The sequence below is a fragment of the Loxodonta africana genome, chromosome 18, assembly GCF_030014295.1.
Source record: "Loxodonta africana isolate mLoxAfr1 chromosome 18, mLoxAfr1.hap2, whole genome shotgun sequence".
Classification (NCBI taxonomy): domain Eukaryota; kingdom Metazoa; phylum Chordata; class Mammalia; order Proboscidea; family Elephantidae; genus Loxodonta; species Loxodonta africana.
The window spans coordinates 69,669,234-69,720,025 of NC_087359.1; the positions used below are offsets into that span (position 1 = coordinate 69,669,234).

Below are 50,792 nucleotides of genomic sequence, written 5' to 3' on the forward strand. Positions count from 1 at the left end.
TCCATGTATTTGATTTTTTTTTTCCTTGCTATTCCTGTTGTTAATTTGATGGCATCATGATCAGAAAGATACTTTATATTACCTCAATGTTTTGGATTTTGTTGAGGGTTGCTTTGTGGCCTAAAATGTGGCCTACTCTTGAAAAAGTTCCATGTGTATTGGAAAAGAATGTGTACTTTGCAGCTGTTGGGTGGAGTGTTCTGTATACGTCTATGAGGTCAAGTTGTTTGATTATGGCCTTTAGATCTTACGCATCTTTGTTGAGTTTCTTTCTAGATGTTCTGTCCTTTACCAAGAGTGGTGTGTTGAAGTCTCCTACTGTTATTGTGAAACTGTCAATTTCTCTTTTCCGTGCTGTTAGAGTTTGTTTTATATATTTTGGAGTCCTGTCATTGGGTGCGTACATATTTATTATGGTTATGTCTTCATGATGGATTGTCCCTTTAATCATTATTCCTTTGCCCATTTTTTAATTGGATTATTTGCCTTTTTGTTGTAGAGGTTTTGGATTTTTCTATAGATTTTAGAGATTAGAACTTTGCCAGGTTTGTCATAGGCAAATTTTTTTTCACTGTCTATAGGCTCTCTTCTTGCTCTTTTAGTGAAGTCTTTTGATGAGCATTAAGTGTTTAATTTTTAGAAGATCCCAGTTATCTAGCTTATCTTCTGGTGTTTGTATATTGTTGGTTATAGTTCATATCCTATTTACTCTGTGCGTTGGGGCCTCTAGCGTTGATCCTATTTTTTCTTCCATGATCTTTATCGTTTTTGGTTTTCTGTTTCGGTCTTTGATCCATTTTAAATTAGCTTTTGTGTATGGTGTGAGGTATGGGTCCTGTTTCTTTTTGTCACAGATGGGCATCCAGTTTGAAAGCAGAAGTTATTTTAGCCACAATCAGTTAAGACCATTACTGCCTCTTTCTATCCCAATTTCCCCTCGTTCATATTTCCTTTTGCATGGGGGCTTTTTAAAATATGACTAAAAAATAAGAAGTTAGGTTGGAAACATATTTGTTTTGAGTTGAGAGGAATATCAATATGTGATTCATAGTCACACCCGTGTATCCTTATTGCTCACCAGCCCAGTACGGGAATGGCTTCCAGGGGTACTCCTGCCACCCACTGTCCAGGCTCACTGGGGTTGACACCAAGGTGGGACACGAGCATGTCTTGAAGCACCAAAAAAAAAAAAAAAAACCCAAGCCCATGCTGTAAATGCGGACTCATGTGTTACACAGTAGAAGTGTTCTCCATAGGGTTTTCTTGGCTGTAATCTTTACAGAAGCAGAATGCCAGGACTTTCTTCCATGGTACTGCTGGGTGAGTTGGAACCACCAACTTTTAGGTTACTAGTCTAGCCATCCAAGGGCCAGTAATAAAGACGAAAAATACTAGAGGCAAAATGGAATTAACCTTCTCTTCTCTCTTTAGAGCCCTTTGGAGCAGCTCTTCTCCTCCTATAGGGTCTTTATGAGTCAGAATCCACGCGACGGCAACAAGTTTTCTCTCTATAGGAAGTGACTTTATAAAATCTTTGTCATGAAGAAGCAAACAAAGAATATGCAGTCAGAAAAAATGAGGGGAAAATGTATTTTAGAATATGTTAAACCAAAAAAAAAAAACAAAAAAACACGCATTGCCATCGAGTTGATTCAACTCAGAGTGACCATATAGGACAGAGTGGAACTGCCCCATAGAGTTTCCAAGGAGTGCTGATGGATTTGAACTGCTGACCTTTTGATTAGCAGCTGTAGCACTTAACCACTATGCCACCAGGGTTTCCAGAATATGTTAGAAAATTAATTAAAATGTATCATTTCCCTGGATTTTATGATGTTCATGGTAGCTTTCAGCTTTTTAAATTTGTGGCTTTTTCTAATTTAAAATTGTATTTATATAAATTATAATATTTTAATTATTTTATTACAATTTAAATTATATATAGAATTTAAAATTACACCTAATTGTATATTCATAATTTTGCATTTTTTCCCAAGGAGGCCTCCCTAAAATTGTGCATATTTTCAGCCCCATATAACTTGGATTCACCCCTTTGGCTCTAGGAAAAAAGTACAACTAAAAGACTGATGATATGACCAGTATGTATGTGTGGAAAATTATATTGTCAGATGTTTTACAGTTAAAGAAGACTTAGCGTAACATCAAAGAATATGAAGAAACTTTTTAAATGAAGCAATTATTAACTTCAGAAGAAGCAAAAGTTGTGCAAGAAAGGAAATGTAATCAGATTGCACTACCTGGCTCAGCAGTAACAATACATACACAGCTATGAGGAACAAAAATTATGAATTAGGATTTAAATAAAAATCGGTGTGGACTAAATTGGAAGATTTTACCTAATGTACATAAGAGGAAGTGAGTAAATAACGTCTACAATTAATAAGTAGATACCAGCCTGTGTGTATTATTTAGAAATATGGATGCCAATACTGGAATAAACAGCTGAAACACCGGTTAGTTATAAACCAGCTGTTGATGGGAGCCAGCCAGGTGATAGCTTCTTGCCCTATAAAACTTTAAATTCCATGTATTATTATTACTCTCATAACAGTTTTTTTTATTTAATGCCAGTAATGTACTTTTTTGTTGTTGTTGTTAATTTTTCTTTTAATTGTCCTTTAGGCGAAGGTTTGTTTACAGAGCAAACTAGTTTCTCATTAAACAATTAATATACGTTGTTTTGTGACATTGGTTGCCAATCCTGTGATGTGTCAACGCTCTCCCCTTCTTGACCTTGGGCTCCCCGTTTTCATTCTTCCAGCTTTCCTGTTCCCTCCTGCCTTCTCATTCTTGCCCCTGGGCTGGTGTGTCCATTTAGTCTCATATACATGGTTGAGTTACATGTACTATTATCTCTTTTAGGGCTTGTCTAATCTTTGGCTGAAGGGAGTCATACACATTTTGAAGGAGTAGTTCTAGAAAATTTTGCAGCTGAAAATCAGGAAGTCTTGACCTAGCGCAAGCTTACAAGCAAAAATTGCTTGAAACATTATACACCCACTCCTCTTGATGTGGTTAGGTCCCAAAGACCAGGTCATTCTGTGAAAAATGGTGTTACACAAAAGTGGAGGATGACCACGTCAGATTACAAAATGGAGGATAATTACATCATTACATAGCCATCAAATTCGATCATTATGTAACTGCCGAACCACTGAGAATCATGGCCCAGCCAAGGTGACAGATAACCTTAACCATCACAGCCAGTGTTATTCTCGCCTCACACCTTGGCATTGGTTACTGGCAGACATACATCATTAATTCTCAAAATAGTTGGATAGTAGATTTTTTACTACTGTCATAAATGGGAAATGTTGGATAACGAAATAATCAATAATATATGTAAAAACAAACTAAAATGGCAACTACTTGTCCACTATAGAGAATGGTTAAGTAATGTACGGTACATCCACAGTGTGGAATTCCCTACAGCTGCTAAATTCAATGTCAAGTAATGACATTGATTAGAACGATGTCCACATGACCTTGTAAAGTGAAAAAAGCAAGTACTATAATGATGCACATATAGCACTGCAGAAACTCATGTGCACAAGAATGGTTCTGACAGGGTAACCGTGAAATGGTGAACTCCGGGGAGAAGTGGGAGTGGTGAAGCCGGGACCCTCATGTGTGTGTACGCATGTGTGTGAGATTTGAAATTTCTTTTACTAATGAAGATGGCACAGGACTGGGCATCAGTTCATTCTGTTATACGTAAGGTCACTGTAGTGGGGGGCAATTCAACAGCAAGTAACAACAACAAACGTATTACTTTTGTAATAAAAAAATAAAAATTCTAATTCCTTAAAGATCTTTTTCTAAGGTCGGTTTCAGAACAATTTGGGAATCTGGAGTTTACCCGATGCAGAAATTGTTGGAGACATTCTATGTTGAAGATAACCATTTTGGGTCAAAAGGAGGCTGAAAATGGGGGAAAGCGGCTGTCTTACCAATCCTCCTCTTAGCAAACATTTCCCACTGGCCTTGCCAAGGGGAACTTTGTCAACCCTGCCTGTAGTTCCCAGGCTGGGAGTGAAGGACTGGAGCCAGGGTGCTTCTTGCCACCTCTTCTGGAGGTAACCCCACTACAGGGACAGCTGCTTCTCTCAAGAATCCTCGGGTCTGGACCATCCTCTAGCCCCACCCAGCAGGCTCCTTCCCAGCACGCTGTGTCAAGGGCATTCAATGTCTGGACGCAAACCTTGTCTCTCCTGACCCTCTCCTCCCCAGTTTTCTGCAGCTACATCTCCCAGTTCCAAATAACCAGGCCATATAATGTTTCAAGATTTGGTTTTCTTTTTCTATTCCATTGCAGGGGCTGAAAATTTTCATAATTACAACAAACTGTGGAAGGACATGGGTCACAGTCTCCCCAGGGTCTGAGGTCTTAACCACCACCTCCCATCTTCCCCCAGACCCTCCCCATTCCCCTGAATCTATTCTTCTTCCTTCCAAACTCTCAGTAGAGAAGTGGGCAGGGGTTATAGGGTAAAGTGGGCGGTACAGGTTCCAGACTTGTGGTCAGAGGCTCCCAGTGGTGTGGTTCTTCCTGGTCTCACACACCCAGCGGTGCATCTGCAGGCACAAATCGTCGTTCCATTGGCCATTTGACTGGATTTCGACACAGTCTTCACTTCCTCCCACCTCACGCCCCTGCCAGTTGTCCGGCTGAGTGTAAGCCCAGTTCCTAAGAAGACAGGATGGAGCTCCAGTTCTGATCCCCCACCCATCCCTGACTGACCGCCAGCCCCCACCCTCACCCCCACCCCAGAAAAGCACAGCTTGGGAGGGGCCCAGGGAGCAGCAGCTGCAGCCTTAAAGTTTGGGGGTCTCTGGAGAAGAGGGTTGGGCATTTTGGTCCCTGAGGGACAGGGTGGGAGTCAGGTGGGGCAAAAGTCCAGGTGGCTGTCCTTGTCCCCAGGTCTGACTAACAGCAGATACAGGGGGAGGAGCACTTACTTGTAGCCATTCTCATAGTCGGTGCCATCTACCCACTTCCAGGAGCCCCCGGTGCTGGTGAGTCCTAACCACGTATGAAAGGGGCTTGCGTGTTGTAGAATGAATTGCTGGGAAAACAGACAGGAGGGAAGTTTCTAGTGCTTTCCACCCTTATCCTTCAGCTGTGGCCGCCTCAGCTTTCACCAGCCTGATCTGCCCCTAAGCTGAAGCAGCAACTCCCAACACAACTAGTTTTCCCTGTGTAATGTAACTATTGTTTAGTGAACCTTTACTTGGACTAGGAGTCTCTGGCTGGCACAAACTGATAACCATTTGACTGCTAGCAGAAAGGTTGGCAGCTTGAACGCAGCCAGAGGTGCCTTTAAAACCCTATGCAACACAGTTCTACTCGACGCATGGAGTCACGGTGAGTCAGAATCAACTTGGTGGCAACTAACAACAATGACTCCTGGGTGGTGTAAACAGTTATCACAACCAAATGAAAGTCTGGAAGTACAAACACACTCACAGGCACCTCAGAAGAAAAGCCTGGTGATTTACTTCCAAAAGATCCGCCATTCAAGGCCCCATGGCTCACCGTTCTACTCTGACACACTGGTTTTTGTTTTGTTTTTAGGCCTTGTGCTTGACAAGGATTGTCTCATTTAATCCACATCATGCCCTTTAAATTGGATGCTGTAATGAGTTACACTTTACAAGAGAGGTTAAGACATTAACTCACGACGCTGGCAGAGCAACAGAGCCAAGCCCAGTTCCTGAGCTCCTGAACGCACTCTGTTCACAGCCCTAACCCCACTCCCTGCTTCATTCCCAACTCACAGCAGCCACCCCAACTCTGGTCTTCTGCCCACAAATTCAAATTCTTGGAATCCTGGCCCCGGTTCCTGCCTTTGCTGCCACCACAGACTCACACCCCTCTAAAGGATCTCAATTTCAGTTGTCTCTCAGGGACATCTGCCCCAGTTGCTTCTGTTTCTATGTGTAGCTATCATTTCCTGAGGTTTGCCCCGCCCTGGAGCTTCCAGGCTTGGACCCACTGCCCAGGCCCCAATTTGATGACAAGGGGTCTGGCAATCTGTGCTGAAAGTAGGAGGATGCCCTGGTTCTCAGGGGGCAGGGGCTGGGGTCAAAGTGGTCTCTGAGCGTACAGACAGCTCCCAGGACTTATGCACACCCCCTAGTACAAGAGCCCCTCAAAGTGGCTTTCTCTACAGATGTGGCTATTTCTAGGGACTTAAGCCCCATGGTTTGGGAAGGTAGTGAGAAGGTGAGTCACCTAGTTTTGTAGAGGAAGCAGAGGGATGGGTTACCCAATGTGTACACTTAGCAATTCCCTTTGACAGCATGTTAAGGGTTTCCAATTGCATTTGGAGAGAAATTGCCTAATTCTACTTTCAACCCCTAGAGACACAACTAAGATTACAGTTCGCAACTTCATCAGTTACCCGATGCTGTCGAGTCAATTCCGACTCATAGCGACCCTATAGGACAGAGTAGAATTGCCCCATAGGGTTTCCAAGGAGTAGCTGGTAGATTCAAAATTCGACCTTTGGTTAGCAGCCAAATACTTAACTGCTTTGCCACTTTTTTAAATCTACAATAAAGGGACTCAAAAAGGTTGGAAATCAAAGGATGGACAGAGATAGATCAAGCAAACGCAACTGCAGAGAACACAAGAACCATGCTATTTATATCAGATAAGGATATAGAATATTGGCAATTTCAACCTTATGGTGTTGTTGTTAGGTGCTGTTAGGTGTGTGTCAACTTGGCTGGGCCATGATTCTCAGTGGTTTGGCAATTTTGATGTTGTTGGCAGTTGTATGATGATGTAATCATGTCCATGATGAGATTTGATATAATGCGATCACCTCCATGATGGAATCTACTGTGAGTAGCCAGTCATTTGAAAGGGAGTTTCCTTGGGGGTGTAGCCCACATCAAATATAAGTGGACTTTCTGGCAAGGTTCAGGCAATTTTCTCCCTCTGGATCCTGCATCTGACTCCTGTTTATCTGGCTTCCGGCTCTTAGGACTTGAGCTAACAGCTTACCTGCCATCTTGGTTGCCGATCTGGGGATTCATCAGTCTTCACAGCCTGTGAGCAAGAGCCCTGCTCTCTGACCTAATGATCTTGGGTTGGCCAGCCCATGCAGCTACATGAATCAGGAGAAGCCTCCAGCCTGACCTATGGACTTGGGACATTCCAGCCTCTACAATCACATGAGCCATTTCCTTTACATAAATCTCTGTATATATTTATACACTTTATTTAAACATAAATATATATTTATATTTATACACTTTACTGGTTGTCATGGATTGAATTGTGTCCCCCCCCCCAAAAATGTGTGTATCAACTTGGTTAGGCCATGATTCCCAGTGTTCTATGGTTGTCCTCCATTTTGTGATTGTAATTTTATGTTAAGAGGATTAGGGTGGGACTGTAACACCACCCTTACTCAGATCACCTCCCTGATCCAATGTAAACGGAGTTTCCCTGGGGTGTGGTCTGCACCTCTCTCTTAAGAGATAAAAGGAAAGAGAAGCAAGCAGAGTATTGGTGACCATATTCCACCAAGAAAGCAGCACCAGGAGCAGAATGCATCCTTTGGACGCAGGGTCCTTGCATTTGAGAAGCTCCTCGACCAGGGGAAGATTGAGGACAAAGATCTCCCTCCAAAGCTGACAAAGAGAAAGCCTTCCCCTGGAGCTGACACCCTGAATTTGGACTTGTAACCTACTAGACTTAGAGAATAAGTTTCTCCTCGTTAAAGCCATCCACTTGTGGTACCTCTGTTACAGCGGCATTAGATGACTAAGACACTGGTTTTGTTTCTCTAGAGAACCCAGGCTAAGGCAGGTGCCGTCCAGCCAGTTCCAACTCATAGCAACCCCGTGTACAACAGAACAAACATTGCCCCATCCTGCACCATTCTCACAATTGTTATGTTTGAGCCCGTTGTTGCAGCCACTGTGTCAATCCATCTCGTTGAGGGTCTTCCTCTTTTTTGCTGACCTTCTACTTTACCAAACATGATATCCTTCTCCGGAGACTGTTCCCTCCCTGTCCAAAGTATGTGAGATGAAATCTCACCATCCTTGCTTCTAAGGAGCACTCTGGCTGTACTTCTTCCAAGACAGATTTGTTCCTTCTTCTAGCAGTCAATGGTATTTTCAATATTCTTTGCCAACACCATAATTCAAAGGTGTTAGTTCTTCTTCCGTCTTCTGTATTCATTGTCCAGCTTTTGCATGCATATGAGGCAATTGAAAACACCATGGCTTGGGTCAGGTATGCCTTAGTCCTTAAAAGGTCATCTTTATCTTATAAAAAAAAATTTTTTTTATAGGTAAAGCAAAATATGTTTGTAATCACTCTATCCCACTACTCCTCTGTGAGTTTGTCATGCTGTGGTGGCTTGAGTGTTGCTATGATGCTAGAACCTATGCCACTGGTATTTCAAATACCAGCAGGGTCACTCGTGGTGGACAGGTTTCAGCATAGGTTCCAGACTAAGACAGACTGGGAAGAAAGGCTTGGGGATCTACTTCTGAAATCAGCCAATGAAAACCTTATGGATCACAACAGACCATTGGCCAATATAGTGCTGGAAGATGAACCCCTGCATTGGAAGACATTAAACAATAGCCACAACAATGGACTCAAACACACCAGTGATCTGAAGATGGCAAAGGACCAGGCAATGTTTTGTTCTGTTGTATAAAGGTCACCATGAGTAGGCGCTGACTTGACAACAACAAATCCCCCTACCAGGACTGATGCATAGTAAACAGTTGATAAATAGATTCTGGCCTCTGATGACATGGTTTATTTACTGTGACATTATAATACTTTTAAGTTCATGTATAACAACGGTCTCATAGCCCCCACAGTTCCGAGGCGGCGTGTAGCAGTTAAAAGCACCAGCTAAAGTGGCAGAGTGGATCTGAAGTCTAGCTCCACCATGACTTACTAGCTGCATGGCCCTTTAATTTCCTCATCTCTAAAGTAGGGATAGAAGCCCTGGTGGTGCAGTGGCTAAGATCTCAGGCTGCTTAAAGGTCAGTAGTTCAAATCCACCAGCCGCTCCTTAGAAACCCTATGAGGCAGTTCTACTCTGTCTTGTAGAGTCACTATGGGTCGGAATCAATTCGATGGCAATGGGTTTGGTTTTCAGTTTTGTCTAAAGTAGGGATAAGGTCACTGGGTGGTGCAAATGGTTTGTACTCAACTGCTAACCTAAAGGTTGGCGGTTCAAACCCACCTAGCAGCTCCAAGGGAGAAAAGACCTGGCCATCCGTTTCTGTTAAGGTTCTAGCCAAGAAAACCCTATGGAGCAGTTCTACTCTGTACCACATAGAGTCGTCATGAGTTGGAGTCAACCAACAACTCCACGGCAACTAACAACAACAAGGTAAGGATAATAAGAATGCCAACCACCTAGAACTGTTGTGAGGACTAAATAAGTGAATATATGGAAGTGTCTGGTACACGGTAAGTACTCGGTAGATGTTACCATTATTACCTTCTTTCATCATAAATGTCTTACCTATTCTGGACCCCTGGTGGTACAGTGATTAAGAGCTCGGCTACTAACCAAAAGGTTGGCAATTTGAATCCACCAGCCGCTCCTTGGAAACCGTATGGGATAGTTCAACGGGTTTGGAAGGACCCAAGAGCTTGATGTGGGCATGTCACTGGTAATCCTCACCAGGGATGGATTAACTAGTAAGCAAGGTGCGCATGGGCTTACCTTTCTTTATCACTGATGTGGCGATAAACAGGTGAAATTGTGCACTACAGATTAGTAAGCCAAGTAAGCCCGTGCATAGCTTGCTTATTGGGTAATCTGTCCCCGATTCCTGGCCCACCCTGTTCCTTTCACCCAACTGATGACCACATTATAAGGCAAGCACACACCAACAAGGAACTCTCTGTGCCTCAACTTCGCTCTCTACCTAAGTCCTTTCCATTCATCCTGTCTCACGTTCGGCCTCCTGGCCTACTTCTCATTACCAGGTCACCGGGCCTGTCCTTTGTAAAAGCTCCTGGCTGCAATCTCCCACCTTTTAGAATCAATGGCTGCTCCACGATGAACCTCCTAGAGCTTCACTAGACTTCTACTCTGGACTCTTCCTTAGGTGAAATTTAAAGCAAGCCTGGTCCAGCCCCATAGAGCCTGCTTGCCCAAGGGTTTCTTCCTGCCTTTGTGCAAGCGGTTTGTAATTGGCTATTAACCTAGAGGTTGGCAGTTTGAGCCCACACAGGCACATGGAAGAAAGGCCTGCTGATGCTTCTGAAATGATTACAGCCAAGAAAACTCTATGGAGCAGTTCTACTCTGTAACACATGGGGTCGCCCTGAGTCAGAACTGACTCACTGGCAACGGGTTTGGTTTTCGGTTTTGGCTGGGAAGGCTATGGGCTCACCTGTTCCTCCTTGGAGTTGATGACGACCAAGTGGGCATCCTCCAGCTGGCAGTACTTGTCAGCCTCAGACCAGGTTTTTCCAGAGCGAGAGAACCAGTAGCAGCTGCCGTCATGCTCCATCCAGTTAACGGGGCAGCATTTTGTGCCTGAGGGTGAGGGGGCAGGGGGCCATGAGATCCCTCAGAGGCGGCATGCGCAACAGTGCTGGAGACCCACATCCCCCACCCCTACCATTGCTCTGGAAGAATGTTATATGACACTCCAGGATGCGCAGATCAACCGGGAACTGCTTCAGGTGAAGGAGCAAGTTGGCATGATCTAGGAGGACAGATGGACAGACGGTGAAGTGGACAGACAGCGTGGGTTCCCACCCACCAAGACCGTGCATAGGAGCCCAGCCTTTGGCTGAGGACACGCATACACTATCTAGGGAGGGGTCTCTGACCTGATTTCAGGTCCTCGTTCTGTTTCTCCAGGTTGGCTTCCAGAAATGTCACCCTGTCACTTACGTTGACTCCTGAAAGAGAAAAAAGCTAAATCATTTTCCCTAGATTCTGCTTCCTTAACATCCCTCACCATCACCTTCTCCTGGGACGTTTGGAGGGTCTACCCCCCTGGCCTCCCTGACTCCATCCATTCTCTCTACGTCTCCAAAGTGGTTTTTCTGAAGCACAGACCGGATCAGCTCACTCCCCTGATTAAGTCCCTCCAGTGGATCCCCATTTTCTCAAAACAAAACAAAAAAAAAGCCTTACTTAAATAGCATGGCTTTCTCGCATGGCCTGGCCCCTACACACCTCTCTGGCCCACCCCTTACCACCCTCCCCACCAATTACCAGCTCCGGCCACACCAGAATTGACAGCTCACAATATGGGCAGGGGTTTTTCAAACCTCCTGGCCAGTGAGATGGTGTTCTGTCCAACCTGGCACTTAAGCCCCATCTTCTTCACTTGCCCAACTCCTATTCATCCTCCAAGACCCCTCAACTCAGGAATCTGTATCCCTGGAAGACTTGCTCAGTTTCTCGGGCTGGGTTCTCTGCCCCAGTCTGCACCCCCGTTCCCTGAACATGCCTCTATTGCAGACCCCATATCAGGCACCCACACTGTGCCGAGTAGATCTGTGTGGATAAACAAATGCCTGAACCATCTAACCACCCCTGCCCACTGCTCTTGAGACAGCACCCACTCACCATGGAAATTGAGAGCCCGGACCTCTGTCAGGGTGGTCACTGAGAAGTTGTTGAAAGTTTCTTTGAGGGCCCGCAACTCCATCTGCAGCTGTGTGCCTTGTCGGGAGACAATGGGGACCAGGACAAGGTGGAGGGGGCTGTGTCCCTAAGACAACCCCACCACTGTCAATGCAACTGTCCCCCTCCCCATCCCATCACTGTCTTTATCACTGTTGCTGTTAGCTGCACTGAGTCAACCCCTGGCTCACGGTGACCCCATACACTACGGGATGGGGCTATCGTGCTCCACAGGGTTTTCACTGGGTAGTTTTTGAAAGTAGATCACCAGGCCTTTCTTCCTAGTCAATCTCAGTCTGGAAGCTCCACTGAAACCAGTTTAGCATCATGGCAGGACGCAAGCCTCCACAGACAGGTGGTGGCTTCACATGAGATACATTGTCCAGGAGTTAAACCCAGCACTCCCGCATGGAAGGTGAGAATTCTACCACTGAACCATCAATGTCCCCTCCTCCATCACTGACACCTCCACCGCTGCCCTATAACCACCCTCATCACCACCCCCACTGCTTCCCCTGGCATTGCCCTCCACCCCTGCTCAGTCACTTCCCTCAGTTATTTCTGCCAATATCACTGCCCCATCGCACCCCATCACGTTGCCCCCATCTCTTCCCCTGCCATCATTCCCACTGCTCTCACCACTACCCCACCGCTGCCCCCACTGTCATACTCACTTTGGGACCCAATCATACAGATGACCACCAGCAGCAGGACATTGAAGCCCAGGGCGAGCAGACTGAGGCGGGGTCGGGAGCAGAAACGCTGCAGGAAGGGCTGGGGGGGAGGTGTCCCTGCAGGAGAAGGGGTGTCAGGAGAAGGAAGGGGTGTCCAAAGGACAAGGGAGTTGGAGAGTGAAGCACAGCAGAAGCAGAGAGGGAACAGAAGTCTGAGGAAGCATGACCCGTGGCAGGGGAAGGACTCTCACTGGGGGGAGGGTTGTTGGAAGATTCAGTGGGCTTTGACCCCCAGCATCCGGGCTTTGTACACACATACATGCCTAGACACCCTTGCACACACACACACATTTACACACTTGCACCCACATGAACATGTACAAGCATGCACAGGTACCTACACAGGTGCACACAACACACATGCACGTGGACACACGATATCCACATCCCTTACGTGCAAAGCCCTGCTTCTAGAGCTGGGGGACAGGGACACACAGACGTGGCCAGGGGGCAAGTCTGGCCCTTATGGACATATGTCCTGAGAAAGGAGGTCTATGAGTGAGTGGGTGTCCCCTCCTGCCCAGCCAGCAGGAGGGGCTCCAGATCACCTCAGGGCTTCTTGGCCTCTGCTCTTCTGAGCCCTTGACTGGGGTCCCTAGAGGCTGGCCCCTGGATTCCTCTTGGGCTCCACGCCTGGGCTCCTCAAACAAGGCCAGGACTGGAACAGCCCCTCCGCCTCAAAGCCCACCGGGATCCTCAAGTCCAGGTCATTTCACCTTAGACCACTCCTCAAGGGCCACCCCCCAGACTCCATCCTCCATATCTCTCACCACTCAGGGCCTCCTCTCCCCAACTCCCTCTGCCCTTGCTCCCCGGGCAACCCTAATTCCACTGTAAACTCTCCCTTTCCCTTTAACCTTCAGCCATGACACAGAAATCTCCTCTTCCCCTTGATCAGCTTGAACCCTGGCCACACACACACACACACACACACACACACACACATATTCATACACAATCTTACACACATTTTTCATACTATCTCACAAAAACACATACACATTCTCATGTTCTCAACACATCAACACACCCTCCTCACACTCACACCTGCGTTAACACATACATTCTCTTGTGTGCACTCACACACATACAATTGCACACATTCATATATTCTCCCACACACACACATACACACCCTAACACACACATTCCCCCACACACCTACACACACTTACACCCACGTCATCACAACAGACCTGCCTCATCCCTCCTGCCTTCCCCTCAGGCCCAGAGGAAGGACCATGCTCCCAGCCCTGAGCTCCTGCATTTGCACTATCCACCTACAGATGGAACGCTTCCTCTGATTCCACGGACTTCTCTTCCTCCTCATCGCTGTCACACTCAGACACCCCCACAGGTGAGGCAGGGGCCCAGAATCCTCCTCAGTTCATCTCCTGTCACATCCTGGGTTGGACACCATCACTGAAAGTGGCCACCCATAACCCTGACTTCCTCACTCCAATGACTGTCAACTGCCCCCACTTGAGCCTCACTCAGGCCCCCACCTTGGCCCCAGAAGCCCCGCCTCTGATGCCCTGACTGCCCACTCTGAGCACAGCCCCACCACCACCACCGCACCACTTGCAAACAACCCCCCACCCCTGGCAGCTCCCCAACCACAGTCTTCCTCACCCAGGCAGGACTCCATGGCTGAGGCCCTGACTGCTCTTTCTAGTCCTGTCGGCTCAGCAGGCCCTTGTCCTGCTGCCCAGTCTGACCTATAACCCCCCAGCTCTAGATCAGCCCAGCAACAGGCCTCTGTGTTTCTACCCTGAAACCAGACAGCCCACAGGTGTATTCCAGCTTGCCACCAGCTAGCTCTGAGACAATGCAGGAGTCATTCAACTTCTTAGTGCCTCAATTTTCTCATGTGAGAATGGGGACAACAAGAGTTCTTACCTCATTTGTTGTTCTGAGAACTAAATGAGTTAAAACATGTGAAGTGCTGCTTAAGTTTGAAAGTAAAAGAATCTGTCCCAGATAGAGAAACAGGGACCAGACTTTCCTTCCCACCCAAAACAACCAAAACATAAGAAACAACAGTTGTCAAGATATTGGACATCAGTCAACAAAGGACAATGATTTCTGAGAGCTGGGGAACAAACAAGGTGAGCCCTATGATTGTCCCAGCTTACTGCTTTGAGAAAATTTTCAGGGAGGGGGGATCCAGGCAGAGCCCAGCAGACTCCCCGGGTTGAGGAGACAGAGCTGAGAGTCTGGGGAGATGAACATGGCTAGAGTTCACAGGACAGAGCACAAAAGAGGAAAAAGCTGCACAGAGAGAGAACCTTGGAGATCTGTAGAGAGTTCCACTCTCACAATCAGCTGAGTACTGAGTACTACACATAAGGAAATTACCAAAGGCCAAGAAAAAAACAATCTGAAAAGATGAGGAAACAGTGGCTGGCAATCATACAGAGCTAGGAATAGTGCCTATTCCCACCAGCCAGACTGGAAAAACTCATAATCCTGAGAAAAAAAAAATTTGGGTAAAGTATCCCAAGAAGGTCTTGCCTCAGTAGTGGAGTAAAAGTAGCCATAGACTGAGCACTGCTCTAGAGACCCAAAAGGATTCATCTGATTCCAAGTAAGTTAACTCATCCCAGAACAAAGCTCAAGAATACCTGGAGGAAAAAAAAAAAAAAAAATGCGCAGCAGCCAACAGGATAAAATATACAATGTCTGGCATCCAATCAAAGATTACCAGGCACACAAAGAAACAGGAAAATGTAACTCACATGGGGAGATTAATAAATCAATCAAACCTGGTGCAGAACTGACACAAGTGTTAGAATTAGCAGACAAGGACATCAAAACAGATATTATACCTGTATTCAATAAGTTCAAAAAGTTAAGTAGAGACATGGAAGATATTAAAAGGTACCAAATCAAATGTCTAGAGATAAAAACTACAATGTCTGCAATGAAAATACACTGAGTAGGAATAATAGCAAAGTAGACGTGTGTAAGAGAAGATTAGTGAACTTAAAGACATAGCAATAATAACTACAAAATGAAGCACTGAGTGAAAAAAGAATCCAAAAATGGAGAGAGCATCGGTGAGCTGTGAGCCACTTGAAGTAACTGGAGTCTCCAAAGGAAAGAGGTCAAGAGAAAAATATTTGAAGAACAATGGCCAAAACATTTCCAAATTTGATGGAAACTATAAATATGTAAAGTGCTAGGAAGATTAGAGTATGATACTGGTAAGCAGTTGATAAATGGGTGGTACAAACAGTTAAGGACTCAGCTGCTAACTTGAAGGTTGGAGGTTCGAGTCCACTCAGAAGAAAGGGTCGATGGTCTACTTCTGAAAAGTCAGCCATTGAAAACCCTATGGAGCACAGTTCTGTTCTGACACACACAGGGTCACCATGAGTCAGAATGAACTCAACAGCAACTGGTTTACTAGTTGGTTACTAGTCCACAGAGGCTGCTGGAGAGAAATGCACTGATGGGTTGCACCACCTTGGACTTGCCCCTCAATGTTGTCCATCAGTCCTTTTAGGTAAGCTCCGTCTCCCATTAAAGCCAAAGCTTCTGGACTCTCACTAAGCTTCCAGCTCAAACTCTGAATCTCTCATCTTCAGAAGAGCCAGCAATATCCGAAATTATTTTTGAGTGTTCACTAGGTACCAGGCATCATGTGGGCACTGGGGACACAGAGCAGAGCAAGATAAGTGTGGCCTCTGTCCTGTGGAGGCTAGTGCCTGGTGGAAGGCCTGACAGCCCACTACACAGGGAGAGGAGATGCCTGACCCTCCTGCCTTCCCCAGCTCCCACCCTCACCTGCAGCAGCACCAGCCCTCCCTTGGAGTGCCAGCCTCTTCTGGCCCTGGGCTAACCAATCCCCCTCCCTGAGCTCCGAGCCCCAACCCCTCCTGTCTCCACAGAACCTTGATCCCTTACCAGCACTCACAAGCCCTGACACCCTACTGGCTCCTGCCCTTCCTTCTAGAACCACTCAGGCCTCTCTCACCCTGAAAAACTTTTGCCCAGACACTTGGGCCTTCAAACAAGATTTGTTAGAGAAAGGAGGGGGGAGGGACCAGGAATCTTTCTGGATCTCTCTGTGCCCATTCACCCTTACATGCACACTTCTTGTTTAATCTGCATTCCTTACACACACAGACACACACATATATATATATATACACAGCATACACGGAAGCAAGAGGGGAGAAAACCATCCTCAGTTTCCTATTATTCCAACACCCCTGAGTACATTCCCTTTCCTGGGGTCCTGGGGTGGAGAAGAAAGTAGGGTTGGGGCAAGCAGAGGCCTCAGGCACCTCACACCTGGAGAGAGTTGGTCTGTGTTCACAGAGTGACTGACAAAGACCTCGAGAGAGCAGAGCACCAGCAGGAGCTAAGGCAGAGGTGGTGCAAAGCCCCAGACACTGGACACTTGCCTTCCCAAAATGGATTTTCTCTTCTGAGATTGTGTCTGCGAGGGCGTGGCCCCTCACTTCTATCCAGCTGGTGATCATTTTCCTCAGAGTCCAGCTGCTGGATGTCTTGAAAGTCCTTCACCATGATGGGCCCAGGACTGGAGCCGGACCTGCACTGTGTTGAGATTGCTTTTAGGGGTGAACTGGGGCTGAGATTGAGGCTGGCACTTGTGGTGCTTGTGGAGGCTGGCGATAAGGTCAAATCTAGGTTGAGATGATGGTTTGGTTTGGATCTGACTTTGGAGGTGACTTCATTTGTGGCTGAGGCTTGAAATACAGCTGGGGCCTATTCCCCTCTCAGGGTATTGGGGCTTTGACTGGAGCCTTGGGCCTTTCCCCGTTATTCTCATGAGCCAAACCACCCATATCTTCCTGTTCAGCCCCCACTGTCCCTGAACCAGCTTATTAATCACAAGTATCTCCAGCCCGACCTGCCTCCCCACACTTGATTACCTGCTAAAGGTGTGGAAGTCTGACTCCTTGATCCCTCAGGCAGCCCAGGCTCCAGGATGAAGGGGGTTAAAGCCTGGAGGACTGGAATAGGTGGTGCTAGACAGGAGAGGAGGGGGCTGGCCCATGCAGGGCCTTGAGCCCAGTGTGTCTGAGTGTTCAGGCGTTTTCTCACCTGGCATCTCCTGCCCCTAGGACTTTGGACAGTAAACAGAAAAGGAAATGGAGTTGGAACTCAGGCAAAGGGCCATGGGGGTGGGGAATAGGGACTTCTCTGTCCTCATCCACAGAGAAGGGGGTCTCCTAGACCGTCTTGCCACCCCCCCCATGCCAGTTGATATGCTCTCATTATGTGATTTGGGGCGGGGGGCCAGGCCAGGAGACTGCGGTATGGTTTTGCTTTTTCACCTCTGCCCCCTCCCTCCCCTCCCTCACTTCCTGCCTCCAAATTTCCCAGAATTGCCTAGTGTCTCCAAACACCCCTACCAGGATCAAAGGACCATTAATGTAAACTCACATGTCCCCCCTAAGCAAAAAAAGCCCACTTTCCCCCTCCCTAGCACCCTGGCAAACACTAATAATCTTTGAGTTCTGTATCTTTGCTTATTTCATGTAAGTGAGATCATGCAATATTTGTCCTTTTGTCACTGACTTATTTCGCTCCGCATGAATGATGTTTTCAAGGTTCATCCATGTTGTGAAATGCATCAAGATTTCATTCACTTTATGGCTAAGCAATAGTCATACATATATATATATAAAACACATATATATATACATACATATAAACCCACTGCTGTCAAGTCGATTCCGACTCATAGTGACCCTATAGAACAGAGTAGAACAGCCCCATAGAACTTCCAAGGAGTGCCTGGTGGATTCAAACTGCTGACCTCTTGGTTAGCAGCCATAGCACTTAACCACTATGCCACTAGGGTTTCCATATACACACACGTACATACGTAATTTGCGAGACCAACAACTTTTTCACTGTAAATACCTTTTTCAACAACATAAGTGGTGACTATACACATGGACCTTGCCAGATGGAATACACAGGAATCGAATTAAACACATTTGTGGAAAGAGACGATCATTGTTGTTAAGTGCAGTCAAGTCGGTTCCAACTCATAGCGACCCTATGCACAACAGAACAAAACACTGCCCAGTCCTGCGCCATCCTTACAATCTTGTTTTGCTTAAGCCCGTTGTTGCAGCCGCTGTGTCAATCCATCTCGTTGAGGGTCTTCCTCTTTTCCACTGACCCTGTACTTTACCAAGCGTGATGTCCTTCTCCAGGGACTGATCCCTCCTGACAACACGTCCAAAGTGTATAAGACTCAGTCTCGCCATCCTTGCTTCTAAGGAGCATTCTGGTTGTATTTCCAAGACAGATTTGTTCGTTCTTTTGGCAGTCCATGATATGTTCAATATTCTTCTTCAACAACACCACAATTCAAAGGTGTCAATTCTTCTTCAGTCTTCCTTATTCATTGTCCGGCTTTCACATGCAAATGATGCCATTGAAAATACCATGGCTTGGATCAGGCACACCTTAGTCTTCAAGGTGACATCTTTGTTTTTCAACACTTTAAAGAGGTCTTTTGCAGCAGCTTTACCCAATGCAATGTGTTTTTTGATTTCTTGACTGCTGCTTCCGTGGGTGTTGATTGTGGATCCGAGGAAAATGAAATCCTTGAAAACTTCAATCTTTTCTCCATTTATCATGATGTTGCTTATTGGTCCAGTTGTGAGGGTTTTTGTTTTCTTTATGTTGAGGTATAATCCATACTGAAGGCTGTGTTACAATAGAACTAGGTAACTAAGACATCTCTTAAGGTCTGGGGTGCTTTGTTTTCCATCAATAAGTAAGTGAAACAATATCTGCCCATAAATATGTATCCTTATAAAATATGGGGTGCAAGAGGACTTGAAAGCAGTGACACGAACAGACTTGTACACCAACGTTCATTGCAGCACTATTCTCAATAGCCAAAAGGTGAAACAACCTAAATGCCCATCAACAAATGAATGGATAAACAAAACGTGGTACATACACACAATGGAACACTACTCCGTTGCAAAGAGAAATGAAGTGCTGATATATGCTACAACATGAATGGAGCTTGAAGATATTATGCTGAGTTAAATCAGTCAATCACAAAGGGACAAATATTGTATGATCCTATGTCATGGATTGAATTGTGCCCTCCAAAAATATGTGTCAACTTGGCTAGGCCATGATTCCTAGTACTGTGCAGTTGTCCACCATTTTGTGATCTGACATGATTATCCTATGTGTTATAAACCTAACCTCTATGATGTTAATGGGCATGATTAGAGGCAGTTATGTTAATGAGGCTTGACTCAATCTACAGGATTAGGTTGTATCTTGAGTCAATCTCTTTTGAGATATAAAAGAGAGAATTGAGCAGAGAGGAAAGAGACCTCATAACACCAAGCAAAAAGAGCCAGAAGCAGAGGGTGTCCTTTGGACTTGCTGTCCCTGCACTGAGAAGCTTCTAGACCAGGGGAAGATTGATTTCAAGGACCTTTCCCCAGAGCCAACAGAGAAAGGCTTCCCCTGGAGCTGGCACCCTGAATTCAGACTTCTAGCCTCCTAAACTATGAAAGAACGAATTTCTGTTTGTTAAAGCCACCCACTTGTGGTATTTCTGTTATAGCAGCACTAGACAACTAAGACACCTCACTTATATAAAAAGACAAGAACAGGCAAATGTATAGAGACCAAAGTTTATTAGTGGTTCCCAGGGACAGGAGGGAGAGGGAAAGGGGAAGTCATTGCTTATGGAGCACTGAGTTTTGGTTTACAGTGGTGGAAAACTCACGTTGATTAAGGATAATAGTTGTACAGCCAATTGGTGTAATTGATGTCACTAAGTTGTATACCTGTAAAAAGTTGATTGGCAAATGTTGTGTGATACATATTTTAAAAAAAGAGAGAGAGAGTGAGAGAAGAATAGTTGCTAAGGCTACTTATGTATAACCAAACACCTCATGGAATTTAGTTTCTTGGTTTGGAGGTTTAGGGCCATGGTTCCATGGGACATCCCAGTTAGTTGGCCTAATATCATGTTTAATGCTTTGTTCTACCTCCTAGTTTGTTGCCTGGAGTCTTAAAAGCTTGCGGGTGGCCATCCAAGTTACAACAATTGGTCTCTATTTACCTGGAGCAACAGAGGAAGAAGGAGAGTCAGGAACAGGAGGAGGAAATAGAATGTGTAGCTTATTGCCTCCATGAACAACTGCCTCCTTTGCCATGAGACCAGAAGAAATGGATGGTGCCCAGGTACCATTACTGAACATTTTGATTAAAGTTTCAATAGAAAAATCCTGATCAAAACAGGGAAATTTCAGAGCAGAATTTCAAATTCTCATGGAATTCAGACTTTCTGAAGCCATTGAGGCTGGATGAACCCCTTTAAGTATTGCTCTGAGATAATCTTTAAATCTTATACCTTAAACCAAAAATATCCCTGAAGTTTTCTTTAAACCAAATGAGACTCTAACTTAGTTAGTAAAGAACGTCTGCCTTGAGCATTGTGCTCTTCTAAAGAACTATCTGTATGGGATCAAATTGACAACAGAAATTTGAATGTTAGATAGAAAGCTTAGTGGACAGTGAGTTAATGTCATTGGGGGAGGAACAATTCAGAAAAGGAAGGTAAGAATGGTCGCACAACTTGAAGAATGTAATCAATGTCACTGAATTGTACGTGTAGAAACTGTTTAATTGGTGTATGTTTTGCTGTGTATATATTCAACAACAATATATTTTTTTTAGGAGCTGCTGTTTTGGATTGAATTGTGTCCCCCCAAAATATGTGCTGTAAATCCTAACCTCTACTCCTGTGGTTATAATCCCATTTGGGAATGGATCGTCTTTGTTATGTTAATGAGACAAGATGAGTGTAAGGTGTGTTTTGAGTCAATCTTTTGCAAGATATAAAAGGAGTAGATTACGTAAGCAGAGATAGGGGAAGATAGATGCCAAGCCACATGGAGATCTCCAAGGAACTAGGAAGCAGAAGCTGAAGAGACAAGAACCTTCTGTTATAACAGTACAAGATAACTAAGACAGCTACCAAAAATAAATAAAATAAGTAGTGTGGTTTGTGTACATATATGTTCTTTACATATAGCTGTATAAATGGAAGTCTTATTAATCCCATTTGTTTCTGACTTTTTCTGCCTAATAATAATTCTTTAAGAGTGATCCATGTTGCAATATGTATATCTGGTTTGTTTCTATAAACTGCTGCTATAGAATTCAGTGGTGTGTGGATTCCATTTCCCTAATAATGAACCCTGGGTTGTTGCCAACACCCAACTACCACAATTAACACTGTGATTAGTGTTCTCATATGGACCCAGATGAGAATGTCTCTTGGAAATACCATATTTTCACGCACGCCTTCTACATTTGTCTGCCAACTATGCCCTCTCCCCATGAGGTATTTTCATAGACGCTGCTATGCCAATTTTTTTTTTACAAGTTGCTGTAAAAAAAATTAGCAGACGTGCTTACAAAAATATCTCACAGGGGGAGGGGAGGTCGTGTCTGGCAAACAAATGTAGAAGGTGCACGTTATTTGTGTAAAAATAGGGTATATGCAAGAATGAAATTGCTGGGTCACAGAATATTCTCACACTGAGTTTTGCACATACACAGTTTTACACTGAAGAGATCACATCTACAGTATTCCTTTTTAGTACAGCCTTTGTTCATTTTGTTTTTGTTTGCACAATGCAATTCCGACTGTAACTATCCAGAGTTAGGGCAAACTTCACAGGTTAAAGGCATAGTCCTCCACAAGGCTGACCTCACTTCACATACCAGCTGTGTTTTCAGGTATTCCCAGGCCACTCACACTTCTGACCAACTGGATACAAATTTGGGAGTTCCCATTACCCTCTAAGGCTCAATAATTCACTAGGACAACCCACAGAATCCTGGAAGCACTGTGCTATGATTACCATTGTTAAAACAAAAATCATATTAATCCAATAATAGAAATTGATTGAAATCTATCGCATATATAAATGAATAAGGTCTTTCATAAGAATTAGCACAAAGCTGGTTCCTATGAGGAGGAGATTAAAGATATCCCAAATGTCCAACTTGACCAAACTGCTGTCCCACTCCACCATCTCTAACACCAGCTACTCCCCCTTCCCTCAGCACTCTTCCTCCCATCTTTGGGTTTGATAATTCACTGCAGCTTCTCATGGAACTCAAGAGCTGTGCTTACGATTTTGAGGCTTTTTAGGGAAGTAATAGGTTACAACTCGGGATAAGGATCAACTGGTAAGTAACAGGAACAACTCAGGATACAGTTCTATCAGGACAGCTTCTTGGCTGCTACGCTGAGCCCTGCTCAGGACCTTCTCAAGCAAGTGTTACAGCTCCATGAGTCACCAAGCGTCACCACAGCTGTCTGGCGCCCATATCACTCTTGCTTCTGCGCTGTCTCTCCCTGTCTTCAACGTTACATATCCTTCTCTCCCTCCCCGTCTCTTTCTAACAGCTCTGTCAGGGATGTTGGTTTTATAGCAAGCTCCTTTCCAATTTCAAGGCGTGTACACACCAGCACCCCCCCGCCCCAGCAAGACCACGAACTAACCAATTCCGTATAAGGGTTCGACGTACCTTATTTGCATAGTCCCAGCCAATCATTTAATGGGAGACCTCAGCTAGAAAGGCCATATAAAAGCGATTCATTGCACCGCAACATACAATTTGCAAACCAAGGTAACATTTCAACTAGGGAGTCAAAAATGTTGCAAAGATGAGAACCTCCAATGCTTCTTATACACCGTCTTATAGACATTGCCATTGAAAAAGGCCGGAACAAAACTGATAAAACAATTTCCGTTCAGAAAGAATTTCGAACAGCATTGTCTTGAAGAGCAATTAAAATAATTACTGATTTACCCTAAAACGTAACTCTAGTCTGAGCTTTGAAGTCTGTTTCTCAGAACTGACTGCGCACAGACAATTCTTCGAAAGAGCCTAATGCCGAAGGCAACACGGTCTTCCCTAAGATGCTTACTAGACTATTGTCTGACTAAGGTGACCTTAGGAAACCAGTTTTCTCAAGACTCAAGGCCCCAAAAAAGTCAAAAGCAGTGGCCTAGGTGGGTTACCCTAACCTCCACGGACCCCAGAGATCTGGATTCCAGGAAAATTAAAACTGTTTCTCACCGTTTTGTTCTATCAAAAAAAGGACACAAATTAGAATTGGCCAGAAGAGACACATAAGCTGATGTCTTCAGAGCCCCAAACGGGAAACTTCCATGTCTTCTCCCCATGGAGTCAGGAAGTGTCACCCTCCAGGCACATCAATATATTGCCGGTCAGGGAAACTCACTGGAGCTTCAGTGTCCAGAGTTTTTATTGGGGTTTCTCTAGGTAGCCATGACTGATTGAATCATTGGCCGCATGATTGAATTTGATCTCCAGCACCCATCTTGAGTCACCTCATTAGCCTAAACTATCAGCTGTGACCTGAGGCTGGCCATGAATAACAAAGCCACTCCAATCACTGGGGAAATTCTATGGATTTAGAGGTTATCTTCCAGGAACTGGGGACAAAAGCCAAATTATTCGGGTAAAGTTAATTCTTCACCCCACAACTTTCTTCACCCTCCCTCCTCCAACTCCACCCTTCCATCCCTGTCTCATCTGTTAAGGGTAATAACCTAGGAATTACCTTACTGTTTTATCTCTGCTATTAATGCTTCGTCATGTTCCTGCATGTACCTAGGCAAGAATTTCTCTGGAAAGTATATCCAGGAGTGAAATTTCTAGGTCACAGGGTACTCTCATACTTAATTTCATTAAGTACTGCCAGACTGTTTTCCAGAATGGCTGTGACAGTTGACCCTCCCACCAGCAGTATAGGAAGGCTTTTCACTGTATCCTTACTGGTACGTGGCATTATTTAACTTCTCAATCTGATGGCATCTCATTGTTCTTTTATTTTGCATTTTTGGTGTGAAAGAAAGAAAATAATGACAGACATCTTTACTTTGATTTTAGGGTTTTTTTTTCTCACCCACGAAACCAAAAATTATCCACAGAAAAGCCTGACTCAAACTGCAAGAGCATTGACTTGTTTTCCACCAGAAACTGTTCTGCAGCACTGAAAATTGATCTTTTCCAGCTAGGAAAAAAAAAAAAAAATTACATCGTGATTTAATGAAAAAGATGGTGGGGGTCTCATGGCTGCAGGTAGGTGGAGGACCAAATCTTCAGGAGATACATTTTCAATGCTAACTCAGTAACCACTAAGTATGTGGTCACCATGGAAACTTGTATTGAATAAGAAAAAAATTAATTTTTTTAAGTTTCTGGGAATTCTCCAGTCTTAGGGAATGTTTCTTTTTCATTTTTTTCCTTCACGTAGGGAGTTGTGCTCCTCCAATTAGTAGATTGCTTACTAATTTACAAAACAATCGTGTATTATTGCTTTGAGCTGATGCAAAGATTTATTTTTAACAGCCGTAAGTGGCCTATTTTAAGCCACTTGTTAGAAGCAAAATGATCTCCCAGCATGAATATAGAACGACTGCTAGGATAAACTTTATGTTTCAATTTCTTTGAGTTTTGATTATTTTTTAACACTGGTCAATGTTGAATTTGACTATATCTATTTGTTAGCCATTCAGATTTCCCCTTGTATGAATTGCTTTTTCATATCCTTTACCCACTTGTTTACTGGGTTTTCTGAATGTACCTTGCTCATTACCTAGACCCAGACCAGTTTTCATGGAGTTGACAAGGACTCATGACGACCCCATGTGTGTCAGAGTAAAACTGTGCTCCGCAGGGTTTTCAATGGTTGGTTTTTCAGAAATAGATCACCAGGACTTCCTACCGAGGTTCTTCTGGGTGTACTTGAACCTCCAGCCTTTCAGTTAGCAGCAAAGCACATTAACTGTTTGCACTATTCTAGTTGTCCTGGCCTGGTATGTAAAATCCATGTAACCCAGGAATTTCTGTGGTATGGATACTCTAAACTGAGGGGACAAATGCTTCTAAAATGTCACAAGTGTTTTAGGGCAGTGAAACTATTTTGTAGTTGGTGGACACATGGCGGTAAGCATTTGTCAAAACCCATGGGACAGTACAACACAAAGAGTGAACCCTAATGTGGAATATGGACTTTGGTTAATAATAACTAGGGTATCAATGTTGGTTCCTCAATTGTATTTAATGTACCACAGGAATGCAAGATGTTAATAGGAGAAACAATGTGTAGGGGAGAGGGGATAAATGGGAACCCTGTATTTTCTGCACAATTTTTCTGTAAATCTAAAACTGCTCTAAAAAATAAAGTCTACTATGGTACCCAGCTACCACTACCTTCCATTCTGATCAGAGCCACAACAGACAAATCCTGATAGAATGGAAGAAAAACGTGGAACAGAACTCAAATTCTTAAAAAAAAAAAAAGTCCAGACTTATTAGACCCATTAAGGCTAGAGGGCTCCCTGAGACTATCACCTTGAGATAGTTTTTAAGCCTTAAACCAAAGTCATCCCTTGACATCATCTTTTAGCTAAATAACAGATTGGCTGATAAAATAAAGAATGTAATCTGTTGGTAATGAGCTCCTTTAAAAAATTCATCCATAGGAGACCAAATGGTCAAAAATTACTCTAAAGCAAAGATGAGAAGGTAAAGGGACAGAGAAACGGTAGAGTACTGGAAATGGTACAACCAGAACAGAATGAATGAGATTGATGACACATTGTGAAAAATGTAATCAGTTTCACTGAATAAATTGTTTAGAAATTATTAAATGGGGACCAAATTTGCTGTGTAAACTTTCACCTTAAACGCAATAAAATATTTTTTTTTTTAAAGAAAAGAAACATAAAAAATTAAAAACAAAAGTCTTTAAGGAAAGAAATGTCACAAGACAACTGAAAGGCCTGGAATGGTTGGACTTGCCAGCCACACTGAGGGTATTAAACTAAACCAAACCCACTGCAAATTGAGTTGATTCCAACTCATGGCAACACCAAGTGTTACATAGTAGAATTGCTCCATAGAGTTTTCTTGGCTGTAACCTTTACAGAAGCAGATCACCAGGCCTTTCTTCCACCGTGCCGTTGGGTGGGTTCAAACAGCAAACCTTCATGATAGTTGTTGAATGCAAACCATTTGTGCCACCCAGACTCTCCTTACAGACCATGAAATATCAGAGGATGTGAGAAAGACAAACATGGGGAACCTTCCTCAGATTTTTTGAGCCAAATTTTTTTCTGTCTTCTCGACATTATCAAAAGACTCAATGAGGTCAATACAAGGAAAGGATCCTGGTGGTGGTGTCAGATGCCCACTCCATGAAAGCTCTGGGCTAGAAGCAGGGTTACAGACATGAACAAAGGTCTGTGCTCAAGAAGACCACGATCGAGAGGGAGACATAGATTCACAAATGGTACCTGTTAGGATGGGGCAAGTTCAAAGTGAGGGGGAGCCCAGAAGTAGGGTGTTATGGGCTGAATTGTGTTCCCCAAAAAGATATGCCTAAGTCCTAAACCCCAGTATCCATGAATGTGACCTTGTGTGGAAATAAAATCTTTGAAAATATTCTCAGTTAACACAAGGTCATACCGGAGTAGGTATCCCATCTGAGTGGTGTCCTATAAAAGAGAAGAGACACAGAGAGACAGACAGAGGGAAACAGCCATGCGATGACAGAGTTATGCTGCAACTGCAACCCAAGGAACACCTGAGGCTACCAGAAGCTGGAAGAGGCAAGGAAGGATCTTCCCCTAGAGCTATCAGAGAGAACACGACTCTGCTGACACCCTGAGTTTAGACTCCCAGCCTCCAGAACTGTGAGACAATAAATTTTTGTTCTTATAACACACCCAATTTGTAGTATTTTGTTACTGCATCCTTAGGAAGCTAGCCAGAGGGGGTTGAGGAAGGGCTTTCTGGAGAAGACAGTGCCTCACTTACCCTCAAGAGAACATCAGTCTAGAGTATCACTCTTCGAATTTTTCTACCTAAGCAACCCTAATGTCAGAGAGGAGCAAACTCTGGGAGGTCCACCTGTTACAATCATATAGGGTTTAATATATTCATGTTTGTTTTGATATGAAAATAATTTTTAAATTAAATATTACTGATTCAAAATGGCTTTCAAGAAAAAATGCATGTGATACATTACCAAATAATAATATAATAATACTACTTTAGCATTTGTTGAAAGAGTCCCTGGGTGGAAAAATCAGTTAAGCAGTCAGCTAACAGCTGAAAGGTTGGTGGTTTGGATTCACCCTGAAGTGCCTCAGAAGACAGGCCTGTTGATCTGCTTCCAAAAGGTGATAGCCTTGAAATCCCTATGGAGCAGTTCTACTGTCCCAGCATGGACTGGTACCATGAAATTTGCCTCAAAAAATGAAGGGGTCCAAGAGACTGAAGAAAGAGGCAGGCAACTCCAGGGTAGCAGCAAAGGGGTTTATTCAAGAGGAGACTTACATACTAGACGGGCCTTGGGTGGCAGCAGGACAAAGCAGATCTCTGCATCCCACAGCGGGAAGGCAGAGATTTTATAGTGGTGGTGAACACTAGTGGCTACATGCCAGGGATGCCTCTAGACTTAAATAAGGCCACCTCAGCAAGTATTACATAAGAATGACTTAGCAAACGGCAGTGAACTAGCAGAATGCATGAGGACCATCATGTTTGGCCTCGCAAAACCTGCTTCCCTTCAGTGCACCCCTCGAGGGCAGCTCTTACAATCTGGCATGCCCCCCCCACCCCACAAAATCCCTGAGGGCTCCAAGAGGAGGTGTTACATCTTTGCAGATAGGGACAGACAGCACTGCTGTAATCAGCGGCACAGACCACACCAGTAATACAGATAAACACATCAGAAAATACCTACACCCAGAAAAGACCAAGACCTAACAAAACACCTCGCCAGCCAGAAGGGAAAAGAAAACCAGGTGACCACAGTAGACCGGCCGTCAGGTCTACTACTTACCAAGCCTTCTATCTGTTTCTTCATATGGCCTAACAAATCAGTTATGTTCCAGTGGTAGTCTGGTATAGGTACGGTATTCAGTTTTTACTATGGCATGTGTCCCACCTTGAGTGGCTGTTAGAATGTCTAGAACCATTCAGTTCTTAAGGACTACCTTCCTCATTTGGGTGTTTTTGGCGGTTAATAGATGCAAGCATCCCCTGCTATCGTTCAGGGCCTGTTTAGCAAAACTAGTTAGAGTTTCAGTTTGTCACATTACTTTTAAAGAGCCAACAGGGGGTACCAAAAGAGTTAAAAGAAAATCATACCAGTGGAAAAGACTAAGCTTGGTCTACTTGGCTTTTACTATGAGGTAATTCAGAGGTTTGGGTATAGTTTTTCTAACGGTTCTTGCAGCATAGGGGAACCCAAAAGTGCTGTACCCTATCCAGTCATACAGTAACCAGGGCCACAAGTGGTGGCCACACGGCTACTGATTGCTGTTAGAAGTGAGGCACACTTCTTGGCTTAGGCATCTAGTGCTGCTATAACAGAAATACCACTAGTGGATGGCTTTAACAAAGCTAAGTTTATTTTCTCACAGTAAAGTAGGCTAAAAGTCTAAATTCAGGATGTCAGCTCCAGGGGAAGCCTTTCTCTCTCTGTCCACCTTCTCATCAGTCTTCTCCAGGACTAGGAGCTTCTTTGCACAGGAACCCCATGTCCAAAGGACACGCTCTGTTCCTAGCACTGCTTTCTTGGTGGTATAAGGTCCCCCATCTCTCTGCTTGCTTCTATCTTTCATATCTCAAGAGATCGCCTCAAGACACAATCTAATCCTGTAGGTTGAGTCCTGCCTCACTAATACTACTGCCACCCAACCTCCCTCATTGACATCACAGAGGCAGGATTTACAACATACAGGAAAATCACTCAATACCGGGAATCATGGCCCAGCCTGATTGGTACACACATTTTTGGGGGACATAATTCAATCTATGAGACTCCTGCAGTCTTTTGGGGTTTTTATACTGCAGCCATTCAGTGGTATTAGGTATTATCACCCATTAGAAGTGGAATGCAGGAGTCCAGACCATTATGTGGGGGGAGAAATTGGAGGGAGAAAGGGAAACTCATGGGGATTTACTTGGTTCAAAACAGACAAAAGCAGGTTTCCTTAACACACCTGTACACATACCCACCAACTTAAACCACCCCAGAGATGGTCAACACCTTCTCATGGTCACAACTGAAAGACATTGTGGTCTCTTACAAAGATGTGGGTGTCCACAACAGCCTGAGTCCAGGAAAAGGTGATGCTGTGCCGCCCCCCTCGCATGTTATTTCTGATATACCCAAATTAGTTAAAAAGGCTTTAATACACACACCCCCCATGTCTCTCACATCTGCCCAATAGATTCCAGTCAGGGGCCCCATGCTCCAAGACATGCCTTTGGTGCTTGAGAAGGGGAGTTGTCCACAGACCATTTGGCAGCTGCTTTGTTGTGGACAACGGCGAAGTTGTGGGCCCACTCTAGGGAGATGTTGGCAGCTGTCTTAGTTATCTAGTGCTGCTATAACAGAAATACCACAAGTGGATGGCTTTAACAAAGAGAAATTTATTCTCTCATAGTCTAGTAGGCTAGAAGTCCAAATTCAGGGCGCCAGCTCCAGAAGACTTTCTGTCAGCTCTTAGGGAAGGTCCTAGTCATCAATCTTCCCCTGGTCTAGGAGCTTCTCCATTCAGGAACCCTCGGTCCAAAGGACACATTCTTTTCCTGGCTCTGCTTTCTTGGTGGTATGAGGTTCCCAACTCTCTGCTCACTTCCCTTTCCTTTTATCTCTTGTAAGATAAAAGGTGATATAGGCCACACTCCAGGGAAACTCCCTTTACATAGGATCAGGGATGTGACCTGAGTAAGGGTGTTACATCCCTTCCTAATTCTTCTTTACCATAACCTAATCTTGCCTCATTAACTACTGGCAGAGATTAGGATTTACAACACATAGGAAAATTACATCAGGTAACAAAATGGTGGACAATCACACAATACTTGGAATCATGACCTAGCCAAATTGTTACACATATTTTGGTGGGACACAATTTAATCCATGACAGCAGCCCTGAAGGGAAGAAAGCAGAGTAGGCCATGTTTATGGTTGGAAAGACAGGTGTTTAGTAGGTACCAAGAGGGGTGAATCTTCCTCTTCTATTAGGATCACACTAGTGGCTTCCCCTTGGGTGGTGAGAACAGGGCCTGCTTTAGGCATTTTTGCTGGCTGAGTGTACCATACGTGCTGCTCTGGGGAGGTCACTTCAGGAATTGTGAGTAAAGTCACCCATTTTGCTGTATGCCAGAAAAGGAGACCTACTTCCATCCCTCATGACATAGCTACTGTTCTTTCCATGTAAAGCATGACTATCAAGGCTTTCCATGCAGTAGAATGGTGGGCTGCCATGTTAGGCCAATCAGTTGCTCTGCCTGCAGAGGGACGAAGTGACCAATCCACCCTGGTGGGATAACCCATGACAAGTGCCAATAGATGGTTCCACTTCCCAGTGCCACATCCTAAGGTATCCAGAGGACCATGCTCTTTTGTTCTGGTAACAATCTTGGTGGATACATTTCCAGAGCCTGTGACATCACTCGTATCATTGTTGGAGGGTCACTTGGGGCTCCTAGTCTAGCATACGGGGCTGCGTTTATCAACCCCAAAGCTTCAGGCAACACCTTGGTCTACCCTGCCAGGGAAGGCTTGCCCGTATTGTACTTAGTGCTTTCACTTGTGCAGCCAACACCCTTGCCTTCTTGAAAGCTTACTGTTGTTCACTACCCCAGTCCCAAGAAGCACCCTTTTTTACCAGTCGATATAGGAGTCTCAAGCATCGGACCAAGTGGAGAATAAATACTCTCCAATACCTCAAAAGATCCACAAAGGCCTGCATTTTTTTTTTTTTTTTTAGTGTCTTTTTTTTAGGGTGGGGTAGGCTTGTATCTTACTGACTTTGGCTTCAGGCAACACATGGATCTTACCCTACCAGACAATTCCTAGGAATTTTACCAATGTTCCTGGGCCCTGCACCTTTAGGGGATTCACGGTCCATCCTCTCCCCGTAGGTGGATGATTAGGGTGTCTAGACACCCCTGTAACAGAGAAACGTCTTCAGCAATTAACATGATATTTTCACTGTAATGAAACCAGCAGACAGTAACAGGGAAGGGAAAACAGTCAGATCCCTAGCAACCATACCATGGCAAATGGTGGGACAATGTAGATACCCTTGAGATAGTACCTGAAACATCTATTGCTGTCCCTCCCAGGTGAAGGCAAACTGGTGCTGAATGGATGGGGCTAGAGGGTTGCTAAAGAATGCATTTTTGTTGTTAGATGCCACTGAGTCACTTTCAACTCGTAGTGGCCCTATATACAACAGAATGAAACACTGCCCAGTCCAACACCATCCCCATGATTGTTGTTATGCTTGAGCCCATTATTGCAGCCATGTATCAATCCATCCCCTTGAGGGTCTTCCTCTTTTTTGCTGACCCTCTACTTTACCAAGCATGATGTCCTTCTCCAGAGACTGGTCCTTCCTGATAATGTGTCCACAGTATGTGAGACGAAGTCTCGTCATCTTCACTTCTAAGGAGCATTCTGGCTGTACTTCTTCCAAGACAGATTTGTTTATTCTTTTGGCAGTTCATGGCATATTCAATATTCCTTGCCAACATCACAACTCAAAGGCATCAATTGTTCTTCAGTCTTCCTTATTTCATTGTCCATCTTTCACATGTATGTGAGATGACTAAAAACACCATGGTGTAGGTCAGGCGCATCTTAGTTCTCAAAGTGACATCTTTGCTTTTTAACACATTAAAGAGGTCTTTTGCAGCAGATTTGCCCAATGCAATGTGTCATTTGATTTCTCAACTGATGCTTCCATGGGTGTTGATTGTGGATTCAAGTGAAATGAAACCCTTGACAACTTCAATCTTTTCTCTGTTTATCATGATGTTGCTTAGTGGTCTAGTTGTGAAGATTTTTGTTTTCTTTATGTTGTGGCATAATCCATACTGAAGGCTGTAGTCTTTGATCTTCACCAGTAAATGCTTCAAGTCTTCTTCACTTTCAGCAAGCAAGGTTGTTACATTTGCATAGTGCAGGTTGTTGATTAGTCTTCCCCCAATCCTGGTGCCTCATTCTTCTTCTTATAGACCAGCTTCTCAGATTATTTGCTTAGCATACAGATTGGATAAATACAGTGAAAGGATACAACCCTGATGCACATCCTTCCAGACTTTAAAACATGCAGTATCCCTTTGTTCTATTCAAACAACTGTCTCTTGATCTATGTACAGGTTCCTCATGAGCACGATTAAGTGTTCTGGAATTCCCACTCTTCTCAGTGTTATCAATAATTTGTTATGATCCACACAGCCGAATGCCTTTGCGTAGTCAATAAAACACAGGTAAACATCTTTGTGGTATTCTCTGTTTTCAGCCAGGATCCATCTGACATCATCAGCAATGATATCACTAGTTCCATGTCCTCTTCTGAACCCGGCTTGAATTTCCAGCAGTTCCCTGTTGATGTGGTGTTTCAGCCACTTTTGAATGATCTTCAGCAAAATTTTACTCGAGTGGGATATTAATGATGTTGTTGTTGTTGTTAGGTGCCATTAAGTCAGTTCCGACTCATAGCGACCCCACACACAACAGAACAAAACACTGCCCAATCCTGGGCCATCCTTACAATCGTTGTTATGCTTGAGCTCATTGTTGCAGTCACTGTGTCAATCCACCTCATTGAGAGTCTTCCTCTTTTCCGCTGACCCTGTACTCTGCCAAGCATGATGTCCTTCTCCAGAGACTGATCCCTCCTGACAACATGTCCAAAGTCTCGCCATTCTTGCCTCTAAGGAGCATCCTGGCTGTACATCTTCTAAGACAGATTTGTTCGTCCTTTTGGCAGTCCCTGGTATATTCAATATTCTTCGCCAACACCACAATTCAAAGGCATCAATTCTATGGTCTTCCTTATTCATTGTCCAGCTTTCACATGCATATGACTTGATTGAAAATACCATGGCTTGGGTCAGGAGCACCTTAGTCTTCAAGGTGACATCTTTGCTCTTCAACACTTTAAAGAGGCCCTTTGCAGCAGATTTGCCCAATGCAATGCGTCTTTTGATTTCTTGACTGCTACTTCCGTGCATGTTGATTGTGGATCCAAGTAAAATGAAATCCTTGACAACTTCAATCTTTTCTCCATTTATCATGATGTTGCTCATTGGTCCAGTTGTGAGGATTTTTGTTTTCTTTGTGTTGACGTGCAATCCATACTGAAGGCTGTGGTCTTTGATCTTCATCAGTAAGTGCTTCAAGTCCTCTTCGCTTTCAGCAAGCAAGGTTGTGTCATCTGCATGATGCAGGTTGTTAATGAGTCTTCCTCCAATCCTGATGCCCCATTCTTCTTCATATAGTCCAGCTTCTTGTATTATTTGCTCAGCATACAGATTGAATAGGTATAGATCAAAAAGCAGTTTTTCGGACAAAACAAGGAGATACTGATTGGTTTAAAGTCAGGAAAGGTGTGTGTCAGGGTTGTATTCTTTCACCATACCTATTCAATCTGTATGCTGAGCAAATAATACGATAGGATGGATATTAATGATATTGTTCAATAATTCCCACATTCTGTTGGATCAGCTTTCTTTGGAATAGGCATAAATATGGATCTCTTCCAGTAGCCAGGTAGCTGTCTTGCAGATTTCTTGGCATAGATGAGTGAGCACTTCCAGTGCTACATCCGTTCGTTGAAACGTCTCAGCTGGTATTCTGTCAATTCCTGAAGCCTTGTTTTTTGCCAATGTCTTCAGTACAGCTTGGACCTCTCCTTTCAGAACCATCAGTTCTTAATCATATGCTACCCCCTGAAATGGTTGAACTTTGACCGGTTCTTTTTGGTACAGTGACTCCGTGTACTTCTTCCATTTTCTTTTGATGCTTCCCACATTGTTTAATATTTTTTCCATAGAATCCTTCACTATTGCAACTTGATGCTTGAATTTTTTCTTCAGTTCTTTCAGCTTGAGAAATACCGAGCATGTTCTTCCCTTTTGGTTTTCTAAGTCCAAGTCTTTGCACGTCTTTATAATACTTTGTCTTCTCAAGCCGCCCTTTGAAATTTTCTGTTCAGCTCTTTTGCTTTGTTTCACTTTAGCTGCTCTGTATTCAAGAGCAAGTTTCAGAGTCTTTTCTAACATCCATTTTAGTCTTTTCCTTCTTCCCACTTTTTAATGACCTCTTGCTTTCTTTATGTGTGATGTCATCCCACAGCTGGTCTTTGGTCATTAGTGTTCAGCACATCAAATCTATTTTTGAGATGGTCTCTAAATACAGGTGGGATATACTCAAGTTTGTACTTTGGCTGTCATGGATTTGTTCTAGTTTTCTTCAGCCTCAATTTGAACTTGCATATGAGCAATTGATGATCTGTTCCACAGTTGGTCCCTGGCCTTGTTCTGAACGATTATATTGAGCTTTTCTATCATCTATATCCACAGGTGCAGTTGATTTGATTCCTGTGTATTCCATCTGGCGAGGTCCACGTATATAGTCGCTGTTTATGTTGTTGATAAAAGAATGCATTGGCCAGGTCTAACACAGCATGATATGTGCCCAGGTCTCTACTAAGGGTTCCCAACAAGGAGGTTATTTTCAGGACTGCACTATATATAGGAGAAACACCTTGTTAAGTTCTCTGTGCTACATGGTGATAAGCCAGGACACACCTGGTTTCTTCACAGGTCACACAGGGCTATTAAAAGGAGCGTGGGCTTCCAGGAGGATACCTATCCCTTTCAATTCCGAAATGGTTTCACTGATTTCCTTATGTCCTCCAGGTAACTTATATTTCCTGATGTCTACCACTTTTCATGGTGGGTGCGGGGTCATTTGTTCCCATGCTGCATTCCCCCTCAAGATTGCTTTTACCACCTTCACCTACAGTTAGAATTCTCCCAGAGACATGCTCGAAGTCAGTCCCATGAAGACATCCACCCCTAGAATGTATTCCAGTGTTGGGGACATATAAACTTGTTATGAATTAGGGAGAGTAAATCCTATTTTTAGTGTCAGAAGTACCTGATGTACATGGATAGACTTCCTGGTGTACTCATCAATTGCCAAAGGGGGTCCTTGAAACAGTTCAGGGTTTCCAAAGATAAGGGTGCATTCCCCACCTGTATGAACCAGAGCCAGTACCCACTGCTTGTTCTTCACCAATGTATTGTGGCCTCTACATGGGGGCTCCAGTCCCTCTACAGGGCCCTCATTTGTGGGTGACCTTGGCCCTACCCCTAATCCCTAGGGATTGGCTGGGTCCACCCAGTGGCAAGGGGTGGCAGTGGAACTCAGAGGGCTGAATCACTGCTCTAGCTTCAGAATCTTGCAAAGTTTGTCCAAAACCAAATTCAGTTGTTTATCTACCTTTTCCACTGCTGCCCGGCAGCCACTGAGTCCACCCACAACTACTTTTGGGTTACTTTCAAAGAGCCGTTGGACGGTCATCTTACAGGGTTTTCAGCCTTTCTTCTCTCTCTTCCCACAGTTTGCACCCCTTTTTTTTTACTCTCTAGCCCTCTCAGTTTCATCCAAGTCAGCTATGTCTTGTCCCACCTGGTAGACCGTCTGGCCCACTAAGGTGATAACTATAGCCACCAGCGGGCCATACCGGAAGGGAGGGGCTGTCTCTAGGATCTTTGCTTTCTTTCTTTCTTTCTACAGTAAAGAGTTAATTGTCTGGTCACAAGAAGTGCTTGGTAGAAATGGCATGGAGCATATCTAGCTCCCATATTAGCCGCTGTAACTCTTCGATGGAAGACCACTTCCCAGCTGCACTGGGAAGATCCCCTCATTTGGCCATGCAATACTAGATGATCCAATCAATGAGGGCACGTATGCATCTGTTTTTAAAGCTGCATGTAAAAACTTCCAGAGGGTAGGTTGGGTGGTTATACTACTCACTTTTTCTGCCTTGGCTCCATTTAAAGAAATACTACCTCCCCTGATATCCCACAGATGTAATAACCAAGCTGCAATAGTTTCCTTTCCTTTCTGCTGGAATTTCCCACACAGTGAGAATGTATTCCTGCATCATCATGGAACTGGAGGGCAGGATTTCTTGTCTATGGTCATTGGGCTGTCGGGTAGATCTTAGTTTATGGGCTATGAGTGGTCGTGCTCAAAGGGGCCACTCTGCAAAGCCAGGCTCCTACTATTACCACCACATCTGAGTCAGTAGACTCGCTCTCCACTCTCCGAAGGATTCCACATTTTCGCATCCCAATCACCTTTCATCAACATTGCCCTGATCTTCACCTTTGGCACTTTCCTTCCTCCAATCTTTACAAACCTGCAGGCGAGCGTTTCTAGATGCTCACAATGTTCACTGAAGTGGCTGCTCAATACATCAGTAGTGGCCACACACAATTGACACACATTCCTTTCCAAATGTAACTCTTCCTGCAAAACTCTTACGTGCTCTTCAGCAGCTAGCTGGCGTTGGTGGCCAGACAAACAGCCCTGAGTAGCAGCCACCCTACAGCCACTACTGCTTTCCTAGCTTCCTTTCCACACTTATGAAGGTGCACATCTTCCCACAACTGTGCTATGCCGCTTGGCATTTTCAGGGCATTCCCATATTCATGGAGTGGGCCACATGCATCAAGCATATGGGCCAAACCTCCCTGCAGGGCGGTTTCTGGCAAACCCGGGATTTCCCCTGCAGAGGCCTCACTCCTGCTCGCCACTTCCTCAGCATGAACCAGTACCATGAAAATTGCCTCAAAAAAATGAAGGGTGCAGAGACTGAAGAAAGAGGCAGGCAACTCCAGGGTGGCAGCAAGGGAGTTTATTAGGGAGACTTACACATGAGGTGGGTCCTGGGTGGCAACAGGACCAACAAGGATCTCCGCTCCCTACAGTGGTAGGGCAGAGGTTTTATAGTGGTGGTGAACAATAGTGGCTACATGTCAAGGATGCCTCTAGACTTACATAAGGCAGCCTCAGCAAGGATTTCGTAAGAATCACTTAGCAAACAGCAGTGAACTAGCAGAACACATGAGGGTGGCAATGTTCAATCTGTTTATCCTTCACCTACTCTGCACACATGGGGTCTTGCAAATGGTTAATGTGTTTGGCTGCTAACCAAAAGGTTGGATGTTCAAGTCCGCTGAGAGGTGCTTCAGAAGAAAGACCCAGCAGTCTGAAAAATCAGCCACCTAAAACCCAATGGAGCACAGTTCTACTCTAACACACGGGTTCTTCATGAGTTAGAATCAACTCCATGGCAACTGGTACTCCAAATAACTCAAGTGAAACATTAAAGAGTAAAAGAGATACTTTTTCTAACTAAACATTTTCAATGAATCACCTCCTGAGAACAGCTTGACTTTTTCTTCTGATTCTTTATTTCTCTTTTATAAATTTATTCTAGCCCTAATCCTACACAGTTTCTGGTCACTCCAATTCCTATAGCCTATAAAGTCTTACAAAGCCCTGAAGGTATCCAGGCAGCTTGGCATCAGAAGGTGGTAATTTCTCTCTCTTTCACCCCCAGATCTATTGAACACAAGTTCAGAAACAGGATGATTTAGTTTATAGACCCCAGACTCATGAGAGTGAAAACGAGCCCCTTGAGTTCTACTTTCCAGGAATCTATTTGATTCCATTGGAGAATCCAAGCCGCTCCACACCTTTTCTGCTCTAATAGACTTTTACTTCCCTTCTCTCTCAATAGTAGGAATTTCTGGGTGGTAAAAATGGTAAATGTGCTCATTTCCTAACCAACGGGTTGGAGGTTCAAATCCACCCAAAGAGAGGCACCTTGAAGAAAAACCTGGTCATCCAATTCCAAAAATTTAGGCCTTGAAAACCCTCTGGAGCACAGTTCTACCCTGACACACATGGAGTTGCTGTAAGAGTCAATTTGTAGGTCACCAGTCTTTCATAGTAAAATTAGAAAATGGGGGTGGGGCAGGTCAGTGAGAGTATCTACGCACACTGACTCCACTCTCACACTATTGGATTCTCCCATGCAGAAGGGGGAGTGCCCTACTTTGCCCCTACTCAAGGAAAGCAGCCCCTTCCCCCACCATCAGCTGTTACCATGGCCCACTGCACCTCAAGTAATGCCAAGTGTCCTTGTGTGAGGTGGCCTTTCCCAAGCATCGTCCTACAAGGGCTTGGCTGCCTAGTGGCTTGACAAACTACCTCAGTGAATCCTCAGAATGTTTCCGTAAAGGTTAGGTGCAAGCATATCTATGCCAATCACACTTTTAGAGGCCCACCTGGCAAGTCTCTGAGACACAGACTCAAACTGGCCTTGTGGAATTCAAATTGGCCTGAGAGCTGAGGAAGAGCATTCCAAAAATTAAGGCTCTTGACATGACAAAGACTCGCGTCTAGGGTTTAGGCAAAATCCCTCCTTGCCCTAAGTGACTCCATATTGTGTTTTCAAAAACAGCTTCTGTCATATAATGCAGCCTGTTACCTGCCTAGAAGCAAGCAAGTTCTACAGAAAAAAAAAAAAAATGTGGCTTTTTATCATTAGAAATGACCGATGTTAAGAGCAGCTTGTACAATGTTAAACATGTGACTCCAGTGGTTATGCCAATTCTCAGAAAATACCTACTTTGCTCTCCCTAAAAAATGTTTTTCTAACTTGTGCCTGAGTCCTTACAAAGCCCTGCACTTTTCCATAACCTTGTTCTGGCCCCCCTTCTAAGCTCTGTAAATGCCACAAAGGTTTAGGATGCACCCTTATGGTTGCCTTTATAAGTCTTTGTAAATGAGCTGCTCCCTGGAGCACTCTGTCAAGACCATCTTGACTCCGTGCTTCCCCGTTTTGCAAAATGCTCTTCTGCTGTGATAAGCAAGTGTGCCCACTTGGCTGTGGCCCTAGCAGCCCAGAATGGTGGTGAGGGGCCTGGACTCTGTCTTCTGTGGTGTCCAGGGGACTGCTGGCTCCCTATGCTTACAGCCCTTGGGCTCAGCTTCGAAACCTCTGACTCCTTGCGTAAGCACAGCCCTCCCTAGTCTCAGGACCCTGAACAACGAATCCCCTTTTCTGGGCTCACATCAAGTAGAGTCAGTCTTGCTCCTGGGCCCATTCTGAACGAAACCAGCCTCTGGGTCTGTAACCATTTGGGCTAAGGTTGATCTTAGGTAATTCCTGCTTCCTTGTTCCCTCTCAAATTAATCTAGCTTTGTCCTCCAACCCTCTCCCACCCCAAACACACTTCAGGACTAAGACCACCTGTCTCCATCGCCTGATCCTCACTCCTGGCCCTAGCATCCCTGCTTCTGGCCCCTCTCTCAGCTGCCTAGCTGCCAGTGACCAACCCCAGCAAAGGCTACAAAAGCTTTTCTTCTAAATAACTTTTAATGACAAAATACGTTGCTGCTGTTTTTCCTTCCTGTCAAATCAGCTCGTACTCATGGTGACCTTATGTGTAACAGAACAAAAGGTTACTCAGCCCTGATAAAACTGTACCTGATTAAAGGAACATAAACTTGTTTTGTTTACCCAAGCTGACGTTTACCAGTTGCTAACAAATTCTTTGTCCAGGCAAAGTCAGCAAGTGACCTGGCAAGGGATCCTTTTTCTGCTAAGAAGCCCTGAGCTGCTCCCTGTAGCTGCTTAAGTAGAATGCCTACCCAAGATAGGGGGGCACTGGCTAAGGTCTGCTGGCAGGAAGGTGCTGAAGTCCCCAAGGGAACCTGCCATGAGTGAAGAAAGAGACAGACCTGGTGACCCTGTCCAGTGCTGTGACCTGGAATGGGACATGGTTAGGCCAGGTTTGGCACAGGCTGAAGGTGCCCCCTGATCAGATAGATGCCTAGATGTTATGGGTTGAATTGTGTCCTCCAAAAAGATATGTTAAAATCATAGCCCCTGGTACCTACGAATGTGACCTTGTTTGAAAATAGGGTCTTGGATGATGCCATCAGTTAAGTTAACGTGAGTTCGTACTGGAGAAGAGACACAGAGAGACAGTCATGGCAAGGCATGTGTGACAGTCAATGTTATGTGTCAACTTGGCTAGGCTATAATTCTCAGTGGCTTCACAGACACTATGTAATCTTCCATTTCGTGATCTGATGTGAGCAGCCAACCAGCTGGAAGGTATGTTTACTTTGGGGTGTGGCCTACATCCAATATATAAATGGGTGTTCTGGTAAAGCTCACTCTGTCCCTCTGCCCTGAAATCTTCTCATTGTTTCCTCTGGTTCTTGGGACATAAGCCAGCCGTGGTCTCCAGTCTGTCGCCTGACCTGCAGATTTTGGATTCGTCAATCCCTGCAACCACGTAGACCAGCAGAGGTCTTCAGCTGGTCATCTGACTCATGGATTTGGAATATGCCAGCCCCCACGATTACTTGAACCATTTCCATGCAATTACATAAGCTATTTCCTTGAAGTAAATTTTTCTATGTATATATCCCTATACATTTCACTGGTTTTGCTCCTCTAGAGAGCCCAGACTAAGACAGCATGCAAGTAAGATCTCATAACATCCATTTAGAACTGGAGAATCAAAATTTGCAATTGTAATTACAATGTTAGTTCAATGGTTACAGTTCAAATCTTTAGACTTCAGGCTTTTACCTTTAATGAGAGGTCTTGGGAGAAAGGTTTAACAACAGCTCAGACTTGATAGAGTTCCCTCATAGCTAGGGTCCAAGGTCAACAGTGTGGGTAGAATCTCAATTCCACCTCTTCCTTCTCTCAGTGTCTTAGTCACCTAGTGCTTCTATAACAGAAATACCACAAGTGGATGGCTTTAACAGAGAGAAATTTATTTTCTCACAGTAAAGTAAGCTAAAAGCCCAAATTCAGGGCCTCAGCTCCAGGAGAAGGCTTTCCCTCTCTGTCAGCCTTCTCATCAATCTTCCCCCAGACTAGGAGCTTTTCCGTGCAGGGACCCCTGGTCCAAAGAATGCGCTGTGCTCCCGGTGCTGCTTTCTTGGTGGTATGAGGTCCCCCACTCTCTGCTTGCTTCCCTTTGCTTTTTTACTTCTTGTAAAATGGAAGGTGTTGCAGGCCACACCCCAGGGAAACTCCCTTTACATTGGATCAGGGATGTGGCCTTAGTAAGGGTGTTATAATCCCACGCTTTAACATAAAATTACAGTCACAAAATGGAGGTCAACCACACAATACTGGAAATCATGGCCCAGCCAAATCGATACAGACATTTTGCAGGGGGACATAATTCAATCCATGACAGTCAGTGAGCAGAAATTTAGGGTTTATATGTGAATTTGTCACCTTGGCTCCAAATGACAAGGGTCACTGTGATGTCAAAGACCAGTACGTTATGGCTTTTTTCCAGGGTTAGGGAGTAGCCAAATGACATATCTTAGAGATTAGAGAGGTTGGGTAGATTTATGTTATGTTTTCTTGTGTCACAGCGTTCTGGGTCAAAGCAAACTTAAAGGTTGTTTACATTCTTTACATACTTCATATGCTTCTATGTTTTTGTGTCTAAGTTCAGAAATTTCCTAAACTTTTCTTATGACTTACAAGTTACTAATGACTTGTAGTTAGAGAGCCTCACAAAAGTACATGTATTTCTAAGTTCATATTGTAAGTACTTATCCATAAGTATTTTAAAAGCATAATACTGACTCATACCTTATGGGATTTGAGATCATTATAGAAACATACAAACACTCTACTTGATTGCATGATGCAGAGAGTCACTATAACCACTGAGTGAGAGAGAAGAAACAGGCCTCCAATGCGGTGTTGCCATGCTATGGCTGAATGACCTTGGTCAAGTCAGTTAACCTCTTTGAGACTCAGTTTCTTCCTCTGTATAATCATTATCATCTTACCTACCCAATAATGTCATTATAAGGATTAAGACAGAGTGTGTCTTAGTTATCTAGTGCTACTGTAACAACAACAACAAAAAAAAATACCACAAGTGGGTGGCTTTAAAGAACAGAAATTTATTTTCTCACAATCCTAGAAGTTAGAAGTCCAAAGCAGGGTCTCGGCCATGTCGATTCCTTCTGTGAGCCTCTCTCCTGGCTTCTGGTGTTTCCCAGAAATCCTTGGCTTTCTTTTGCTTGTAGATGGGGTCCTCATGTATTATCTGTCTTTCCCCGTGTGTGTGTCTCTGTGTGTATTCTGCTTTTTTCATAATTCAGAATTTATTAGGATTAGGACCCACTCTACTGTGGTATGGCTTTATTAACATAATGAAATAAAAATCCTTTTTCCAAACAAGATTACATCCACAGGTACGGGGCCAGGACTTCAATACATATTTTGGTGGGACAAAATTCATTCCACAACAGAGTGTATGTAATATACCAGGTACCTAACAGACCCTCAATAAAGTATTGTTTCCTCCTTCGAGACAGTTACCACATTGTGTTTCTGTTAAGTAGGACCCAATGTATAAGTTAGCATCATGGACGTCCTCAGGAAAATTTATTGATTCAATTCCTGGATTCCCCCATATTGTCACTGTAATGCAAAATAAGGAATTGTCTAAATTCATGAAGGACAAGAATCAGGATCAGGACAAAGATGATTTTTATGAGACAGAGGGCAGGTATATGTCTGCTATTTTTTTTAATTTTATTTTAGTTATCTAGTGCTGCTATAACAGAAAGGCCACAAGTGGGTGGCTTTAACAAACAGAAATTTATTTTCTCACAGTTTAGGAGGCTAGAAGTCCCCAAATTCAGGGCGCCAGCTCTGGGGGAAGAGTTTCTCTCTCTGTTGGCTCTGAGGGAAGGTTCTTGTCTCTTCTGAGCTTCTGCTCCTGGGCGATCTTCATGTGGCTTGGCATCTCTCTTCCCCATCTTTCTGCTCTTATCACTCCTTTAATCTCTTTTCTATCTCAGAACAGATTTCCTCAAGATACACTCTGTACTAATCCTGCCTCATTAGCATAACAAAGACAAGCCATTCCCAGATGGGATTATAACCACAGGGTTAGAGGTTAGGATTTGCAATACATATTTTGGGGGGGGACATAATTCTGTCCATTACATCTACCTTCCTACTTCTCCATCATTTCTGACATGCTTTACTTCTCTGCAGGTTTTAGTAATTCATTGCAACAGCCACATAGAACTCACAGTTCTGTGATTTGTTACGGAAGTAACAGGCTACAACTCAGGATCAGGATCAATTTGGAAGTAACCAGAACAACTCAAAATCAGCGTCAGGAAGCACGCGGGCCTCCACTGATCCGTGGTGTGGCTTCTCTGCTGGGCATTTGATTTCTCTGGCCTTTTCTGCTATGCAGGCCTCTCCACCATCGGGTCTCTCTCCTACTGGGCCTCTTCACTGGCAGGCGTCTCTGCCCTCAGCCTCTTTGCTGCTAACTGGCTCACTTCATAGCCATTGTAGCAGCTCTCTCAGCTGCTGCTGTCCTAGCGGCAGCTTTCCACTGCCAGCCTTCTCCAGCAACAGGTCTCTCCAACGCCAGGCTATCTGCCATCCGCTTCTCAGCCGTTGGCCAGTCTGCTGCTCACTGGCCCAGCTCATAGCCAGTGAAGTAGCTTTCTCAGCTGCCGCTCTCCTTGGAGCTGCTTTCCACCACTGGGCCTCTTCGCTGTGGAGTGTTTTGCCATCAGCCTCTCTGCTGTCAGCCTCTTTGCCACTAAGTGGCCCAGCTCATAGCCAGTATAGCACCCCGTTCAGCTTTCTCAGCTACTCTCTGCCATCAGGTCTCTCCACCGCCAACCTCTCTGCTGCTAACTGGCCCAGCTCATAGCTAGTATAGCAGCTTCAGGACCACTGAGCTCCCACGTGGCTCTGTTTCTCTGCCAGCCCAGCTCTTAGCCAGCACCTCTCTCTCTTCCAGGAGGCCTCTCCATAAACCTCTGCATTTCAGCTGTTTATATATCCTGATCCTTTTCACTTACATGGCGGGCCTCCCTCACCAGACCAGAGTTCAATCAATCCACAGTTACTCATAAGATGTCAATCAACTCAGGTCTTGTTCATTACCAGGCAAAAGTATCAAACCCTGTGGCGTACAAAAAAACCTGGAGCACCCCTGTCAAGTTGCTTTTCCAAAGAACTAGGGCAGAGGAATCGACTCGACGGCACTGGGTAGGGCAGAGGTAACTCCTCAGGGCTTAGGGGAAAAAAAAAAATCTCCCAAGCTGTTTTTCCAAAGAACCAAGGCAAAGGGCCACATAAAGGAACTCATTTTACCACAGACACACACTTGGAATGAAACCACACACGTCTCTCGTTGGTCTTGGGGCCTAGAGATTGTTGAGCATTGATGGGGCAGGAGGTGTTTCTCTCAACTCTGTCCTTTGCTTGGCCCGGAGGCTACACCCTTGCACACACTACCCTGGACAACACTTCTTCCTACTTCTCCTGCCTGGTCCTGGCAGTGGGGCTGTCTCTGTCTGCCAGCAGGGCCACTTTGTTGCTTCTTGCTCCATCTTTGCAGCTTCTCATTAACACCTGTGACAGGTGGGAGTTGATGCCTCCTCATGCCAGCACGCTGCACACCCCCTCGGGTGCCCTGCTCTAACTTTGGGTTCTCCCTGGGTATCCCCAGTCTATTTGCCACCCTTAGCCTACTCCTCTTCACCCCCCACTTGAAGTGTCCATAGTCTTCGAAAAGTCTTGATTTATTTGAGGAAATGACCCTTTTCCTTAAACACACAGCTAAATTACTTAATTAAAAATATAAATTTCCACTTTGGAAACCATAATTATTGTTGTCATTGAGTGCCGTGGAGTTGATGCTGACTCATTGTGACCAAATATGACAGAGTAGACCTGTCCCATAGGGTTTTCTTGGCTGTAATCTTTATGGGAGCAGATCACCAGGTCCTTCTCCCTCAGAGCCCCTGAGTGAGTTCGAACCACCAGCTTCTCAGTTAGCAGCCAAACGTTCAACCACCGGTAGATTTGTTTTTAATGTCTGTCTCCGTAAGCGATGCTTCTGGTATGAAATTTTTGCTTTAAATGTTTGTAACAGGTTAATTCGTTTCTCAGCATGCTCCCCACACCCCTCACCTCCAGAAAGTGCTGATGATGAAAAGTGAATTTGTTCCTAAAACAAACCCGAGTTTTCATTTCACCACTGGGAGTATGATCCTCTTGTTTTTTGAGGTCATAAAATGTTTGTAATGAAAATACAACTAATCAGTGTGCCTAAACGATGTCTTTGTTTAAGGAATTTGCACCTCCCTTGAAGAACAAATGAAATTGTTCAACTGAGAAACTCCCTCTTGTAGGGACTTTGGCATGTCTTTAGTATGCTTTTAAACCCTGGTGGCATAGTGGTTAAGTGCTATGGCTGCTAACCAAAGGTCAGCAGTTCAAGTCTGCCAGGCACTCCTTGGAAACTCTGTGGGGCAGTTCTATTCTGTCCTATAGGGTCACTATGAGTCGGAGTCGACTCGATGGCACTGGGTGTGTGTGTGTGTGTCACTATGCTTATATATAGTATCCAAGAACCACTCCAGTTGTTAGATTAAAACATGTTATTGCAAATTGGCCTGAATTTTTTTAAAGAACTAATTTTGTATTTCGGGTTTGTAAGTTTTCTTTCCACCACAAAAACAGGAAGTGCCTCCCTGCTCTGAAGATTATGTTGTTGTTGTTAGTTGCCATTGAACGCGTCAGCTCCTTCTCATGGCGACCCCATGTACCACAAAATGAAAAGGTGCCCAGTCTTTCGCCATCTTCACGATCGCTGGTGTGCTCAAGTCCATCGTTTCTGCCACTGTGTCAGTCCGTCCCATTGAGGGCTTCCCTTTCCTTTGTCTACCCTCCACTTTACTGACCATGATGTCCTTTGCTAGCAATTGGTCTTTCCTGATAACCTATGTGTCCAGAGTAAGGAGGATTCTGGTTGTTTTCATTCTAAGACCAATTTATTCTTTCTTCTGGCAGTCCATGGTACATTCAATATTCTTTGCCAACATTACAACTGGAATGCATTAGGCATCTTACCCCTCTCCTTAATACCTCTGACCAGCTTGCCACTCCTCCACAATACTGCAGCCCTCTGTGGGCTGCCTCACCCTAAAATCTAGGCCAAGGGTCACTCGCTTTATTTCCCAAAGCACAGTTAACTTGAGGCAAAGAAGAAGGAGATAAGACAGAGGCTGGAGAGGAACAAGGGTGTCAATTGTTTTTGTTTTTGTTTAAATGGGAAAGTCTTTGAGCAGGGGAAGGATCTAGGGAGGAGAAAGGGTGAATACACAAGAGAAAAGCAACATTCATTGGTGAGGGTTAAGGAAATATACATACAGCTATTGTGTGGGCTTTTTGGGGTGGTTTTACATAGATTTTACATAGATAGGATCAAACCGTATATATTATTTCTCAGCTTGCATTTTTTTGCTTAATATTTTTTAAAGACCATAAACACGACAGCCCCCTCCCCCAACTATGATCACAAATTTGCAACATGCACTCAAGACTCAACGTTCTGGGGCATCAACACCTACAGCGTGCGCCCACTGCCAGCTCCACTAGGGAGGTGAGAGGGAGAATGTGGTCCTTTGGCTACCTGTGCTCCCAAATATACACCGACTGAGGAATTCCCCAAAGCAGAGATGACAACTCTTTAATACCTTTTGCCAGTCTCTCTTGGGTTGATTTTTTTCTTCTTATGTATAAGAGTTCTTTATATTCTGGATATTAATTACTTGTCATAAATGTTGCAAATATTTAACCCAAATCTATTGCTTGTTTCTAATTTTAGTTAAGTGACATTTGTCAATCTCTTTTGTAAAAGCAGACTGTTATTTTCCCATGTCGCACTTGTAAAAATCTATTAACTCCTATTTTCTAAATTAAATCTTAAATGTCTTCAGGCCGTGCAGTTTCTGATTTAACCTAGTGGATAAAACATATATAGAAGTAGAGCGAGCAGTATAATGAATACCCATGTATCCATCACCGGGCTTCAATACTGTCCCCGATTTTGTTCCTTCTAGGCCCCTCCCACTTCCCTCCCCACCCTGCTGAACTGTTGCAAACCAAATCCCAGATGCATAACTTCACCTGGAAATATCTCAGAATGTATCTCTAAAAAATAGAATCTTTTGATTTTAATTTAACCACAATACTATTATCGTGCCAAAAATAAAAATTAACACCAATGCCTTATTCAGTTAGTATTCAAATTCACTGGGTCTTCCCATAATGTCTTTTTGCAATTGGTTTGTTCGAATCAAGATCCAAAATCTACACATTGCTTATAGTTAGTATGTCTCCTACTGCTCTTTTCATCTATAGTAATTCCTCTCTCTCTCTTTCTTTTTTTTTTTCCTTGCCATTGATTTGTTCAAGAAATCAGAAGTTTGCCCTGTAGAATCTTCTACCTGCTGTATTTAACTGGATGTATCTTTTTTATCCCCGTGTGCATGTCCCTCTCTCCCCTGTATTTCCTGAACTGTTGTTGTTAGCTGCTGTCAACGCTGTCAAGTCGGTCCCCTACTCATGGCAAACCCATGCGAAACTGGGCGAAACACTGCCTGGTCCTGTGCCATCCCTGTGATCGGTTGCAAATCAGACCACTGTGATCCACACAGTTTCACTCGGTGATTTTTCAGAAGTAGATCGCCAGGCCTTTCTTTCTAGTCCATCTTCTGCTGAAACCTGTTCGGCATCAGAGCAACAGGCAAGCTTCCACTGACAAATGGGAGGTGTGTGTGTGAGGTGCATTGGGCTGGAGCTGAGCCAGGTCTCCCTCCAGAAGGCAAGAATTCTGCCGCTGAACCTCCGCTGCCCCCTTTTGTTAGTTAGTGCTAAAAGCTTAATCAGGTTCAGGTTCAAGGTTCTCTGACAAAAGACTTCACAGGTGGTGCCACGTATCTTATGGCATCACAACAAGAGGTGCATAATGTCTGCAAATAACAAAAAAAATTACCACCTCTTTTCCAATAGTTTTATTTTTCTTTCTTTCTCTGGATTGACATCCAGAAGCAGCCCAGGCAATGATGAATCTTATCTTGCGCCTGTCTTTAGTGGAAACGTTTTTCATCTCTACCAACTTAGGATCATGCCAGGCAGAAAGGCTGAGATGTGCGGAGACAGTTTTCCTCTGGACCTGCAGTGAGGTCTGCATTGCTCACACTCCTTAATTCCTGGCTCGCTCTCAGCGTCAGCTGTCCTTTGTCCTGTCTCCCATTCTCCTCCCTTCCATAAGCCAACACTTACCTGGGCTTGACATACGTCCCTGAAAATATATGGATCCTTGAAAAGTGTGTGGTGTTATTGCATGTGTGTGCTTTTAGTTTTAATAAATGCTACTCTGTTCTATATTGCATTCTGTTTTTTACTTTTTTCATTCAAGGCTGCTTTTAGGTCTGTCCACATTGCTGTCTGTACACTTAGTTCACTGGTGCTAAATCGGAATCGACTCGATGGCAGTGGGTTTTTTTTTAAATGCTGCACTGTAGCCCATTGGGCACTAGCCCCACATTTCACTTATCCATCCCCCTATCAGCGGGCCCCTAGGTTGCCTCCAGTTCCTTGCTACCCAGACAGCACTGTGGTGACCCTAACTGACCTATGTGGGAACTTCTCTGGTATGCATACCCGGAAGTCAGGCTGTGGTAGTCAGGCTAAAAAAAAAAAACAAACTGTTAATTCCCTTAAATACTTTGTAGAATGGCAATGATGATTTCAATTTGCAGTCACAGTAATTAGCTAGTGCTGTTGTAATACAAAATACCACAAGAGGGTGACTTTAAAGTACAGAAATTTATTTTTCCACGGTTTAGGAGGCTAGAAGTTTGAATTCAGGGCACGGGCTCAAGGGGAAGGCACTCTCTGTCTGCTCAGGGGAAGATCCTTGTCTCAACTTCCATATATCCAAAGCTCCTCAGTTCTTGGCGAGCCTCACGTGTGCGTCTGTCTTCCCCAGTTCGCGTTCACTTTTCTCTGTGCCTAATCTGCTCTCTTCAGATGTCATAAGTGATGAGATTTAAGACCCACCCTGCACTTCTGCAGGTATAGGGGCTAGGATTCCAACACATATTTTCTGAGGACACAATTAAATCCATAACAACTGTCATCTTTAATTTTTGTCAATCCTAGATGGCTCATGGATACTCTCACATGGGGTCACTATGAGTCAGAATCACTCGATGGCATCCCGCAACAACAGTTACTGGAGATTATAAGGATGTCTTCTCCAACACACCTCATGCAAAGCCACCACCCATCTGTCAGTGGAGGCCTGCGTGTTGTTAGGATGCTGAACAGGTTTCAGCAGAACTTCCAGACTAAGATGGAGTAGAAAGAAAGCCCTGGTGATCGACTTCTGAAAATTAGCCAGTGAAAACCCAATGGCTCACCATGATCTGATCCCCTGATCACGGGGATGGCACAGGACTGGGCAGAATTTCATTCCCTTGTGTCTGGATGGGGTCGCCATGAGTAGGGGGCCGGCTTGACAGCAGCTAACAACAAGTATGTCTTCACATGCCTGTTAGACATTTGGGCTTTCTTTTCTGTGAACTGCCTGCCTATGAAAACCCCAATCAACACCCCTTCTCCCCTTTCTTTGTCTTGCTAACCACAAGCTTGTTTTGAGCAACATTTTTCAGGAAGTCGCAGCAGGTAAGTGGCTCCATCCACTGAACTAGCCCGAGCTGCACCTTGAAGCAATCACATCCTTCAACCGACCCCTGGACCCCACTGTCACCAGCAGGAAGGATACTCCCCAGCCCATGATTTCACCCGATTCCATTTTAAAAGCGAGAGGTCCCACTACACACACATCCGACTGAAGATGATTTAATATCTGGACCCCCAAATATGGGCATGGGAGGGCTAAGTGCAGAAAGTTCCCGGTACCAAACCCAACCCCCGACGCCACTGGAAACAAAAAGCTCCCCAGCCCCCTTAGGCGGCCAGTACGTGGTCTTATGATTACTAGACCCCACGCACTCCTTGTATGGGCAGACAATGAACTTGCCACTTTCTGTTTCCGTGGCAATCAGTGTCCGTCTTATTTCAGTCGGCTAGTAAGACAGGACGGAAGCCCTGGTGGCACAGTGGTTAAGTGCTACGGCTGCTAACCAAGAGGTTGGCAGTTCGAATCTGCCAGGCGCTCCTTGGAAACTCTATGGGGCAGTTCTACTCTGTCCTACAGGGTTGCTATGAGTCGGAATCAACTTGATGGCAGTGGGTTTTGGTTTAGTAAGACAGGACAAGAACCCAAGTGGTTACACTTATATCCTTTACTATTTTTCTAAGAACTTTCCTATCTATCTCTTCGTCTCTGGGCTTCTTCGGGGCTTGGTGTCTTCATTTGTCCCTGCAGACCCATTCTCCAGTCTTCTCACATGGTCTGTGGCCGGAGGCTGAGCTGTAGGACCCCATCAAAGAACTCCCTTGCCATCTGGCTCTCAGCCCCAGCAGGAAGTCAGAAGGTGGAAGAGGAGTGAAATAAGGGTGTTGAT

The 50,792-nt window shown here is 44.5% G+C and overlaps 1 protein-coding gene across 4 annotated transcripts; it reads right to left on the reverse strand.

Annotated features, from left to right (window-relative positions):
• Positions 1-3,852: 3,852 nt before the first annotated feature.
• Positions 3,853-17,267, reverse strand: ASGR2 (asialoglycoprotein receptor 2). Of its 4 annotated transcripts, none has more exons than XM_064271681.1 (8): positions 16,810-17,267; positions 12,338-12,454; positions 11,607-11,702; positions 10,859-10,930; positions 10,639-10,731; positions 10,414-10,559; positions 4,981-5,087; positions 3,853-4,708 (listed from the first exon to the last, which is right to left on the reverse strand). In XM_064271681.1, the coding sequence occupies exons 1-8, from the start codon at positions 16,931-16,933 to the stop codon at positions 4,543-4,545; spliced, it is 921 nt and encodes a 306-aa protein (XP_064127751.1). In that variant the 5' UTR covers positions 16,934-17,267; the 3' UTR covers positions 3,853-4,542. The 4 variants fall into 4 exon arrangements, with proteins under 4 accessions (XP_064127751.1, XP_064127750.1, XP_064127753.1 ...); XM_064271680.1 differs by having other exon boundaries at positions 12,314-12,454; XM_064271683.1 differs by having other exon boundaries at positions 16,867-16,933.
• Between the last annotated feature and the right edge of the window lie 33,525 nt (positions 17,268-50,792).

What these genes read in the sequence shown, in the direction of transcription:
- ASGR2 (XM_064271680.1), bottom strand. Translation starts at nt 16,933, where the DNA reads ATGGTGAAGGACTTTCAAGACATCCAGCAGCTGGACTCTGAGGAAAAT. An exon ending in AGAAAATCCATTTTGGGAAG is followed by an intron (nt 12,455 to 16,809) that starts GCAAGTGTCCAG and finishes CTTCTCCTGCAG; the next exon opens with GGACACCTCCCCCCCAGCCC. An exon ending in GTATGACAGTGGGGGCAGCG is followed by an intron (nt 11,703 to 12,313) that starts GTGGGGTAGTGG and finishes TCTCCCGACAAG; the next exon opens with GCACACAGCTGCAGATGGAG.